This window comes from Podarcis melisellensis (genome assembly GCF_964234715.1).
Source record: "Podarcis melisellensis genome assembly, chromosome: 17".
NCBI lineage: Eukaryota > Metazoa > Chordata > Lepidosauria > Squamata > Lacertidae > Podarcis > Podarcis melisellensis.
In genome coordinates, this window is record NC_138534.1 from 41217381 (window position 1) to 41288488 (window position 71108).

The following is a 71108-nucleotide window of genomic DNA, read 5'->3' on the forward strand; positions in this document are numbered from 1 at the left end:
TGTCCAGGAGGACGTGAGAACCTTCCTTTTTTCCATCTCTGCTCAGCATTTCTTTGCTCTGGGACTCTTTGTACTTTTGCCACTCCTTCTGCCTGACTGAGTAACCAGATTAGACTCTCATAAAGAGCAAGCGACTGGGGAAACCAAGGGGGTGTGATTCTGGGTAGAGAGCAATTCACTTATCAACAGGCATATTACTGAATGTTTATGAGGAAGCCTTTGGCTTTCCAAGGCTAACTTGTACTACCACCTCCCCTTCCTTCTCATCTCCGCTTGGATATGGGGACTTTCTCTGCCCAGCAGGTTGAGAAGTGTCTGCCTTGCAAGGAAGCAAGGAGAAGAGGACAGTCTGGAGAAGATCTGCACATGTCATCTATGGTGTTCAGGAATAATAATAATAATAATAATTTATTATTTATAACCCCCCCTCCATCTGGCTGGGTTTCCCCAGCCACTCTGGGCGGCTTCCAGCAAAAACTAAAACACAGTAACGTATTAAACCTTAAAAGCCTCCCTAAACAGGGCTGCCTTTAGATGTCTTCTAAAAGTTTGGTAGATATTTTTCTCTTTGACATCTGGTAGGAGGGCGTTCCACAGGGCAGGTGCCACCACCGAGAAGGCCCTCTGCCTGGTTCCCTGTAACCTCGTTTCTCGCATCGAGGGAACCGTCAGAAGGCCCTTGGCACTGGACCTCAGTGTCCGGGCTTTGGGAAGCCCTTTTTGCTGGGGTGGGGATCATGAGCCTACTGAATTCAGTGAGATCTCCACCACTGATTTCAGAAGGATTAGAAATACACTTCTAAAGTCAATTAAGGACAGGATCCTGGGATTGAGTTTATAATTATCTGCTCACTTGAATTATGTTGTAAGTGATTAGACCACGGTGAGGAACATTTTTTTCCAGAGACCACATTCCTTCATGGGAAATCTTACAGGGGGGTCATACCGATGGAGGGAGGGAGCAAGATATCTTTGTACAGTTGGCTACATTCTCGGCATGCAAAAGTCAGAGGAGTCTGCACCTCCCCACACCCCGCCCCATCTTCCATTCAGTTAAGCAAGAGGCATCATCACATCAGAACCAATTCCAAGTGTTGGTGCCGACCTTTAAAGCCCTAAATGACCTTGGTCCAGTATACCTGAAGGAGCCTCTCCACCCCCATCATTCTGCCCAGACACTGAGGTCCAGCGCTGAGGGCCTTCTGGCGGTTCCCTCCCTGCCAGAAGTGAGGTTACAGGGAACCAGGCAGAGGGCCTTCTCGGTAGTGGCACCTGCCCTGTGGAACACCCTCCTGTCAGATATCAAGGAAATAAACAACTATCTTACTTTTAGAAGGCATCTGAAGGCAGCCTTGTTTAGGGAAGCTTTTAATGTTTAATAGGTTATTGTATTTTAATATTTTGTTGGAAGCCGCCCAGAATGGCTGGGGAAGCCCAGCCCAATGGGCGGGGTATAAATATATTATTATTATTATTATTATTATTACCTAAGAAGTGCCTGCTGGCTCAGGTCAATGGCTGTCTAATCCAGCATCCTGCTTTCACAGCAGCCAGCCAGATGTCTGTGGGAATCCCAGAAGCAAGATCAGAGCAGAAGAGCATCCTCCCCTCTTGGGATTTCCAGCAACGGGTGTTCAGAAGCATCACTGCCTGTGACCGGGAAGGCAAAGCAGAGCCAGCACGGCTGAGAGACATCAAGAGCCCTTTCCTCCATGAAGTTTTCTGATGCTCTTTTAAAGCCCCCTAGTTTGAGGACCCTCACCGTCTTCTGTAAAAGAGAGAAACTGAGCCTTTAATGCAGCGTTTCCCAAACTTGTGTCGCCAGCTGTTTTCGGACTACAACTCCCATCACCCCTAGCTAGCAGGACCAGTGGTCAGGGATGATGGGAATTGTAGTCCAAAAACAGGAGACCCAAGTTTGGGAAATTCGGCTTTAGTGTCATCAACCCATTCCTGTGAAATACTCTGCTAACAGAGGTCCAGACTTAGCGCCTTCTGCACTAACTTTTAAGGGCCTGCTGAAAACTTTTTGATTCTACCAGGCCTGTGCAGGGAATTAAGAGCATATCTCCCACAGTGGTTTAGTGATGCTTGTTTTTAAATTGTTTTTATTTTTTATGCTCTCTTTGTATGGTTTCATTTATTCAATGTTGTAAATCACTTCGATGTTTTGCGATTTAGCGGTATAGATGCACCTCTGTAAACATATAAGGAATGAATGAATGAATGCAATTCAGCGTAAACAAGTGTCAAGTCATGCGCATCAGGACACACACACACAGTGGTACCTTGGTTCTCGAATTTAATCCGTTCTGGGAGTCCGTTTGACTCCCAGAACCGTTCGAAAACCAAAGCACAGGTTCCAATTGGCTGTGTTGGACTTTCGGCTTCCAAAAAACATTTGCAAATCGGAACACTTACTTCAGGGTTTGTGGCATCTGGGAGCCGATTTGTTCAGAAGCCAAATCTTTAAAGCACCAAGCCTTTCAACAACCAATATATATATAATCTTAATTTCACCTATACCAGGGTCTGGTCCAAAAACAGGTTTTTTTGTGGGGTGGAGATGTTCCCAAAAAACATTAGCTCAACAACTTTGTCCTGATTTTCACTTTGGGGAATATGGCAACCCTACCTATACTCTACTGGGAGTCTGAACTGGCAGTGAGTGACCAGGAATGAGGCCTTGGGGCCATAGTGATTGATCCCGATCCTGTGAGCAGCTACGGTAGAAGTTGAATTCCCTCTTAGGAAGGGAAAATAAAACTGTGGGTCTCATAATGTGTTCATATGAATCTACGGTGCGAGCAAACCTGAAATCTCGCGCTGGTGCTGAGGAGAAATCACTAGGACTCAGGGATAGCTCCACATTAATGTCAGCCTGCAGCCGCCTTATATAAAGCAACGAGACCTGGACTGCCCTGACAGTGTGCCCTCGGTTCCCTCTTTGTCTGCCGAGATTGGGAAGAAACTCAATACTGAAGTTAAGCAGAGTTTCCTTTGCTCGGATTCACATTTCATGCGCTCGGAGTTCGGCACACGATCCCCTGGAAGGTACCGTGATACCTTGAATCTGGTATCAGCTCCGCGCTTGTCACCTGCCTCCGGTTGCAGCTGTGCGCAGGCGGCAGCAGCCTGCTGGATGATAACAAGCCCAGATAGGCCTGGGCTTTGTCTTCCTCTGAGGAGGTCAGTCCCGGTATCTGTTACTTGCCAGCTCAGTGCACAGCCAGGGCCAAGCCGGGTTGGGCGGGGGAGAGCGTGCTTTACGCAGGAAGGAGGTGGCGCGGAGCAGGAGGCCAAGTCATCTGATCCATAATTGATTTATTCTTCTAAAATGTGCTCTTGCGGCATGTCAGTGAACAGCTTGACGGAGGTAAGGGAAAGAACAGAGGCCTTTGTCCACCTAGCAGGAACAAAGAGCTGCCTATGAGCTTGTGGGCAAGAGTCTGACCCAGCAGAGATCAGCTGGCCTTGGCTTCCTGCTCTGCAATTATTCAAGGCTCAGCACCAGGCAAAAAGACGGAAGGAGTCCAAAATGCTCTGGGTCTCAGAGATGCGTGGGCCGATTCCCAGTGAAGATACAGTGGAACCTCGGTTCCGGAACACCTCCGTTGTCGTACGTTTCAGTTCTCAAAGGCCAAAGACCCCGAAGTAAATGCTTCTGTTTTCAAGTGTTTTTCGGAACCCCAATGTGCAACGCAGCTTCTACTGGGTGCAAGCAGCTCTTGCAACCAATGGGAAGCCATGCCTCGGTTTTCGAAAGTTTCGGAAGCCAAACAGGCTTCCAGAATGGATTTCGTTTGAGAACAGAGGTACCACTGTGTACAGAAAGTGTCTTCTCGTGATTCTGTGATTCCTTTGAGCTTTTCCTCACTTTTCCCCACATCTTAACTTATAGCCTTTTGGGGAGATATTGGGAATGCTATTTGAAAAATTTGTTTTGACAGTCATCCCTAGGTTTCTTCTAAGTTACAGCTTCTCCCATAGATCTGTAGATGCTATATGTATGTAAATGCCATACACATGGAGGCAAAATGATGCCCACACCACTCCCCCCCTCCCAATCAGTCATAACTCTCTAACCAGTTAGCAAGCAAATACAGCTATTGAAAGGTATTGGTGCTTGCAAAAGAAAAAGAAAAAGCACACCTCACTATTTATTTAGAGGTTTCTGACTCATGCTATTCAAGGCAATAAACAATTTTAAAAGCACGATTTCATATAAAAACAGGCATAAAACATAACCTTTTTTAAATCTGCAAAAGGAAGTTGGAAGAGAACTCAAGGCAGCTTTGGAAATCCAGCCCTAAATTGCTTAGTAATTCAAGATAGCTAATGGATGCAACAGAAGGGGTCAGATTCCAAGAAGGGGGGCGGGGGGGGGGAGATCGGCCTACTGTAAGCGGGCAACTATAAAGTCCAAAAGGACAGGAGGGTTTGTTTGCACTTAACCTTGAATTAGATAGCGCTTTGCTAATAGCAGGGCCTGCCTGAGCTCACCCCTCCCTACCGCAAAGGAGGTCTGTGTAGGAAGAATTCACCTAGAGCAGCTGTCACCTGTCAAGGGGCCCAAGGTGCGCCGAGACACGGAAAGCGGTGTGATGTAGAGTGGAGAAGCCCACCTCCTGCTGACGAGCTAGTAAGGGTGAGAGACAGCAGCGTGTTGCTACCTTCGCTACCAGGGCCGGCCCACCCATGAGGCGAGGTGAGGCAACTGCCTCAGGCGCAGGATCAGCAGGGGCAGCAGTTCCGCCCTCCAAGAGGCTGTTGCTGTGGAGGCAAGAGCTGCTGCGGCATACCTGAGGCCAGATCTTCTGCTCCATGCCACCTCTGCAGCGGCCTCTTGGCAAACAGAAGGCACCGCTAGTCGCCTCCCATCTCTAGGGATGAAATGGCGGGGGCTGCCCTCTGGGGTCTCCTGAGCTCTGCCCCCACCTGATGGGGTTCAGAGCAGGGCTGTTCCCCACCCCGCCCACAACCACCTTTGATTCCCACTTGAGCCATCAGGTAAAGATGATTCGATTCCCCCCATTCCTGCTTGTTCCCAATGGAGGTCTCCACTCTCCCCTCCCTTCTCTGGCTGGGGCCATTTTGCAATCTGCCTCATGTGCCAGAATGTCTTGGGCTGGTCCTGGCATTAAAGGTAAAGGTAAAGGTACCCCTGACCGTTAGGGTCCAGTTGCAGATGACTCTGGGGTTGCGGCGCTCATCTCACTTTCAGGCCGAGGGAGTTGGCATTTGTCTGCAGACAACTTCCTGTTCATGTGGCCAGCATGACTAAGCCGCTTCTGGCAAATCAGAGCAGTGCACGGAAATGCCATTTACCTTCCCGCCAGAGCGGTACCTACTTATCTACTTGCACTTTGACGTGCTTTCAAACTGCTAGGTGGGCAGGAGCTGGGACTAAGCAATGGGAGCTCACCCCGTCGCCGGGATTCGAACCGCCGACCTTCTGAGTGTCAAGGGTCCTGGCATTGCCTCCCCCTTTTCCCCAGGGGCAGATGAAAGGCTGTTCTTGGGGACAAAACCACACAAACCCTACACACTTTTCCCACCTGCTGTTCTGTGCCTGGCTGTGATGTGTTGCATTCTAAAGTTGGAGGAACTCTTGCTGATACGAACCATCTTGAGCAGTAAGAAGACTGAACGAGAAATAGGAAAGCTCATCTGGTTAGTGTGTGGTGCTTGTAACGCCAAGGTTGCAGGTTCGATCCCCATATCGAACAGCTGAATATTCCTGCACTACAGGGGACTGGACTAGATGACCCTCAAGGTCCCTTCCAGTTCTACTATTCCATGAAACCTTCTACTGCCTGGTCCAGTTTTACTGAATATGCCTCTACTGCACACCTCTTCCATCCACCGGCTTCTCGCGGGACCCTGAGGAACAACTCTTTTCTTTGCTCTATTCTCCTTGCATGGCCTTGCTTTCAAAGTCTCAATTCCAATGTATTGGTTTTTCCCTGTCTCCGTACTTTGGGGAGAGGAGTGGGTTAGAAATATTGTTATTGTTGCTTTCTTGGTTTTGTTATACTTGAAAATCAATTAAAAATGTACCTTGGTTTTTGAACAGCTTAGTTCTCAAACGTTTTGGTTCCCGAACGCTGCAAACCCAGAAGTGACAGTTCCAGTTTGCGAACTATTTTTGGAAGCCAAACATCCAATGGAGCTTCCAATTGGCCGCAGGAGCTTCCTGCAGCCAATCAGAAGCCACGCTTTGGTTTCTGAACGTTTTGGAAGTCGAATGGACTTCCATAACGGATTCTGCTTGACTTCCAAGGTATGACTGAATGTTTTGATGAACACACGGTTCAGGACCTCCTGTTCAAGGCTCTGCAACAAGAGCCATGTAGCAGCATGGGAGACTCTTCCTTGTGAGCGCCACGTACCTGCCCCCCCAAACACAGCTGGGATGGAAATCTCAGGCTGGGGGGACCTTTGTACTCTAGCCAGGCTGTGGCCTCTTCAAGTGCTGCGATAATACCTCTCCCTTGCCAGGATGCACAATGGGGAGATAAGGATAGAGGGGGTGGAGGAATCTCTGGAAGTTTGCCCAGGCGGAATGCAGCCTGCTGTAAAAAGCGGAAAGTCAAACCCAATTTGCCGCCTGCTTCTCTTGGCTCTGGCCCTCTCACCATCAGTGTGCATTGCGGTTCTCAGGATGAAGAGAGATTGCCTACCCATGCCATACATGGAAACAAAACCTCTGAACGCTCTACAGTGGAGGAGGAAGGGGACAAGTGAGCAGAGGGAAGTTTCCCCTTTCTCCTTCTGAATCCTCCATGCAGTGCAACCTCGTGGCACTCATCCTTCTCTCTACCACACCAACCCCTCCCCCCAATTAATCAACTGGGAATTACAACACAACTCTATTTTCCCCTTCTCAATGTCCTGTGAACTCACAGATCTGGTGGGCGATTTGGGAGTATTCTTTTCTGCTTTAATTTTACAAACTAATCTACTTCTGCCCAGTTTCCCAGCTGTGCAGGAACCACTGTCTTATTTTTTTGGGCGCCCTGATTTCATTCCAAACCAGAACCCAAGTTTGGCATTTGCAAGTGTATCCTTGGCATCTAACAGGAGGAAGTCACTGATCCCTATCTGAGCATGTGAGTAAGGGAAATCTCATGTGCGTGGGCCAATCTGCACTCTTCCCATCCGTCTACATTCTTCCCAATCCCTGCTTTTTCTCCTGGCTCATTTCGATGTGCCCCCTCAATGAGGAAAAGGGGACACGGAAGGCAGGAGAGCCAACCTCACCAGGATTTTCAAGAGAACAGGGCGGCGGCAGCTCAAGGAACACCTCCAGGCAAAAAGAAAGGCAAAACAGGGGACAGGCATGAATTTGATTAGTGTCAAACCTCGCCTCCGTTTTGGAATGTTTTGGCTCCCAAACGCTGAAAACTCAGAAGTCAATGTTCCGGATTTTGAACCTTTTTCGGAAGCTGAACGTCCGACACGGCTTCTGCTTGTGTGCAGGAAGCTTCTGCAACCACTTGAAAGCCAGCGCCTCGGCTGTCAAACATTTTGGAAGCCAAATGGGCTTCTGGAACGGATTACGTTCAACAACCGAGGTTTGAGTGAATATGGTCAGGATCACTTGTTTCCAAAACGCACGTATACTGTTGTGCAGATGACGACACCAAAACAGGCAACGTGTGTCAGAGTTTTGGGCCACCCCTTTCGGTGGTTTTGCCCGAAGCCTCGGCTTCTTAACGAATGTGTCCCATGCTGGCTGCCGCAGCACCCGTTTTACACATGTGCAAAATTACCAGGAGCAAAGACACAAACGTCCTCTTATGATCCATCTTTATTTGTAAAAGTCCAGATATAAAATCTCATTGTTTCTTACAAAAACAAAAAGGCACATTTAAAAACTACTCCCGCCTTCCACTCTCACCCCTGGACTCTGGTGGGTACTCCCCTCCCCCCCCCCATTCCATGCTTCTTCCAGCCCTCGGCCCATCGCTTCCACCCCTGCAAGGGGTCCATCTTCCTGCATTCCAGAAGCTCACACAGCGGAGAAGTGTCAGAGTGCAACCAAATCTGGCCAGTAGTATTCTAGTAGTAGGTTTCCTTTTCCACCCAGCCTACAGAGAAAGAAGGGGGAAAGATCCACATCAAGCAGAGTTTCTTCTTTCTCAAGTTTGCTGCAAGTCCCAACATCAGATGCCAAAAGTTAACCTATTCTTCTATCTAATGCATCTGACCGATGTTAATAGTTGTGAACTATTATGCCTACAATCCAAGCCCCAGAACATCACCTTGAGGGCTTGTTCTCCATCTGGGCAGCGGAGTCCACATTTAATCCACCCTCCAAAATTGTAAAAATGCTTGCAACATCCATGCATGGACTGTACTGCTTACTGGCCAATGCCTCATGTAACAGCCCCCTCCCGCTGCCAGACCACCACCACGCACTGCATGCACACCCCGCAAGAATAACGTTGCCAGACATCAGACTCTCACCTCCAGGGCTGCGCCTGATGATGAGTTTTCTCACTTCATCATACACGAAGATGAGGAGAGAGTAGGGGAAGGCACAGAACCACCATGTTGGTCTGCAAGATAAGGATTCCAGTTTTAATACATACTTGTATGAGGTTTAGATGAAGTCTTCAAAAACAAGTGCTAACATAGAATTTAGGATAATCCCAGGTCTTTGAAAACAAAAATGACTCAGTCAAGGAATTAAGAGTGGTAGAAATTACAGCAAGACCCACCACAGCAACAGGGGGAAAGCTGAGATAATGATCGGCTTCAGGCAGCTGATTTACTACTCACTTGAGAGGATACATCCTCAAAGCAACATCCATTCCGGGGCAGTAAGAGAGGAAAGCTGCCAGGGCAGTTTCTTCAAAGAGACCAAATATCAAGATCTTGTTCCTGTGGAAGTTTTAAGGAAAGTTAGCCCTCGAAGAGGTAACCTTTCTTCACAACCCTGGTTTATGAGTGGAAATGAGCACACCCTACAGGGCTCAAGTTTTTATATTTACACTTTACCCTTACTTTTTTCACCCTTTCCTCTAAGGCAGTGTTTCCCAAACTTGGGTCGCCAGCTTTTTTTTCTTTTGGACTACAATTCCCATCATCCCTCACCACTGGTCCTGATAGCTAGGGATGATGGGAGTTGTAGTCCCAAACCAGCTGGAGATCCAGGTTTGGGAAAGACTGCTCTAAGGTAAGCCTACCCTGCGGAGTTTGATGTGATTGGAAAAAAGAGAAGGGCAGAACCAGGGGTACTACCTGATAAGGCTGAAAGTCAGTGACCCTGACCCAGTCTCCCCCAGGGAGATATGGCTGCATAGGGATTTGAACCCTGCTCTCTCAGGTCCTAGACCAACACACCAACCACTACAACACTGGCTCTGTTTGGCAACCTGGTTTCCATTTCACATGAAATCTGGCACACACTGCGTTCAGCAACGGCAGCACAGACCGATTCCCATTTTAATTTCAATCTACTTTTGACTTTCCCAAAAGGCTCAAAAGCCAACACACAAAAACTAGCCGCTGAGAAAGGGGGGGGGGGGTTGTTGGCAACCCACGACTCACTTCATTCCTTGCTGGAAAACAGAATTCCTTCTGGTCTTGCAGATAACCAAGTCTGCCCACTGCACCACCACGATGCTGACGAAGAAAGCTGTGTGGCAAGTGAACTCCACAATTTTTCTTTGCTCGTAAGTCTGAGGGATTAAAGCAGAAGAGAGACTGTTTTCAAACTTCGTCCTTCCTACTTGTGGCCATCCATAATGCAGCTAACGTAACTCTTTAACAGTCCTCTTAAACTCTGAAAACTCACCCACTGCTGTCCGTAACTATCCTCCACATCATTGATCCACCGATCGTCCCACGACACTCTAATCCCCAGCAAGGTGGACGGCAAGAAGCCGTTCTCTGCAAGGATCACGAAGTAGGTGAAGAAGCCTCCCAAGGCCTGGATCATTCCTATGCAAGGGAAGAAGGGGAATCCGTTCACCATGGGCAACGGCTAGAAAACAACGCTTTGAATTGAGAAACACCTGGGACACAGGTGCAGAGGCCTCCTTTCAGCCAGTCTTCAAGGTAAGAGGGTGAAGCCTGTGCTACACAAGCTCCAGTTGCCTTTGCACTGAGCTACTGTTCTGATGATCTCACTGGAGGCAGAGCACACGAAGGGCACATCAGCGATCCCCATTCTCAACTGAGACTTCGCTGTGCCCCACCAGGTCTGCAGCACAAGAATGCACACCTTCTAAATTTCTGGCCATGCCTGCTTTCGTCATCCTCTGCACTTGAGGACCAGCTGTAGAGGAGCCAGCCGCTTCTAAATAACACTTCTGAACTGTGTACGTTAAGACTACCAGGAAGTTTGAAGCTCTATGTGATTCCGCCCTCCCTCCTCCCACATTATACAGTCATACCTCGGAAGCCGAACGCCTTGGGAGTCGAATGCTTTGGCTCTCAAATGCTGCAAACCCGGGTGTGTGTGTGTGTGTTCCGGTTTGCAAACATTCTTTGGAAGCTGAACATCTGCTTCCAACTGTGTGCAGGAAGCTCCTGCAACCAATCGGAAGCAGCACCTTGGTCGTTGAATGTTTTTGGGAGTCGAACAGGCTTCCAGAATGGATTCTCTTCAACAACCAAGGTAGGACTGTATATTTTAAGCTCCTAATTGGCTAAAGTAAGATTACACAAAGCAGCCACCTCCCAGTAGCAGGTCGTGTGTGAGGGTCCCTCCCCACTGAAACAACCTCTTTCCAGTCTTGACTATGCCCTCCTCTGCCCCCTTTCCTCCCTTGCTCAGAATACAGCGATTGTCCACACACTGCCAGAAATGGCACAGGGGAAAGGTTCAGCTGCAGGTCCACACCCCAAGCCCTCCATTGTACTGTGCCAAAAGTTGGAGCTCACACTTCTCCCCCATGTAGGAAGATTTCATGCGCCTCAACTGTATGGCCCCCTCAAACAACTTCCAACAATACGGAAGGGCCAAATTCCACCGTATGCAAGCTGCAGTCAGTCCAGCTCTGCGCCAGCCAACTGCTTCCTTACCGATCTGACCGTAAGCCATGCTGATCAACCTTTCATTCACCAGTTTGTCTGTCTTGGGGTTTCTGGGCTGCCTCTTCATGATGTCGCTTTCTGCCTGCTCATAGGCCAGAGAGATGGCAGGAACCTTTGGAGGGAGAGAGTCTGAGATATAACTTCACAAGTGTCATTTCCTGCATGAATCTGTCTTGCCCATGCCAAAATAATGATAAAAACACAAGGGGTTTGGGGAGAGGGGGGAAATCAGTCTTCCTAAGCAAGCATTTTAGAAGACCTCTGCAATATGAACAAACGCCTCAGGAAGGATGTAGGCTACTGGGTGCAAAAGTGCTACCAAAGTTTTAACAAATAATCAACTACACCAAGTCAGTCTCAAGGCAGCGAACAAGACATTTTAGAAATGCAACATCCACATTGGACTCAATCCCCTGCTCTGCACTGATAACCAGATCTCCACAGGCTGCAGCACTAAGACAGCCTCATCTGGGACAGGCAGGGGATGAGGCTGTTAATGTCAGGGTCATGGATTCGAATCCCACGTTGGGTGAAAACAATTCCTGCATTGCAGAGGGCTGGACTAGATGATTGCCATGGTCCCTTCCAACTCTACAGTTCTGTGGTTAGTTGATTGCAATGATCGACTAGAGCAAGAGGGAGGAGTATGCGCCTTCAAGTAACTTGGCTTCTTCAAGTTGTTTAGGGCTTTACAGGTCAGAACCAAAACCTTATCTATGGCAGAAATAAATAAAAAGATGACTTACTAACCATATCAGTCCCCAAGTCAATGCACAGGATGGTGACTGTACCCAGAGGCAGGGGAATGTTTGCAATGATGAAGATGAGGAAAGGCGTGATTTCAGGGATGTTACTGGTCAAGGTGTAGGCAATTGACTTCTTCAGGTTATCAAAAATCAGGCGGCCTGAGACAAAGGAAAGGGGAAGAAAAGGAGCGTCTTCACAAGGTACCCAGGACTAACGTCCACACAAGCCACACAGACAGCAGGTTTCATTTCACACTGGTGTAGATAGGGAAAAAATCACCTCAGCAGACTAAACTTAACTGAAAGCAAAAAATAATCTAGTGCTGAGGAGCAGGAACTAGTTCCACTTTGCTGGCCAGCATTCAAGTCCAAGGAAGCTTTCAGCACATGTACACACACACACACACACACACACACACACACACACACACACGGAGCCCCAGGTACTGAAAGTTCTTGGAGACCTGGAATTTGACATGAGATGGGAGGAAGGAAAGGGAAGTGTTCTGCTTCTTGCACTCAGAACACCAAACCACCCACAGGGATGAGGAACTCACCTTCCTCGACCCCAGTAACAATGGAGGCAAAGTTGTCATCCAGCAGAATCATGTCAGCTGCCTGTTTGGAGACATCAGACCCGGCGATACCCATAGCAACGCCAATGTCTGCCTTCTTCAAAGCAGGGGAGTCATTTACACCATCTCCTGTGACAGCTACAATGGCACCCTGGAAGGAGAAGAGGGGAAGGAAAAGGACCTTCAGTTCCCAGAGCCAAACTGCACACACCTTAGATTAAGCTGGAATAGCCCCTTTTCTCCCCCCAACAGGCTTCACCCCCCGACCCCAGTTTAGCACCATCAGCTTCAATGAGGGTCCCCTCGGCTTACCTGGCGCTGGCAGCCTTCCACAATGATCAGCTTCTGTTGAGGAGAAGTTCTGGCAAAGACGATTTCTGTGTGGTGTCTCAGGATATCATCCAGCTGCTCACTGGTCATGTCCTTCAAATCGGAGCCATGAATGACACAGGCTTTGGCGTCTCTGGGATTTAAAAGAAGACAGTTTTGAGAACTCCTAAATGTTACACCAAACCCTGCTCCTTCCCCCTCCATTGTGGCCCCGCTTTCAGCCAGATTGGGCTGCTGATCATGTTCATGGTTTTAGTGGAGAGTCCACTTGGAAGACCAAAGTGGCAAAATACAATATTCTAGTATAAATCTACATGGCGCCTTACACCTCAGGGACTGCCCAATCCCTTGTCTATGCCTGCCTGAACAAGCCTGATTTTACAATTTTCACTGAATTTTATGTTTTCTGTATTGTATTTCTTACACACCACTTGCAAGATGATTGTAGCTGAGTGGTGTGTGTGTGTATATAATTTTATTTAAAATAAAAAGATGAAGTCAGCTCAATTGAGAGATGAAGCAGCAACACAGCTTACCCAACATGCTGTTTACCAGTTTTCTTCCCATATCTCTTAGCACAGATACTTGCTGTTCAAATTCTGGAATTTACAAGGCGACTGGCAGGACTCCCCCCCGCCCCCCGAGACAAGCTCTACGGTCCCTTTCCAGCCAGACGGCTTCGCAGTACCTGGGGTTGACCTGGCTGACTGGGATGTTGAGGCGAAGAGCAATGTCTTCCACAGTCTCGTTGCCCTCAGAGATTATGCCAACACCCTTGGCAATGGCTTTAGCTGTGATTGGATGGTCGCCCGTCACCATAATGACCTGGAAGGCAAAACAGGGCAATATCAGTCTGTGGCAGCTAGAAACGAGATGGAGGAAACCCATCCCTTCAAAATGCCACTGTCCCTGAGGAGAGAGGCGAGTGTTGCAGCAGTTTATTCAAGAGGTAGGACCACCACCAGCAACCATGTTTTCACACTTGCTTTTGAGATGGAAAAGAAGCTGACAGCTTTCCCTGGACTGAACCTTCCTCGGCACACAAATCAAGCCCCTTTTCTGTGTTCTTGGGTGTTGTGGATTTACTATTTTAGAGTGATGGGGAGAAGTGGCTTACCTTTATTCCAGCACTTCTGCATTTGCCCACGGCATCAGGCACAGCAGCGCGAGGAGGGTCAATCATAGAAATCAACCCCACAAAGCAGAGATTCTCTACCGGGAAGTTGACTTCATCCGTGTCGAACTGGAAGCCCTCTGGGAACTGCTCATCGGGAAGAGCCAGGTGGCAAAAGCCTGCAGACAAATCCAATTGAAATGATTTCACATGCTCTCTTATGAGGGGAGCAGGTGCAGAGCATGGCTATGTTGATTGCTAAAATGCCCAACACCATTTGAGAAACCCTTGTGGAATCCGGCGTTTGGGCTCTGGGGGAAGCCAGTGGAAAGTATTATTCAGAGAGAACTGGATTCTCTCCTTCTATGTGAGGCTGCAGCAAGCATTGAAAGCTTACAACAAACAAAACCTGAGCAACGTTTCACGTTATAATCTATACGAAGCTACAGAGCCCAGCCTGCATTGCTCTGTTTCAAGAGTGATTTCTTGGCTGTACTAAAGCAAGTACATTATTCTAAGACAGACCTGGAAAAGAGTCCACAGAACACCTTACCTAGCACTCTCTCCCCCAGGCCTCCTAACTCAAGGTAGGCATTCTGAAACGCTTCTTTAGCTTCTTCATCCAAGGGCTGCTCTTTCCCGTGGATCAGGATGGTGCTGCAACGGTCCAGGATTCGCTCTGGGGCTCCTTTCATCACAAGCAGGTACCGCGATTCTGATGTGTTTGCATTGTTGTGGATCGACAGCTGCAATTTTGAACAGCGTTAGAAAATGGATTTTGAGGGTAGCGTTTCATCTATGAGGGTGTTTCGGAATGCACTACAAAGATCTACACAGCCTCAAACATCTACAAAGCTCTTTCAGACAAAGCCGCAACCTGACTGGCATGGAACGAAACTGCACCGGAGTTAAATACAGAACCAACCTAGCTGCCTGGGCAGGTGTCGGGAGCAGTAACTCACAAGGTATGCGTGAAGTTAACTCTTCATTCAAAGAAACAAAACATCCCCCCACATTCTTCCCAAGCAATCTGAGACTGATGCCTTGTCTGCCTCCGCTCTGCGCTCTTCATACCTCTGTGGGTTCTGGGAGACCAGGGAGGTGGGGAGTTGGACACAGCAGGAGGGGGAGCCCCCTGGCTTTTTCAGCCTGCCTCATCTCTCCCTCTTGGCCCCGGTCCTCTGCCTCCGATTCTGGGCTGCTCTCTGCCTCTTCCTGCTCACTACACTCTGTTGCCTCTTCACCTTCCAACACCTCCTTCCCAGTCTTCTCCTCTGAGCACTCCTCATGCCTCCACCAATACCCTGGGGCAGAGACGCCTTCTTCCCCTGGGGGTCCCCCAGCTGCTGCCTCCCGCCCCCCACTCCTCTGCATCTGGCCAGTTCGTGACATTAGGCCAAAGTGAAAAGTTGCTACATTTGATATAACAGCCACAGTTTACGTGAAATGTGGTGGGCGTTTTGTGAATTCCCCGTTCTTACCTGGTATTTGTTGGTCGAGTTGAACGGTATCTCCACCACCTTGGGGTTTTTCTCTCGCAGCTCCTTGACTGACCCACAGCACAGTTCAATGCATTTGAGCAGCGCAGATTCAGAGGCATCCCCTGCCACAGACCTCTGAGAAACAAGACAGAGGTTCACAGTGAGTAGATGATGAAGCAGCCCTTGAAGATGAACCTCCCTCCTTTCCGATTTCCCCATTCTTTAAGGTAACCCAGGGGCCAAAAAGGAGGAAGCTGCTTTACACACAGTCAGCACTTTGGTCCATCTGGTTCAGTATTATCTACATGGAAAGTGAGGAGCGTTGACAAGTCAGACAGAATACTTTCCGGAGCCCATCAGGAGACGCTGCTGGGGACTGAATTTGGGAGTATGCAAAGCACAGGCTACACCACTGAGATACAAGCCTACTTCTGAAATGATGACACAACAGAAGATATTGAGCACAGCTGCTGCCCGTCAGGGAAATAAACTGGAGATACTCAGAAATAAGTTAAATTTGCTCTGCTGGTAAAAAGAACACCTATCCAGCAATGGCCAAACTTGGCTCTCCAGCTGTTTTGGGACTACGATTCCCATCATCCCTGACCACTGCTCCTGTTAGTTAGGGATGATGGGAGTTGTAGTCCCAAAACAGCTGGAGGGCCAAGTTTGGCCCCTGACCTATGCCTAAAACCAGGCCTGCATAAGCAAGGTTAACACAGACCAGCAGCTTGATAATGATGATGATGATGATGATGATGATGATAATTTCCTGGCCTTGCTGCTTGCCCAGAATTGCAAAAGAAAAAAAAAGGAGAGGATGTTGTCAGACGTCTCCCAGACTGATCAGTATGGCAAGCACAGATTGTACAGGATTATTTAAATCACACTTCTGCACTATTACGCTTTTTCTATTCCTAAGTTAGCATAGCCTTCCTTCTGTTTACTTTCTTTTCCTTACAGCAATCCAGTGGTTCTGGGCCACAGAAGAATCCACAGAAATGTCCACTGAGAACTTGAGAATAAAGAAAGGTTGCCATTCTGGCCCTGGAGGTGCTGCAGAGCTGCCTCTGCTGCTGGCAGAAGCCTGTTTCCCCCCAGACTGCATCCTCTTTCGTGATGCTTTTGCACGGAGGGTCAAGCGGAAGCAGTGAGCAGCCCCTGTGGTTAAGCCGGGGGATGAACTCACCTTCAGAATGGGAACGTTTTCCTGGCCAGCCTGAAACACAGCCCGGTTGCAGAGTCCAGCCACCTTGGATAAAGCCGTCCAGGTGGGAGACGTCTTGTCAAAAGAGGCACCTGTGGAGGTGGGAAGCAGCAGGGATGTTGTCAGACACAAAACCAGATTGATTGGCTTTGTCCCATTAACCCCCAGCCCCATTTGTCACCAAGTATGACTTCGTGCATACAACAACTGCGCAAATCTCCTGCACATGCTGGCAATTATGGACAGTCCGTACAGTACTAAAGTGGCAGCTTAGGCCCAGCCTGGGAGATGCCACTAACTGAAGCACGAACCTCAGGACTTCTGGGTATATTATATAGTGTGCTGAATAACAGCTGGTTTTTATTAATTTTTTCAAAGGCAGCATGGGCTTTCTAAAAACAGTAAATTCATCTAGAATGCAGCTTTCTTGTGATTACACAGCCATGAATGCTCCATCAGTCAGGCTTTGAATGTGTTTCTCTTTGGCTACACTGGGAACACAGAAACGATTTCATGCAATGGTAAGAGCTTCTGTTGTAGAGCCTTATTAACACTTTGGGGGGGGGGGCATGCTGATTTACGTGTTTTGACTACCAGCAAGAGGCAGCCGTACCACAGAGCTTATTTATTTGATGGAGAGAGCAGCCAGCTTACCACTTTGGTTTTCTGTGGTGTCGGCCTCATGGATTTGGTTATCAAACCACATGTGAGCAACTGTCATGCGGTTCTGAGTCAAGGTGCCAGTTTTGTCAGAGCAGATGGTCGAGGTGGAGCCCAGAGTTTCCACAGCTTCCAGGTTCTTCACCAGACAATTCTTGCGGGCCATGCGCTTGGCAGTTAATGTCAGACAAACCTGGAGAATGACAAAGAGAAAGGCTTGCATTCAACTGCCAAGGAAGAGGGGCAAATTGGCTCTGGAAGGCATGTGGCCGCCCATCTCTGCAGCAGTTCCCACTAATAAATAATAATAATAATAATAATAATAATAATAATAATAATAATAATTTATACCCTGCCCATCCGGCTGGGTTTCTCCAACCACTCTGGGTGGCTTCCAACAGAATATTAAAATACAATAATTTATTAAACATTAAAAGCTTCCCTAAAGAGGGCTGCCTTCAGATGTCTTCTGAAAGTCTGGTAGTTGTTTATTTCCTAGACATCTGATGGGAGGACGTTCCACAGGGAGGGCGCCACCACCGAGAAGGCCCTCTGCCTGGTTCCTTGTAATTTCACTTCTTGCAGTGAGGGAACCGCCAGAAGGCCCTCGGAGCTGGACCTCAGCGTCCTGCCAGAATGATGGAGGTGGAGATGCTCCTTCAGGTATACTGGGCCAAGGCCGTTTAGGGCTTTAAAGGTCAACACCAGCACTTTGAATTGTGCTCGGAAATGTCCTGGGAGCCAGTGTAGGTCTTTCAAGACCGGTGTTATGTGGTCTTGGCGGCCGCTCCCAGTCACCAGTCTAGCTGCTGCATTCTGGATTAATTGCAGTTTCCGGGTCACCTTCAAAGGTAGCCCCACGTAGATTGCATTGCAGTAGTCCAAGCGAGAGATAACTAGAGCACGCACTACTCTGGCGAGACATTCTGCGGGCAGATAGGGTCTCAGCCTGCGTACCAGATGGAGCTGGTTGACACCCATTCTGGACACAGAATTAACCTGTGCCTCCATGGACAGCTGTGAGTCTAGAATGACTCCCAGGCTGTGCACCTGGTCCTTCAGGGGCACAGTTACCCCATTCAGGACCAGGGAGTCCTCCACACCTGCCCGCCCCCTGTCCTCCAAAAACAGTACTTCTGTCTTGACAGAATTCAACCTCAATCTGTTAGCCGCCATCCATCCTCCAACTGCCTCCAGGCACTCACACAGGACCTTCACTGCCTTCACTGGTTCTGATTTGAAAGAGAGGCAGAGCTGGGCATCATACAGATATCAGCACTTACTGTGACAGTAGCGAGCAGCCCCTCGGGGACGTTGGCCACGATGATGCCAATGAGAAAGATAACCGCCTCCAGCCAAGTGTACTCAAGGATCAGGGAGAGGATGAAGAAGGACACGCCAAGGAAGACGGCCACGCCAGTGATGATGTGGATGAAGTGCTCAATCTCAATAGAAATGGGCGTCTGCCCCCCTTCCAGTCCGGAAGCCAACGAAGCAATGCGGCCCATGACCGTCCGATCGCCAGTGTTGATGACGACACCACGGGCCGTGCCTGGAAAACAGTGCAAAGTTTTAGCAGCCAAGTCTGCGGGCGTGGGAAAAACAACATGTATTTGCTCACTCTGTGTAAAGGCAGTTCTGCATGTTAAGGTGGCATTGTAAGTTTGATGTAAGCAAACTAGATACTCCCACTCTCATCATGAATGGTGGCATACGGGGTTTCACAAGAGGAACTTTACCAAGTAAACTTTCTTAGAAAAGTCGCTGTATGAGAAGCTTCACTGCGCACAGCTTCATAAAGCAGCTGGCAGCTACTACCCACAATTAAAAAAAATAATTTATTATTATTACCCTGCTCATCTGGCTGGGTTTCCCCAGCTACTCTGGGCAGCTTACAGCACATAAACTATCATAAAACATCAGACGTTAAGTCAGATAGTTGTTTATTTCCTTGACATCTGATGGGAGGGCTTTTCGCAGGGTTGGTGCCACTACCGAGAAGGCCCTCTGCCTGGTTCCTTGTAACCTCACTTCTTGCAGTGAGGGAAGCGCTAGAAGGCCCTCGGAGCTGGACCTCAGCATCCGGGCTGAATGATGGGGGTGGAGACGCTCCTTCAGGTATACTGGGCCAAGGACATTTAGGGCTTTAGAGGTCAGCACCAACACTTTGAATTGTGCTCGGAAACGTCCTGGGAGCCAATGTAGGTCTTTCAGGACGTGTGTTATGTGGTCTTGGCAGCCACTCTCAGTCCCCATCTAGCTGCTGCATTCTGGATTAGCTGTAGTTTCTGAGTCATATTCAAAGGTAGTCCCACATAGAGTGCATTAAAGTAGTCCAAGTGGGAGGTAACTAGAGCATGCACCACGCTGCAGACAGTCTGCAGGCAGGTAGGGTCTCAGCCTGCATACCAGATGGAGCTGATCAACAGCCGCCCTGGACACAGAGTTGACCTGCACCTCCATGGACAGCTGTGAGTCCAGAATGACTCCCAGGCTGCGCATCTGGTCCTTCAGGGGCACAGTTACCCCATTCAGGACCAGGGAATCCTTCACACCTGCCCACCTCCTGTCCCCCAAAAACAGTACTTCTGTCTTGACAGGATTCAACCTCATTCTGTTAGCCGCCATCCATCTTCCAACCGCCTCCAAACACTCACCCATGTCACCTTCGCCTACCCCCTACTCCCCAAAGGGCAAGATGCTGCACCTTCTTGACAAGCGGATGACAAAACAAATGTGGCTACGAACATATTGGGGGCAGCTTGGGCAGAAATGTGAACATTCTCCGATTCTGGCTAAGATATGGATGGAGTTGGGCTTCCCTTTGTCTGAAAGTGATCACTGTTCTGAGAGAACACAAACGCAAGCAAATGTGTTGAGGTTTTTGGCCGCACAAATTATCATCTATCAGCATCATGGGCCAACAGAAAAGGCAGCTAATCAAGAGCTTCCCTTGTTCTGAAGTACCCGTCACTTCTAGAACTCCTCACACTTCCAATGCTCTGCTGGTTCATTTGATCATAAATTCCAAAGTGGGTGTTACCTTCAACGCAGTTGGTAGAGAAGAAAGCGATATTTCTAGTCTCCAGTGGATTCTCATTTGTGAAGTCTGGAGACCTGGTCTGGGGCTCCGATTCACCCGTGAGGGATGAGTTGTCCACCTGTGCGAGGAAGCATGTTGTTGAGAAAGTGCACGAGAAATTGCACCCTTGTGGCAGGCCTGGTTACTCTGCAGGCTGCACCTCGGTCCCTTAAGCCTCACTGCATGCTCATACACACCTTACAACCATGAGCTGAAATAATCCTCAGATCAGCTGGGACTCTGTCCCCTCCCTTCACCTCCACCAGGTCGCCAACAACCACTCCTTCAGCGTTGATGCTCATCTTCTCCCCATTCCGGATCACTAGAGCTTGCTGCAAGAAGAAGAAACAACACAACTTTCAACTTTACACCTGCCACCACCCATACGCTGAATCAGCCCCTTCGCTTACCCGTGTCTCGAGACAGATGTATCAACAACAACAACAACAAGCAGCGCTTACGTACCTGAGGCACCATGTTTTTGAAGGACTCCATGATCTTTGAACTCTTGGCTTCTTGGTAGTAAGAGAAGCAGCCAGTTATGATGACGACAGCAGAAAGAACAACCCCAAGGTACAACTGCAAAGAGATGCACACACTGCATTAGTTTTAAGCGAGAACCCGTGTTTCTTTTGAGTGACAAATCCTTCAATTCCCAAACAGTGGGCCTGGGGTCATAACATTAGTTGTATTCAGCATGGGGGGCAAGTCAGTCACTTTGTCAGCAGTATGTCTCACCCTGTCCCATAACCCGGATAATAAGGTGGTGGTGGAGGAATAAACAAAAGGGGAAAAGGAAAAACAAGAGGAAGAACAAAGCATTTTCCAGATCACAGGGGGAAAAAAGACCAGCAACATGATGCAGACTGCCACTGGTAGATCACTTTAGCAGAAGTGTTTGAAATAAAGTAGGCCGTAACACCAGTTAAGGCATTAGAAACAACATTGTTAGAAAAGAATGGAACTATGAAAGGCAGATATTGGATCAGACATAATGGGGAAACATGCTAATGAACACAAACCAAGAATTTAAAAGCTTACTACAAGCTCATTCCCATGATGGGATTCAATACTTCCAGTTATGTCTGAATTGGGTTTAGATTCAAGTCAAACCTGCCATGCAGCTTAATGCCATAGTGAAGCCTCCCCAATTCAGACTCATTCTCTCCCCCCCCCCACATTTATTAACTCACATTGTCATTATTTGGTTCCTCCTCTGTCGCTGCTTGAATACCATATGCCAGAAAACAAAGAATAGCTCCAATCCACAGCAGAAGCGAGAAGCCCCCAAATAGCTGCCGACAGAATTTAACCCATTCTGGGGTGGTGGGAGGCGGAGTGAGCGAGTTGGGGCCATCGCGAGCCAGGATCTCTTGGGCCCGTGCAGGAGTCAGACCCTGAACACAGAGGTGGTGGAAGAAGAGACACATTACAGCATCTCCCCTGAGGAACATCAAAGCAGGCTTTCCATTCCAACTACTGATGGCTTCTGAAATGCAATCGCCGCCTCCGCCATTAGGCGATCTCTCTCTTGCTGGCCTTTCCTAAAAAGCTCGCTAGCTCGTTCCCTTGTTAGAGATGGATTTGCTCCACTTTGAGAGACTTCCAAGTAGAGCTGTCATCTAATCAATTAACACTTCCTAAATTTGCAAAGGACTAAACACCTGAAGGAGGCAGAGCATAGCTTGCCTTTAAATGGTTTGTGTCTATTTTCGTGAGCAGCTAACACGGACCAGCAAAAGTCCTATGGCTTCCAACATCCCAGACCATTAGCCAGGCTGTCTGGGGCTGGTGACAACACAACTATTGGAAGGCAGCGCTGGCAACCCTGGTATATGCAGGTGCCATCTTAAAACAGACATTCTTGTGAGAGTGAAAGGGGAATGCCATTGCCAAGATGGCGCCAGTCACCAGCAGTTTTTTTAATAATTACTGATCCTGGAAGGGTTGTATCCAGCTACATCATACTCAAGAGCAGACTCACTGCTATCAATGGACTAAAATCAGTCATGACTAACTGGTTCATTGATTTCAATGGCCTACTACAAGTACAGGTGGCAACCATTTTTGGCATGTCCAACTGATGCGTTATTGCTGATGAGTGGGTTCTTTTGGACCAGGAAGAAGGTGGAATGGGGGGTGTAACAAGATGGGGCACACGTCTACATGCTCCGCCTCTGTGCGCTGTGCTTGGGGGCCAGGAAAGCAACCCCTGCGTGAAATGGTCGCCACCGGTATAACATAGCCGGATACATTCCAACACTAATAGCGTATTTTTCCCGTGTATAAGACTAGGTTTTTTACACACACAAAAAAAGTTTAAAATTGGGGCTTGTCTTATACACAGGTAGTGCTGAGAGGTGTTTTCTTAATTTGGAGTCTTATACATGGGGGCATCTTATACACAGAAAAATATGGTAACTTTTTAAAAATGAGAGGATGAGCCCCGTTTAATTGCAGGTGGCTTTTTTAAAAGTGAAATTAAAGAGATTAAAGACCACGGCCCTTTAATCAAGCTTGCATTATTCTATCTCTTCCAAGCATGAAACAGCCCCAGCACAATTTTCCAGCATCGTTCGAAAAATCCCATGGCTCTTAAAAAAAAAAATTATAGCAGAATGTAAATGGGAGTGAGGCAAACAACTGCTAAATCTGAGAAACCATTCAGGAAATGGGGAGGTAACAACTTTTGAGTGGGACAATCCAGCGTGGAAAGACTAGGTGCGTTCAAATTGTGGCTAAAACATTAAGCATGAAGAAATTTCTTTTTCACCAGGAGGGCTCTTTAGAAGGTTATTGCAAACCAGAATTGGGGGGTTGGGGGGAGAGCACTCCATCGTTGGCCACCTTACCCGGCTGAGGTCTGTACCATATTTCCGATGAAGTTCATCCAGGCTGAGTTTGTGATCATCCTGCAAAGCAAAGTAAAGATTAGCAAGGCATAGGTGGTGATTTTATTTCACCCAAGAAATTCAGAAATTCTATGCAATGCAATTAACTTATGCCAAACACATTACCCCCAAAATGGTGACGACTGCTTCTAGCTTGGTTTCATATTAATTGGGGTTTATATGTGTTAAGCCTTTGCTAAAGAGTAGAAGCAGACATTCCAAACTGAAAAAACGGGAGAGGAAGGCAGGGAGGTCATGGTGGGCTGTAGCTTCCAAACTGCTAGTCTAAACTGAGAAGCAAAATAATAATACTAGATATGACTAGATATTTCTCTCTCTCTTTGGTGGGGATCCTAATGAAAACAGCAGGTTTTTAAAAATCAGAACAGTGTTTCTCAAACTTGAGACCCCATCCGTTGTTGGACTACAACTCCCATCATCCCTGCCCACTGGTCCTACTAGGTAGGCATGATGGGAGTTGTAGTCCAACAACAACTGGGGACCCAAGGGTGGGAAACACTGCTTTAGAAGGACAGAACAAGAAACAGCCCCTTTTAGGTTAGCTTAGCTTGTTATTTAAAAAGACAGCTATTTAAAACGCCTTTGTTAACAACCAATGTGTTTTACAGGCTGAAACCATGTACGGTTACTTAGAGGCAAGTCCCTCTGAGTTCAGATGAGATATACTCCCAAGAACTTGTATCCACTTGAGAATCCAGCTATGCAACATCCTGGTTTTCCAAAACGCTTCTAGAGTGAAAGGCTAGAGGAGAAGACAATCAAACACAATGAGGGACCCAATCTGTGGCGATGAAGGTGACAAAACAGCAATGCTTCACCACCGCTGAATCTTCAGAAAGCTGTCCAACAAAGCTTTTCTGAGTAGCTTTGCTTTCTCCAGCTCAGGCCCACGGGGAGCAATCCAAGAGCCCTTGGGAGGCCTGCTGCGACGACTTTGCCAGACATTTCAAAGATAAAATCACTCCTATTGATCAGATCTCAAGTCCTACTTTCTAAGAGCCATCTGGGGATGTCATTAAAGCATTGTTTCTAATTTGGGGGTGGGGATCTGTTTCAACTGCTGTAGCTTAAGGATAAATTACTTGGGAGGAATCAGGCTTACTGCTTGTGTACTCAGCCCTTGTCTAGGGCGGACTAAACCTAGGAGAAGAGGACTGACTCTGGATCCAGGAGGTAATTAATGTCTACATGAAAAAGGGAGCAGCCCCAGCAGCCCTTAAGGAGGCGGCAGCAGCAGCAGCAACACATCTCCTTAAAACCTCCTCAGGCCTCGGACGAATATGGTAACTGTTGTCCAGTCACTAATAGCCTCTTTTGGGGCTCAGTGCTTGAACAGATGTACCAAAGATGGGGTCTCTTGGGCAACTCATTACTGAACCTCATTTCAGTCTGGCTCCAGACTTGGTTATGGCACAGAAACTTCTCTGGTTCTCCTAACAAGATCTTTGTGGGGAGAAAGACGGGAATCTAACCCTGTTCTTTCTCTATGGGACCAAGGAATGTAAAGGAAGACTTTCTCCTATACCACCCCACCTGCTCTGTTAGATTGTCAGCTGAGACTTGAAGTATGTGACAATCAAGTACCTTTCCACTTGTGGCACCCAGTTTATGGAATGCCCTCTCTAGGGTGACTCGTTTAGTATCCACTCGTTTAGTATTCCCGCCCCACCCCAGAGGCCTGGAGAAAACTCCTTATTTTTGCAAACCTTAAAAAAGAAAAAATGCAGATGGTTCCATTTTCCTGACAGCTTTCGTTTTATTCACCAGTTGCTTAATTATGTGTTTTTACTGTTTGGATATTAATTGTTTACACCATACTGGGACTAATTTTAGTGAACGGCAATACAGAAATATCTCAAATAAGTAAATTCACCATAAAACTTACTGCATTTGTTTGTTTCAGTCAAATGATTCTCAAAGGCAACATGCTGTGATACAGAGAACCCCAAACTCACTTCTCTCTCTCTCTCACACCGACACACACACCCCAACCCTCAGTACCCTGGCTGGTGTATGGGGTCAAAGTGCTTTCTCTTTCGCTCTGCAGCCCTAAAGCCCCAAATGCCAATTGCCAAATTTTCCTTGCCATGATGTTATTCTAGGGAGGCAGCTACCCCGAGGCCAGAGTGAAATATTTATATTTCAAAAGGTAAAAAAAAGGTAAAAGCCCCCTGTAAAAGTCCAGTCAAAGGTGACTATGGGGTTGTGGCGCTCATCTCGCTTTCAGGATGAGGGAGCCAGCGTTTGTCCGCAGACAGCTTTCCGGGTCATGCGGCCAGGACGACTAAACCGGTTCTGGCGCAACAGGACACTGTGACAGAAACCAGAGCACACGGAAATGCCCTTTACCTTCCAGCTGCAGTGGCACCTATTTATCTACTTGCACTGGTGTGCTTTCGAACTGCTAGGTTGGCAGGAGCAGGGACAGGGCAATGGGAGCTCACCCCGTCACAGGGATTCGAACTGCTGACCTTTTGATCAGCAAGCCCAAGAGGCTCAGTGGTTTAGACCACAGCGCCACTTGCGTATATTAAAATATATATTATAATTTACAATATACAAGAGAGAGAGAGAAACTGTATTTCGATGCCAGCACAACTACCAGATTTTATTTTTTTTAAAAAAAGAGAGTTGTGGGAAGAACAGAGCAACTGTCAGGGGAATGAGAGGCTGAAATTTTAGGCAAGAGGACAACTTATAGAAGGTTATGGCACCACAGCAAGTAGGCAAAACACTGCGCCTCATGCTACTTTTGATACAAATTTGTTCCCCCCAAAATATTGTAGCTAGCCAATAAAGCCCAGGAAAGTGAATGAAGCTTGAATCTTACAGCCAAGTTCAGAGCAGGAAACAGGGCACATGACTGAACTTTAGGAAACCACCTTTGGAAAGTCTGAAAGGCCAACTCTTGCTTCATGAGCTGAGTCACCCCACCTCTGGATGTCAAAAAAAGGTCCTTACCAGCGAAACTTCCTTTTTCAGCTCATCCATGTCCCTGTCCTTCTTCCCCTTTTTCTTCTTGGCTCCATGCTCAGATGTAGCCGCAGGCTCATACTTGTCACGTCCAGTCTGTAAGAAAAGTCAGACATCATTTGCCTTGCAATGAAACAGTCCACCCAGATTAGTCGTGTCAAATTCTGACCCGCCCCAGCGCCTCAAGCAAAGCTCCTTCACAACTCTGCTGCCAGGCACACCTGAACGGGTGAAATAACGTGCAGCAATTAAATGTGGAACCTGACCAGGGCGGATAAAAACCAATGATTTTTAAAAACATATATTTTTAAAAAATATTTTTTAATTTAAATTGGATTTTTTAAAATAAAATGCTTTTGGAGGAAAAATATTTCTAAAGATAGCTTTCTATTTAAGTTACATTATAGTCCAAAGGCTATTTATCAGGAAATAAGGACTTGTTTTAAGTTTTTCATGTGTGCTAAAACTCAGTTGATTGTTTAACAACATCAGTTAACAAACATGGATACATATGCTATAATGTTATTGTTTCAGTTAAATAAATTGTTTAAATTGTTATTCAGGAAATGATTATTCTTCTCCTTGCAATAAAGTACAGCAGAAAAGTTGTCCAAATATAAACAGTTAACCTATTAAACCCCACAATAATTTCATAATTATCTGTCAATGTATTTCTAATAGTATAACCAAATCAGTAATTTCTGATATAACTGTAAAAACTACTCTGAAATTTTTTTATTCCAAAAACGAAACATTTATCTGGTTGTAAATATTAACATTATACCGGCAAGAATGAGTCTTTCTGTAAAAAAAAAAAGTAGAATATTTAAATTTTTACTGACTAGTGATTTAAATCAAATCCACCCTGAACCTGACAGATACAAAATGCTCTCTGCCTTTTAGTTATAGGTCTCTCCATCAAAGAGAAATTAAGACCTGTCTGTAAGAATATTAGAAGCAATTATTTTGGGGACACTTGAATTCTCCCAAGCGCTAAAGCCTATGGAACATAGCTGGATTTACTTCTGAGTGAACCAAATTGCGCTGTAGGCAACACAAAAGCAACCATCACAGGGGCCAGGATTGTAACAATGATTCCCACCAGCTGTTTGTGGTGCCACTTTGAGAGGTTTACAATTAGGTACAATAAAAAGCCATTTACAAATTTAAAATCCAAGTGGCAAGGACAATGAATAAAAGCCTAAGATTCCACATAAAAACCCAATTTAACTGAATTTTAAAAAGGGAGACAAGCACATCTCTCACGGCAGATATTATTTAACAAATACACTGAGAGAACTCCTGGTCAATGCATCACACTCAAAGGGACTCACTGCGAACTAAAAAAAACCCTCCCATTCAGAAACTACCATAGACTGAGTAAAAGCACAATGGCTCAGGTCTTAGAGGTTCAAAGTGGATTTGCACTAAGCCCGATATGGTTTATGTCAGAACTGATAGGCCATAGTTATGTCCATCCATCTGCTTCCAGGAGCTGCTGCAACTTTGATATGGGAATGAATTCATCAAGTTAACTGTTGCAAGGATGGAAAACAAAAGCAGGCAACCTCCCAGACCATTTGTTTCAGCTCAAGTGGCAGCTGTTCATCTGGAAGCTCAAACCATGATTTATCTTCTGAACTATGGTTAGTACAAAAGGTAAAGGGACCCCTGACCATTAGGTCCAGTCGCAGACGACTCTGGGGTTGCGGTGCTCATCTCGCTTTATTGGCCGAGGGAGCCAGCGTACAGCTTCTGGGTCATGTGGCCAGCATGACTAAGCCGCTTCTGGCGAACCAGAGCAGAACACGGAAACGCCGTTTACCTTCCCACTGGAGCGGTACCTATTTATCTACTTGCACTTTGATGTGCTTTCAAACTGCTAGGTTGGCAGGAGCAGGGACTAAGCAACGGGAGCTCACCCCATCGCGGGGATTTGACCGCCAACCTTCTGATCAGCAAGTCCTAGGCTCTGCGCTTTAGACCACAGCGCCACCCGCATCCCTCTTGGTTAGTACAAACCATAGTTTAAATATGGTGCCTGAGTTGAGCCCATGTGAGCATGATCCTTTTTCAAATTGCAGAAAGCCCCCTGTAAGATATGTGCACTTGCATTGTCAGTCACACTACAGGAAACCGAAAACATTCTTTAGAAACACGACATTCTGCATCCCGACTAATTTTGTTAAGAGTGTGGTCGTTTCTAAGAGCATCCCATACGAGTCTTATCACAAGTTTAGCACAATCCATCCATTTCATGCTGCCACATCGTGGAACAGTTAGAAAGCTTTTTCCAACGATTTATGGACTGGATAAACAATCTGACCATGTTTGGAGATAACAATGAACCAGGATTCCTTGCTTGAGGAATTGTGGCTTGCTTAAACCGTAACGGGAAGAAGCAGCATGCAAGTGTGTAAAGCCTGTTTGCTCCCACACTCCTCCTTCCTTCACACAAAGGGCAAATCGAAACCGGAATGGTTCCAGTGATCAAGCCAGGGTTTGTAAGCCGACAACAAACTCTGGATAAAGTAAGCACAAAACAACCCAACAGCCGTCTGCCTTTGTCCTGCAAGAGGGACACTGGCTAGGTTCAGAGACAACATGCCAAATGTCAACGCCAAAGGGTGGAGGCTTCTTAACTTAGTTAAGTGGGAAGCTAATACAATTCTCCTCAACCCCAGTGAACCCGGCTTTTGTACTCAAAATATTCCTCACCAGTAAAATGAAGCCTGTATGGGGAACTTTTGCACAGAAACACCTTTTTAATGTCTGGGGGAAAGATGGTGATGCAAAGGGTCATTTCAACTACTTCACCTATTGTCCGGCAGTGGAGACCCCGCTCCCCAATCTCCCATCCACTTTGGGATACTAGGATGGGCACAGGGAGAATCTCGTTCTACAAATAGAGAGATTCAATTCATGGTTCCAGTTCCAAGCAAGAAATTCAAAGGGGAACCCTTAGAAGCTGGAAGTCTGAAACCGAGATTCAAGCTGCGCTCTTGTGAACAATGTCAATCTGGCACAATATTGCAATTTTAATTGTTTTAAGCCACCCTGTATTAACCGTGCACATTTATAAGGTAGTAAATATAAATAAATACATCTGGATGCTGTACTTGCTGTCTTGTCTAAATTAGGCCAAGCTTTTCAATCAAGCTGACAGGAATAAACAATGATAACCTGTTGATGTTAACTTAGTGGAAGTTTTATGCTTTTACCACAGCCCCTTTGGAGTTCATGCAATGGGCAATATAGCTAAAGGCAAGCAGAGGCCAGAAGGCCACTGACAGAATTACGAGCTCCACATGTTGATTCTCTCAAAGTACCTAAAATCCTATGTAATTAAAGAATCAAAGAGTATTTTCCTCATACTTTTACAGTGCACTCAGGGCTCTGTTATAAAACTACAGGCTGCTTTTAATAAATGCAGTGGAGCTTTATCTGTGCAGAAGATGAAGCTGAGCTGAAAATGCTCAACATACCTCATATTTTCCCTTCTCTTACTTAAAAAAAAGGAGGAGGTGGAAACAGTGAAGTCACTTAGGAAGGAAGAAAAAAAAAAAACCCTGTAGTGCCATTGTCAGAAAAAACAAAACCCACTTCACCTCTTCCAGTCTCTTTGCTTTAAATAGCATTGAAATGCAAGAAATCTTAGATTAACAGCAGATAAGCCATACCAGAGACTGCCTGGCACAGGCTGGCTTTCACTGCCCCTTCCGTTTCCAGCGCGAAAGGAAGTACAGCTTAAAAATCATAAAGAGGGTACTGAACACAAGCCCAGCTTTATTATTTCCATGCCCTCATTTCAAAAGTGGCTTGAAACCCCCCCCCCCCCCGCAATCCAGTTCACATGCCTGGAAAATTCTGGAATCCCTCCCCCCCCCCGCCCCATTTCTTTGTGAATTGCTGAAGTGGACTTAAGTGCTCTGCAGATTACAGGCCAGGGCCGGCCCATTCATTCTGCCAGCCTCTCTTGGAGGCAGAGAGCAGAAAACACACACTTCCTGCTTTGGGGGTAGGTCATGTGTGTGTGTGTGTGTGTGTGTGTGTGTGTGTGCGCGCGCGCGCGCGTGTGTGTAGCATGGCGATGTCAGAATTTGGGCAACACCAACTTGCTTCCTCTCACCACCACTCTGATCCACAACAGGTTGGAGCATTGGGCACAATGAGATAGAATGAATCAACAGGTTAAGGCCTCAGAAATCCGCTCGGTTCTGGTAAATATACAGAACTCCAGGAAGTTCAAACCTGGGCAGAAGCGAGAGGCCAGGAAGCTGTGACAGGTCAGGCAGAGGAGCTGTGCATTGTGATGGGCACTAGAGAAAAATGAGATCAGTTAACTATGAATGCAGGTGAGAAAGGGAGACGGAGCCAAGACAAAACAAGAAGTATCATCCACTGGTGTTATTCAGATTCACAGGGAAAACAAAGTCACAAGGCTAATAATGTTTCCATTTATGATGCAAATAACTACAGCAAAGCATCTTTCCAAACAGTTTGAACAATCGAGTCTCTCAGAACAATCAACATTTAAGCCCACGGACACTGAAGGAGGCACTTAGTCATAGTAGATCTGTGATGTAAACTGAAATATTCTCCTATATACACTCATACAATTATGAAATTTTTTCTGCACAAGGTAAAAATAGTTCTCTGTCAAAGATTATGCCAAGAACTTGTACAGTGGACGGTCGGGTTGCAAACGTGATCCGTGCGGGATGCACCTTCGCAACACACAGCGTTCGCAACACGTGTGGGTTGCGATTCGGCGCTTCTGCACATGCATGACCGCCAAAACCCAGAAGTAACCCGTTTCGGTACTTCCAGGTTTCGGCGGTCTGTAACCCAAAAAAACGCAACCTGAAGTGGCTGTAACCTGAGGTATGACTGTATTCTTTAAAGCAATACTGAACTGTTTACACTTTTGAAAAAGCTAAATATTGTCGAAACGCCCAGTGTTCAGATATTGCGGTCTTACACGCACTTAGCTGACTGCAAGCCGCCATTAATTCAATGGGATTACTTCAGAGTACAGGATTACATTGTAAGTCATGTTGTGGCTAGATATACAGAAGAGGAAATATATAACGAAGAACATTATGCTTAGAGAGGAGGCGCAGCACAGTGAAGATGCTATGCCGTAAGCCAAGAGTTCTCAGCCTCAGCCTCTCATCTGCAATACAGGCATAAAACTGACCTATTTTAGTGGAAACAAAAAAAAATCCTTCCTGTAGCACCTTAAAGACCAACTAAGTTAGTTCTTGGTATGAGCTTTCGTGTGCATGCACACTTCTTCAGATACACTGAAACAGAAGTTTCCAGACCCTTCTATATAGTGAGAAGATGGGGAGGGGTATTACTCAGAAGGGTGGTGGGAATGGGTGATTGGCAGATAGCTGTGATGAGCCTGTTGACGACTCTTAGTTGGTCTTTAAGGTGCTACAGGAAGGATTTTTTTTTTGTTTTGACTATGGCAGACCAACACGGCTACCTATCCGTAACTGGAACTATTTTAGTGGGTTGGTGTAAGAAGAATTATTAAGCAAAAAACGAGGATACTGGTGCTGCCTTCAGAAAGCAACATTTTTCTTCCTCCCTCCTTTCTGGGCTGTCTTTTGTAAATATGCCAAGAGCTTCTCCATATTTCGGAGCCTTGTGCAACTAGAACTGCTTGTGCCATATCCCAAATGTAAGACTTTTGCTCTTTTCAATCTGGACAAGATAAAAGCCAGAGTACATAAAACAAAGTCCCTGGGAATCTGCTCTGCTATTATAGTGACATCATTAAAACAGCATCTCAAGGACAGCTGGAGCTACTGTTTCTGTGGCTGCAGGAACAGAACTATGCTTATCTTCCTAAGGCAACTCTCCCCACCACCAATCGCCATCTGGGATAATCCATGCACCCCACAAGGGAAGTCGGACGCTGGCAGCTCTGGAAAGCCAAAACTGGCTAAGGCAACCAGCCGACATCCCCATTTCTGATCTATTATTGCTTGAGAATGGCTACTGAAGGGAGTCAGAGAAACAACTGGATACTGGGAATCTGTGAAGAAAAAGGGACCATGTGTACTATTCAGTATCTTTAAAAAGTCAAGATAAATCACCCACACACTTGAGACACAAACAATTACAGTGGTACCTCGCTTTAAGAACAGCCCTGTTTACGAACAATTCGGTTTACGAACTCTGCAAAACCAGAAAGTGTCCCGGTTTGTGAACTTTACCTCGGTCTAAGAACGGAATTCGAACTGTGAAAAGGCACCAGCGGCAGAAGGCCTAATCAGGGAAAGTGTGCCTCGGTTTAGGAACGGTTTCGGTTTAAGTACGGACTTCCAGAACGGATTCAGATTGTAAACTGAGGTACCACTGTATTTGCAGTTTTGGTTGCTTCCCACCCAGGTTTGCAGGCAAGGTACGTCAAAGGAGACAGCTATTCTTTGGCTTAGGGGAGACCCAGTTCTCATCCTGCACTCCCGGACTGCCTACTTTTATCAGCTAGAAAGCCTTTTTCAAGAGGAGTGAGCCCACTGCTTAAGGAAGTGGTTCTCAAAGAGAGAGGAAGGGGAGGATGGCAAAAGTGGTGGGAAAATTCAAGGAAAAACAAATAAAAAATTGCCAGGGTTCAGCCAGTATGAAAGCAATGTTGCTACACACTTGTTTTCATCAGTTTGAACGTGAATTGAACTTCTGCACTGAGGCTAGAACTCTATGAACAGGCCAGCGGCTGCCTTCTGAGGAACCTACGCCAACCCACCTCAATGTTTTAGTCATCCAGAACTGGATCAAGATGCCCCATCACCCAGCAATGGAAAAAGGCAAACCATATTTTGCTTTGCTTTAGATTGTAGGGGATCATAATCTCCATTAGTGCTAGAAATAGATCTGAATAAATGCTGGCTTTTGTATTTCACAGAGCTGTCATCCCATCTTTGTTTCCCTATCCTTTTGGGAAAACTCAAGATCTATTGCTCTGGACACAAACATAGTCAGTCTACAAAGAGTTTCCTGAACTTCAGGGCTGCCACTTACTGTACACAGGACTTGAGCCAACCCCTTTTTTTTCTCTTTTACCGTTCAGCCAATGGAAAAGTTCTGTGAAACTCAAAGAATAGCTCACTATTTATATATACATTTCAGTTGGTCCCAATACTGCTCTGGTTGCACCCATCTCTAAGCAGCGTTTCCCTTTATGGCATTTTCAGACATGAGGGTGTTGACAGCAGCAAGGCCAGTAGTATAAATGCAGAACTACAACTCTGTTTCTGTACATTCGTTCAAGGAGTTCCAGAAGTGGATTCCGGAAAAACAACCGGACAGCAACTGCCTCTGTCACTTGACCATTTCAGGAAAAGACTGGCTAGTTAGGTAAGTTGCTCTCTCGCTTCAAGTCTTGCATTCCTTATATGGGGCATTATTGCCGGGATGAACAAGCCAATGTACTATTTCCAAGACAAGGCATGGACTTCTCCAAGGAGCATTCATAGCTAACAAGAGGCTGACGTGATCTGAATGGACTACTGGGGCATGAGGATAAAATAATTATGCCCTGATTGACAGCTATACCACAATCTGGGCCCTCCCCAGCCGTCATCTTGCATGTTCCCTCACCCTGGAAAACATGAGGCCAAACCGATGTGTCTGGCATGACCGCCTCCCTTTTCCTGGGATTTTCCATCCCTAACTAATCCACCAAGCCTTCAGTCTGGTATATTTCAAGGAGTTATTTGAATCCTGTTGCATTTCAAGTAATATTCAAGCAGTGGCAATGCTGGGGGAGGAAATCTGCCATCGGTTGGGAAAGCTCACTGTGACATGTTTAGTCCTGGAACTGAGGAAAGAGGCGGATCTCCCCCCACTTCTCCTCCTTGAAGGTCTTAGGTCTACACACCATTTCTTACGTGTCAGTCATGCCGTTTATTTCAGCTGGAAGCTTTTCCATGCCCAGGTTTTCTCAAGTCAACTCACTGGCTCACCTGCTTGAAGAGGACCTCTCTCAGAAGCCATCCTGAGAACCTGCTCCCCTCCTCACTAATCTCACCGTTCTGAACTTTGGAGCATACAGGAGCTGTGCAAGAGACTTGCTGCTTTGGCGTATTCCAAATTTCAGCATGATGAAAGAAATCTTCTTCCTGTCCTAAAAATTATCTCGCCTGCACAGTGCCCTTGGGGAAAGTTAGGAGTCACTGGTGCCCATCTTACAGACTGGCTAATAAAGCCAATTCAAGATGGGTTCCGGAGTGAGTCACAGTCATGCTTATTTATTACATTTCTATCCTGTCATTCCTCCCAGAGGAGCCGAAACGGCATATTTAGCAGATCATAGTCATTGGCCGTAAGCCTCTGTGCACAGAAAGCTTTAGCTGCAACTGGTGGCACACCCCAGCAACTGTTGTATTTCTCTGTGCAGAAATGGAAAACAACCTGCATGTTGCTACACAAGGGAACAATTAACTGGATTCAGAATTGTAGAGCTGGAAGGGACCCGAGGATCATCTAGTCCAACCCGCTGCAATGGCGGAATCTTCTGCCCACCGTGGGGCTTGAACCCATGACCTTGAAATTACGAGTTTCATGCTCCAGCTACTGAGCGATCCCTCAGTCTATAGCAAGTATATGAATGCTTCTCATGAAATCTACATTTACTTGTTCCAAGCATTTTCACGTCATTAAGAGGAAAAAAAATTAAATACAAGAGTTATAAACATACACACATTTTGCTCCTAACTATTCAGGTTCCTGAAAGTAAACAAAGTCCAAAATGGGCCGAGAACATCAGCTCCAAATCCACAACTGCCTAAGCTCAGAATCCAAAACAATCTAGGGTCACAAGGAAATCAATTATTGTGGGTGCTCAAATTATTGCTTCCACCTTTTGCTATCGCAGCTCTGGTTAGAGCCAAAGTGCATTCAGTTGTGGAAGGGAACCCAGCCGTGAGACTGTGCATGGTTTTTGAAGGTCAGCATTGAAAGGGGGGAAAGAGAAATTTTGTGAGTTCCTGGTATGTGGGGAAGGAAAACGGTAGCAGCACAGTAAATTTCCACACTGGCATGTTGTGAATCCCATAAAAATGCTGGCGACATCCACACGATTATAGAAGTGATAACCAGTCTCATCACTCCAGGGGCTGCAGGGTTTGGGGGGGGGGTTGTTTCTGGACTGCTTCACACCCCAGCTTTAATCTCAGATAATACTACAATACAAGTCCAAAGCCTTTTGAGACAATAAAAATTCTCAGAAGAAGTCAGCAGACCTTGATGGGGCAATGGAAAAATTTGCCCTCTCCTCCTGACAAGATCCGTAGCTCGGATAGTACAGAAGGCTTTAGCGAAGCCCTAAAGTTCTGTAAATTAAAAGGAATCACACACTGTGGACATGGCAAAACTCTTTAATCACTGTTGTACTCTGAATTTTGCTCCATAAGGATAAATTTGAAGGATTAAACGGGATCTTAAAATGTGAATGCTATCAGACTTTTAAAAAATAATTTTTCCATTTCATGCATAAATGCCACAAATAACAAAAAAACTCAGATCCCTTCAGGATATCCATGTTTGGTGTGGATAAAGGGATATATGAGTACAAAGCAACTGCAGTTACCCCAGTACTGGATGGTTCATCTCTACATACATCCAGCAATGGAGAAGCAACAGCCGACCTGGGAACTTCACGCAGTTCTTAAACCGAAAATGGCGTCGGGAAGAATAAAATGTGTGCAGGCTAATAGACACAACTGCAGTTGGAATAGAGAGCCCCTGTTAAGATCCACAGTAATACTCCGGAGTGTAAGCAAGTTAAATCTTGAAGCTATACTAGAATCTCCGGTTACATAAACACCAAATCCAAAGGTATACCCTGCTCAAAAAAGTAACAAAACAGGTTCAAGTAATTTTCCATTTTTCTTGTGTTGAAATATCAGAGTCACTGTGAACGGTGTGGAAGGGTGTTTTGTTTTTTTACCTCCGACTCTTCTGAATCTGAGATTCCTCTGTGGTTTGCTTAATGAAGCCAGTGCTAACAAGGAGAATTCCCAGACTGCAGAATCTCAGCTTTGTTTGCTTTAACATAGCCAAGGCAAAAAACAGACAGCGCTCAATCAAAGCTATTTTTCCTGTTTTTGGCAATTAAGGTTGCAACTCCATGGCTGCAAATGGCACTGAACTGAACTAGTCGTTACTGGTCAAAGCCAGTTCAGACCGATGCTTGCCACCAGCACCCCCATCTTAAAACTAGTTTGTGTTGGGAGACGGCCAACATACATCCAGGACTGTAGAGCGAGGCGCAGAACAGCTTGCGGCTCTGCTAAGAATTTTACAGACAAACCTCTGCACTGTGATCTCCCTAGTCGTTTACCCTCAGATACCTTTGCTGCAAGAAAACAGGAGAACCATGCAGTTAACATACTTTCAAGAGAGCAGGAGGGAAGAAAAGGCAGCAGTCTCACTTACAAGGCAGCACACCCCAATGAACCCTCAAAGGTTTGCTTCTGGAGTTAAACATGTTCAGGGTTGTACTGGAAAGGGCAAGAAGGCTGAAGCCTGTCCAGTGCGAAGCCAAGTGATGTGATCATGCTTTACATCCAGCAAGAAAAGGGAAGTTACTAGGGAGGAGTTCAGCTAAATGAATGGGATGGCTGGCTGGGGCACTAAACAAAAGCTACCCAAAGGCAACGAGATACTACACACTATGTGATAATTGTACAGACTACCGAGAGCAATGCAAACTTTCTTGCCCCACTGCATCAAGCTGTAGGATCTTGTCACTCAGATGTTTCCACAATTAGGGAACAGCCTCTCCTGTTTCCACTTGTCCCGCCCGCTTAATTAGCCATTTTAATTAACCATCCTGCAAAACTTGGGCCCTGAGGCCTCTACAGAAGTACAGTTAAGGAAAACCACTCTGCTTTCAAATTGAGCACATGAAAGGTATTTCAACTGTCACATTAGGACTTGGGTTCAAGCCCCTTAAGGCTCATTGGGTGATGTGGGGCAAATCCCACCTTTCCTCCTAACCTGCTTTGCAGGCCAAGGGTAGAACTTAAATCCTTGGAGAAAAGGCAGGATAAGCATTTTATATAATACGTACATAATCAAACCGGAGACTTTCAGGCCTAAACAGACCAGGGCTCATCACTTTTAACCCAGGATAACTCCCCCCACTGCCCAGACTTCTGTTTCTAGCCGTTCTTCGAGGCCCGGCCTCTGAAAAGAAAAACCTGCCAGACTTTGGAAAGTTTTTAGTTGAGATGAACCGGAAAGCGCTACAGGACTGGGCAGGTCCACGTGATTTCCAGTGCCGCCCGAAGCCCCAAGCCGGAGGGACTGGGGCCACTTCCACATCTGTCATGTCGACGGCCGGCCTCTCACATGACGGACCTCCTGCCCCAAAGTGGTTGCCCAATGTTGAAAAAGCCAGCCCGCTGGAGCCCCTGATGCCGCAATTCCCTTCCCTTCCTGGAATCTCGCCTAAGCTGGCGCAGAAAGAAGCTACAGGAGAACAGAAAGAGACCATCCTGTCTGCCCAGCCCTCCTCAGTCCTTTTCACCTGAAGCGCTGCTAACCCATTTTGTAACTCGGCAATTGCGGAGAAAATGGCTCCCCTCGCCCTCGAGGCAGCAGCCAGACCAGGGAAAGCAGAAGAAGGCGCCTTTCTGCTCGGGGAGAAGCTTCTTCCCTCGGAAGAGCAGCAGGGGAGCAGCTGCAGGTTCCAACGCCTCGCTCCTGCCTCTGCAGGTGGGCTCTCGCCTGAGGCTCCTGAACCCAGCACTCGCCGGCCCGGAAGACAGGCATGGAAAGGGGGCCGAGGAGAGGGCGAAGGAGCCGCCTCCCGGGTCAAGCACGCCGGGCTCCCCCAGAGCCAGAGCCCCCCGGGTGGGGCTGCCCAGGTGGCATCCCAGCCACACCAGATTCGCTCTCATATCTGGCTTCTAAAAAGCCGAGAAAAAGTTCTCCAGGAGCAAAAAAGGAGGCGGCAGAATTGTGAAGTCCTCCTCTTCGGGGCTCCGGGGGAGAAGCCGCTCTTGGTCCCGCTTCGCCACAGGCCGGGGGCCACTTGGTCTCCTCCCGCCCGCCCGCCCGCGCCCATGCCCAGCGCCCCGCCCGCCCCGCCCCGAGCTGGGCTGGGGGCGGCGAGACCCCCTTCCCTCCCCGGCTCCCTCGCTCACCCCTCTGCCCATGGCGGCGCGGCTGCCACGTGTGCGCTGGCTGCTCGGGGTCTGCTCGGGGTCTCCGCTCGTGCTGCCGCCGACCAAGCTCCGCCAGCCGCGCTCAGGCCGAGTGGGCGAGGCGCCTCTTCCGCGCCAGCTAAAGCCGCGCGCCCGACCGCCGGCCCCGCCCGGGAAGGGGCGGAGAGTGGGAGGGAGGGAGAGAGGGCGGCCCGCCCGGCAGGGAAAGACCGGCGCCGGCGGCCAGAGGCTCCTCGGCGCCCGCGCTCCTCCCTCCGCCGCCGGACCGCGGACTGGGCCCTCAGGTACCACCTGCGCCTGGGGAACGCGTGGCACGAGACACGGCGGCCCGCCAAGCCTAAATACAGCGGCACCTCGGGTTCAGAACTTCACTCGCTCCGGAGGTCCGGTCTTAACCTGAAGCACCACTTTAGCTAATGGGCCTCCTGCTGCTGCGCCATCACCACATGATTTCTGTTCTCATCCTGAAGCAAAGTTCTGAACCCGAGGTACTATTTCTGGGTGAGCGGAGTCCGCAACCTGAAGCACATGTAACCCGAGGTACCACTGTATAGTTATTTGACCTCCTTCACCCTTGATCCTAAACATACAGTGATACCTCGGGTTACATGTGCTTCAGGTTTCAGACACTTCAGGTTACAGACTCCGCTAACTCAGAAATAGTACCTCAGGTTAAGAACTTTGCTTTGGGATGAGAACAGAAATCGTGCAGCAGCAGCAGCAGGAGGCCCCATTAGCTAAAGTGGTGCTTCAGGTTAAGAACAGTTTCAGGTTAAGAACAGACCTCCGGAACGAATTAAGTACTTAACCCGAGGTGCCACTGTAGAGTTATTTGGATGTTATTTGGAGGCATCGGGCCAGGCCAGACTAGCTTTGGGAGAGCAGCCTGACTGGGCGGCCGGCCGGCATCTCCGCTGGCCCTTGGGGTCCTGATCGAATGACTCGGCTGGCACAAATAAATGTCACCAGATTGAGGAAGCCTCTGAATGGGGGGGGGGGAGTCCAACCTCAGCCCTGGCTGCGCCCAGGTGCCCCCCCCCCCCGATGCCCAGCCTGGGTCCTGGGCTGCCCAGACGACAAAATCTCCCCCTCAGCCTCTGATACGAACCAAAGGAAAGCAGAGCAGCATCTTTGGCACCAGCTTGGCTGCCGGAGTTGCCAGATGGAAGCCTCCAAGGCACCATCCAACTGGCTTAGGGACTCCGCTCCAGATTGGTCTTGGGTTTACTCAACCTTTTCTTCTCCCGAAGGTGTCCCACCAGGCAGCCGAGGTGGCTCAGGATCAGAGTTTTTCAGAGTTGGCTCCCTTCCCAGGTGGATGAGCCCCATCTGTCCCTCACTTCCCTCTACAATACGGGCAGAAACCACATTATTGACTCTTGAACCCGCTACTGTTCTTAGCCGCTCAATCTGCCAGAGCCAGGGACTGAGCAAGGGACTGAGACCCATCAACTACCCTCATCTGGTTTAGCAGGTCAGTCAGAGTGGCTGGGGAGGCCCAGCCAGATGGGCGGGGTATAAATAATAAATTATTATTATTATTATAAAGCTGTTTCCCAGGGTGTCGCCGCAGTCGCATGCTGGCAGCTTCTAGGAGCCACAGGGGGGAGCTGAGTGCAGGGTGGGGACCAAAGGTGGACAACCATGACGTGTCTTCCATCAGAGGTGCTACCCCTCCCCAATCACCCTAGAAATACTGTGATGAGATCAGCATGGCACTTGTGATGCCTTTCAGTGATCAGGTGAGGAGACTGGGGACGCCGCTGGAGCTGGCCTTGCTTCTTGAGGGGATGGGGGGAATCGCTGGGCAAAAACAGAAACCCAAAGTAACCTGCAGGAGAAAAAATAAAATTGCTCCCAAGGTTCTCAGGAAATGGGCAGCAGCAAAGATTCTTTTCTTGGTTAGTTGAAGATTGAAATAAAGGCCCAAGGGTTTTCTATACGAGGTTGTTTAGAGAGAGAAAGCAAAGAAGCGCAGCTGGTTTTGATTAGCCGCGGGCATCTGCAACTCCTTCAAAAAGCAGAAGACAGCTAGTGAGCCCCAAACAGACACGGAAAACAAACCACTTCATCAGACGTCCTGCAAGCAGCACCCAAAGTGTCTGCCTCAAAAGGAAAGGAAAATATCCAGGTACAGCATGAGAACGGCCCAACCGAAAATAATGAGGCTGCTGCTCTTACTGTACAAGCTGAGCAGCAGGAAAACCTGGATATCGATGGGGGTGTACAGTGGTACCTCGGGTTACTGACGCTTCAGGTTACAGACTCCGCTAACCCAGAAATAGTACCTCGGGTTAAGAACTTTGCTTCAGGATGAGAACAGAAATTGTGCTCCAGCGGCACGGCAGCAGGAGGCCCCATTAGCTAAAGTGGTGCTTCAGGTTAAGAACAGTTTCAGGTTAAGAACGGACCTCTGGAATGAGTTAAGTTCTTAACCCGAGGTGCCTCTGTCATTTCATCAGTTTGCATGCTAGATGCCATTTTGGATCAAGATGGAGGACCAAAACATGACTTTGACAGGAATTCACCTGGTATTTGGTGTCATGGGTCCAAACTCACAAATGGCAGTATCCATTTAAAAATCACAATATTTGTTGGTTTCTAAAAATTTACAGAATGCATCTGTTCCTTGTTACGAGTTGTGGGCAAAAAAATATATATACCAAAGAAATACACCTGTCACTGTGTGACATATGCAACTGAACTATTCCTTGCTATTAAAATGGCCATTCTTACAGCACTTTCCCTCCAAATTACAATGAACACAACTGAAGGATCCTTGAGCACTTTGAGCAGAGTGAAGATCTGGTTATGTCCAAGGGCAAGTGAAGTTTGCTTGTTGGACTGCTGTTGAATGAATCAATTTATTTCGGTCACTGACCAGAGTGTGGGCTGTTCTTTGTTGAGTGTCAATACAGAAAAGTTGAAGACCTTTCCCAAGGAAACTTTTATAAAGAGGTATTGACCATTTTGGCTAAGACCTTTGAAAGACTCCAGTTTGTGTCTAAAGAATGATCTGTTTTATAATATATTTTCCTTTGTGTTACAGACAGACAAGCATGAACAGAAAAAAATCTGACTGGTTTCAGATCTTATGACTGGCATTCACCACAGCCAAGGTAGATGCTGTGTAAAATGTTTTTAATTTACGAATTTATAATTTGATTTAGAGTCCTACAGTATTGTTGAAGTTGCATATCTTTCTGTTACTATTAAATGGACAAATCAATCAATCTGTTAGAAGATAGTTCTGAAACGCATAATCCCTGACAAATTTATTATAGCAGAAATTTTCAGGGGCTATGGTCCATCCCTCTGGACTTCGTTAACACACACACACACACACACACACACATATTGCAGGAAATTGTTCAAGGACAAAGCTATGCAATGTATATCAAGAAAGTATTTTGGAATAAATTTGGAGAAAAGTGCTGGCAAATGTAGCACAGGTTTGATGAGGGTTGCCATACATCCAGAATTTCCCAGACATATCCAGAATACTGTAGTTGGAAGTAGTGTCCAGGTGGAAATAGCTAAAATGTCCAGGAAAATCCAGATGTACGGCAACACATGTCAGCAGTGTCGTTTTTGGCAACTTTCCTTTAAAACTCTTTTTGTGTGCTCAGCAACTTTGGGCAAAAGTAAAAAAACCACACACAACTGAACAACTTTGCCCAAAAATGCTCAACAACTTTTCTGTCCGGATTTTCGCTGTTTGAAACATGACAACCCTAGGTTTGATAAACAAATTTAATCTTCCAGAATGGAGTCTGTTACACAAAAGATACAGGTAAATTTCCAGGATGAGCAGGGCTGCAGCAGCGGAAGGGAACCAGAAGGAAGGAACAGGAACATCAGCCTGTGGGTTGTGTGTACATGAGAGGGGTGCTGTCGTTGTTGCCTGTGTGTTATCGAACTGGAATAATGCTGTTTGTGTATGCCCATGCTGCTGTCTGTATGAAAGCTGGGGAAGGATTCATGTATGGGAACGAAAGGGGAGGGATTGTGGGGAGGGGGGCTAAGGGAGATTTCCGTTGTAGTAGCATGTGGTTTGGCTCACTTAGATGATCTGCACTCTTGTGTTTTACAATCCCTGCAGTCTCTCACAACAATAAGCCACATTCCAGAGTTTTGATAAGACACTGTCTCATCTTTAGCTTGTCCCCCTGGAGTAGTATTTAGAAAAGAACAATGGGCTGCATTATATATTCACCACACTTGGACCACACTGGACAAGCGATAAAGATAATAATAAAAACATGGATGTAATGGTTACAGAGATAATATGTGAGACGTACCGCAGAGCTACAATTAAGTCTGCTGACATGAAATTAGGCAGGTTTTCTTTAAGAACAAAACACAAATACATTATACAATCACAACCCCTCCAGTTTAAGATTCTTCTTTTTAAAAAATAGAATCATCATCATTATTTTTTTACTGGATTTTCAGAGCACAGAGAAAACCCAAAGAGAAAATAGGCGAACTCTGCTTTGAGAGTGAGGTCGTGTGGCAGCTCTGCTGACGGAGAGGTCTCCAGGGTCGGGGAGAGAACGAGCGCCCAGCTGCCGGGATGTGGTACGAGATCTTGCCTGGCTTGGGCCTCATGTACGTGTGCCTGGTCATCCCTGGCGTGAGCACCACCTACATCCACAGGTACACCAACGGGGGCAAGGAGAAGAGAATCGCCCGGAACACCTATCAGTGGTACCTGCTGGAGAGAGACAAGCGTGTGTCTGGAGTAAATCGCTACTATGACTCCAAGGGTTTGGAGAACATTAAGTGAAACCGTGGTGCAGTGAAAGCAACTTAATAAACATGCATTTGACAAAGTGTGGAGCATATTGATCGTAATCTTGAGAGGACAGTAAGATTCTAATGCTGCACCAATAAAATTGCAATAAAGAAATAAAATACAAAAAAAGGAGAAAACAGGCATCTGTGATACAGGTAAAAAACATCAAAACACAACAGTAAGGGAAGAGAGATTACATTAAAATAACTAGCTAGATCAGGGGTCAGCAACCTTTTTCAGCAGGGGGCCGGTCCACTGTCCCTCAGACCTTGGGGGGGGCGGACTATATTTTGAAAAAAATAATGAATGAATTCCTACCCCCACAAATAACCCAGAGGTGCATTTTAAATAAAAGCACACATTCTACTCATGTAAAAACATGCGGATTCCTGGACCGTCCGCGGGCCGGATTGAGAAGGCCATTGGGCCGGATCCAGCCCCTGGGCCTTAGTTTGCCTGCTCATGAGCTAGATCCTAGACAGATCCAGAGATCCATATTTCAAGGGGAGCTGCTGAAAGTTTTGCAAGTGGTGTTGGTTGGCATGTGCAATGAAGTTCCACTATAGAGCAGGACCCGCCCTGGGGTGATGGAGGCCAGATCTGCTGCCCCTGTCGATTGTGCTGCCTGAGGCAGTCGCCTGGGCGCTGGCCCTGCCATGCGGTGTGAAACGTGTCAGGCTTAGCAGTGCCCGGCAGAGCTTGAAGATGACATATATTTATAGAAATGGCCATAACCTAAATGTGTTAATGCCATATTCAGAGGTCCAAGCCTTCTAAAAGTTTTCCTCTTCTGTACAATAGTTAATTGAGCAGTTACTATTTTTAAAAAATCAGAAGATCTTTTAAATAATATATCAACGTTGTTTCCTTTGAAAATGGAGAGAAGGGCCAGTTGTGGTGACATTTCATTTTGTCCTCGTATGATTATTGCAATTTCTTTAAATGCTATGGACCAGAATTCACCAACCCTGGAACATTCCCGTCATAAGGGAAAGTGGGTATTGTGGTCTCCACAGCTGCACCAATGATCAGGTTCACATCAGATATGAATACAAGAGATTTGAACTGTTCTGTTCCATCTATGGCATGGGCATAGCCAAGGGGCGACAGGGGGGCAGCTGCGCCCCCCCTAAATCAATAAAGATCTCGTTTCTCCTCCCACCTCACCCCCCAACAAAAGCCTGTCCCCCCTTACAAAAATACTGGCTATGCCCATGATCTATGGCCCCCCAAAATTAATGTGATTTCCCTGGCATGAGCAGAAATAGATTTCATCTGTTTATCTCACTGTATTTTTCCTATTCCTTAACCTGCAGGTGTCCTGCAGCTTCTTCCCACGCAGATTTCAGCCCTGTGAATGGTCACAGGACAGTGCATGTTTTGTGAACCACCAGATGAAGGGTGGTAGATAAATTTAGTAAATAATGGTGACAATGTTTTTCAAAATAACTTTTACACTTGTTTTGTTAAATCAGGTTGCTTTGGCAAATTAAGTACAAAGCATAAATCTTGTTAGAGTTTACAAACACACACAGCTTTTAATATTTTATACAGAGAAACAGAATATAAATATATTGAAGAAATAAAAAAGGAAATAAAGACCAGGAGGCTTCATGGAAGACAATAAAGGAAATGTGTTTAATCAGATGAGTAAATGGTGTGTGGGACTCTGATACACATATACTACCTCAATCTCTATTGTCTATTCTGTTAGGTCACATTGGCCAATAAACTAGAGAAATAATGAAACATCCAGAAATATTACTTTTTTTCCTTCCTGTTACCTCACCATTCGTTTGAAGATCTTCTATATTTAAAAATCTATGTTGCACCAAAGTCAGGCAGCAGAAGTACTGAAGCTGAAATGAGATCCAATGAATAATCTATATGAATTAGGTTCAAAGGAATAAAAATATTTGTCTTTTCCAAAGGGTAATTTGCTTATGGAAGACACAGAAAACAAAAAAGTGATTATGTGTAACTGGATTGCCATTGACCTTCCAGCTGTTAATTATGGCTCTCACACCCTCTGCTGGCTTGTTTTGTGGTTTTAATGAGATCACCGGAAGAAAAGAGCCTCTGATTCCATTAAAGGGGAACTATTTTGTCATACTGTTTCAAAGCAATGTGAAACCACCAGGGAAAGCAAAAGAAAGAAATATACAGTAGTGGAAGTGGCTAAATGCAAATGGACAGGTATTGAGTACCAGGAAATAACATTCCACTATTTCTAAGTCTAAATAAAAAAATTGCCCAGTAGCACCTTAGAGACCAGCTACGTTTGTTCTGGGTATAAGCTTTCGTGTGCATGCACACTTCTTCAGATACACTGAAATAGAAGTCACCAGGCCCTTATATATAGTGGGAGGGTGGGGTGGGTTTTTCTCAGAAGGGTAGTAGGAGATGGGGGATTGACTCAATGGGTATGGTCAATCTGTTGGCGACTGTTAACGACTGCAATTAGTCCTACAGGAAAAAGCAAGGGATAGTGTGCAAATGACCAAAAATAGTTTTAGCATATGTAATGAGACAAGAATCCAATATCTCTATTCAGACCAGGTCTCTCCATAGCTTTCAGTTTAGTAATAAGTAATTCAGCAAGTTCTCTTTCAAGTCTATTTCTGAAATTCTTTTGTAATAAGACAGCTGCTTTGAGATCCTGTATTGAATGTCCTGGGAGAGTGAAGTGTCCTCCTACTGGATTCTCTGTCCTGTGAGATTAGGTTGCCAACTTCTGAATCAATTCACATAGCTTCCCCATTAACAGCAGTTTCGCTCACAAGAATTAGCAAATGATAATGCTGGACTCTGTGCCAGGAAATACCCTTAACTTAATGATTTTGGCAAAACTGTTTGTGGGAAAATTGAGCCTCATTTGCTTCCAGTTAATGCATGAAGGGGTTAAGACCACAGAGTAAGCAGTCATCCCAGACTGATCCAGGTCACACCCCCTCACCTTGGGACAAGAGTTAGCAAAGCTCTTGGTTCATTCTCTTTTCCACCATGTAATCAATGAGCAATCAGCCTAGATGGCCGCATGGCTTTAGCAAAGCCATTTTTGTGTTTCTATTCAAAAAAATTAGAAACAGTCTGTCTACCATGTGAACTCCATGTGTGGATCAGATCTGAACCTGGTTGCTCCAGGCTCAGAATGTGTGCATGGCTTACAAGTCATTTTTGTGTTTCTAGACCAATAATTTAGGAACATTTTACCTATTTTTGTAAGCCAAGTTTTGCTGCCTGTCTTTTCTTGCTGCTGCATGGAAAAACACATGAATCTGACCTTTGTAAGTAAATTAAGTTTTTAACTTGCCAAACGTGCTCTTTCAATGCTAAAGGAAATAAAGGGAAACATTGGAAAGGAACTTAAAAGGGGATATTTTAAGGGTCTAACAGACTGTATTTCCACACTTGTGTTTTGTTATTCCACGCTACCTGTTTTGTGATTTTAAATCTCTGCTGGGTCTCTCTCACCAAAGAGTCCTTGCCCCAAACCTAGATCTAGGCATCCTGGAAATTATTATTTTATTCTTTAACCAAACACTTAAAAAAAAAACCCCACACTCTTAAAGGTCCAGAAGGAGGAAAGACTGGTTGGTGTTTTGTTTGTTTGTTGTTTAGCCAGGTGGCAACTCCGGCTTTCCCCTGAGGCAGCTGCAGCACCACCATCCGGGGACTCCTTAAGACCAAGTCCTCGCCCACACTTCTGTGTTTGATTCTGGTCCTGCTTACTCCTTTTTCTGAAATAACTGTAGCCAGCAGGACTCTTAATGAAAAAGAAGGACTCTCTGTCAGGCTCGGGGAATCAGATCCCTCCCACGGTGGCAGCCCAGAATCAGAGAAACGTTAAAAAGCAATTTATTCAATAATTACAGAGAACAATGAAGGAATGTATCCTTCTTAATAATGGTGTCGCTCCAAGTAAAGTCCCACCCCTCTACGTCCCCCTTATCCCTCCTGCATCAGTTAATCTGAGCTTTCTGCCTCTGAGCTCTCTGTTCTAATACCCTCAATGCCCGCCTGGTCTTGGGGGGGTGTCAGGAATGCTTTCCCAGGACACTGAATCTGTCAGCTGCCTCCCCCCCCCCAGTGCTTCTCCTTCCTGCTCTTCCTCTTCCAGTCTTTCCCAGCTCCTGCCCTCTGCAGCCTCTGAACTATGCCCTTCTGCAAGCCACTCTTCTAAATCTATACTGTCCTCCTGTTTTTGGTTCAGGAGAAGTGGGGCAGCCCCCACCATTCCTCTTCAGTCCAGTCCCTTATATCCGTGGGGCAGTGCAATGGGGAGCAGAGTGGCAGTGAGGCCTGGCAGCAAAGGCACACTAGTGTGGCCAGTCTGGTCCTCCTGCCTCTGCCCCTGCCCAACTCCTGCCCTGCCCTGGTAAGCAGAAGGGATGCCACTTCTGGGCGCCTGGCTTCCTACTGGCACCCCGTCAGCTGCTCTTGCCTTGAGCAGCCAATGTCCTGCTCCTGCTGCCGCAATTGGCCTTCTCCTTTTCCTAAAGCTATTGTTGTCAGCCTGGCTCTCGCGGCACGAGGGGCTCAGGGGGCACCCAGCCTCCTGCTAGCAGCGGTGTCACTGCCATTTACCCGGAGGGGCAAGAGTGGCAGGGAGCACATGGCAATGCAGGCGCATGGCTGGAGCAAATCCGTTGCTCCTGCTGGGGTTTAGGAATTAGGTTTATTCTGCTTTGCGGTTTATTGTAGCGCATAATAGCCTCTGACTCAGCAGTAATAAATTCTGTCTTGATCCTCTCTAATTAAGAAAAATACTAGTGTCCTGTGCTGAATCATAGATTCAAGGTGCCAACAGCACTTTAATTTTCTAAATTATTGTACTCCATAGATCACTTAGAAAGAAGTGTTTTAAAGCTAAACGCTCATCATCTTCCCCCCACAGTTGTCCTAATCGAACATTTCCCAAGCTTCAGGGAGTTGAGGCCTGCTCCCCACCCACAAATTCAAACTGAACTTACAATTCACTCTGGCACCTCAAATAATGCATTTGCTATACGGTCAAACCTCGGTTGTCGAATGTAATTCGTTATGGAAGCCCGTTCAGTTTCTGAAATGTTCAACAACCGAGGCATGGCTTCCTGCACTCAGCGGAAGCGGTGACGGACGTTCAGCTTCCGAAAAACATTTGAAAACCGGAGCATTTACTTCCAGGTTTTTGGCGTTTGGGAGCCAAAACAGGATCCGAGGTTTGACTGTACAGAAAGAAGGCTGGTGTCCCTGGAAGTGATCAGCTGCCAGGGAAACGTGTCTTGTCACAAGAAAACAGAGGCCTCGTGACTTGACGCATTTGTAATTTAATCAGCCATTGGTAAGAAGGAAATTAAAGTGGATGATAAAATTACCTGGAATTACTTTCTGAATGAAGAGGAGCAGCATGATCTAGCAAGCCAAAGGACCCACACTTAGGCAGCAATCCTAGTGCTCGTCTCGCCCTCTGGATGAATTTGGTCATCTGTGGGTTTAGCAGAACAACTCTAACTTGCAGAGTCGGAGTCAGTTTAAATTGTTGTTTTGTAAAGCAAATGCACATTGTTAAAAGAGAGAAGAAAGGAATAATTGTATTGCTGTACCTTTTCTTAGTCATGTATTTATGTATTACGTATTAGGGGGTGTGGGTGGCGCTGCGGTCTAAACCACTGAGCCTCTTGGGCTTGCCAATCTGAAGGTTGGTGGTTCAAATCCCCACGATGGGATGAGCTCCCGTTACTCTGTCTCAACTCCTGCCAATTTAGTAGTTCGAAAGCACTAAGTGCAAGTAGATAAAAAGGTACCCCTGTGGTAGGAAGGTAAACGGCATTTCTGTGTGCTTTGGGTTCTGTCACAGTGTCCCGTTGGGCCAGAGAAGCGGTTTAGTCATGATGGCCAAATGACTAAAGCGGTTTAGTCATGATGGCCAAATTATCTGGAAAGCTGTCTGTGGACAAACACCAACTCCCTCGGCCTGAAAGTGAGATGAACACCGCAACCCCATAGTAACTTTTGGCCAGACTTATCCGTCCAGGGCTCCTTTACCCTTTTCTATTTATGTATTCTATGACTAATAAATCAATACATCATTTATAATCTGTAAAACAACATTAACAAAATAGCAGTCAAAAATAAATTAAGCACTGTTAAGTTCATACTCACCACACCCAACCAATTTATAATCTTTCACTCTATTCAGCTCATTAAAACACACATACACATAATACCCGTGGCAGCAACAATATATTCATATGAAATATGTCATCATGTGAACTGATTTCTTGGGTCCTTTTCATCTTAAAGGACCTTTGGGCAACAGTAACGCAGACAGACATAGGAACAATTAAAATATTGGGCCACACCTCACTTTGAGTCTGAGTGGGTCTGCGCCAAAGTCTTATAAATCGTATTTCAACCCTGGCTTCCTTGCTGATGTGGTGCCCAGGGAACAACTAAAATCAGCACAAACCTTTTATTTCAAATAAAACGCTTTATCCCAAACTAGCGTTGCAGTTATATGGGATGCTATCAATCCAGTATTCTGGGGACATTGCATCAGCGAGGCTGGGAAGCAGAAGGAGAGAGGCAGCAGGAGGCAGCTTCCCTCTTGGCTGAGATCTTGGGCCTTGAGAGAGCATTTCAACAATCTGGTTCTGTTCACACTCAAAACAAGCAGAATTGCAGCTCTTGGAAACGGAATGGAGGCATCAGGCACGGGCGCATTTGCATAGCACACTTTTCTTCTAGCTCATGCCTTAAAGAAGCAGTGTTTGGAAAACATGACTCAGACATTTGTAATTCAAAGGGGGGACTTTGTTAGTACCTGTACTGTTGAATATTTGCATATCGTCCTGATGTAGATGCATCTGGAATGCAAATAGCAACTGAGCCAGTTTGAAAGACAAAATCACCACATTATTTGGGAAGAGGGTGTTGGGATGTTTTAAGAAAAATGTTCTTGGGGGAAGGAAGGGATGTTACAAAACTGAGTCTTACCCTCCCATTCTTTTCAAATATGACCACGAGACAAAGTCCTCTGTCATTTTAGCTAAAGCCCAGTCTCAGCGTAAGGCAGTATGCTATTTCGAATCTGCAGGCAGAAGCAGTTGAGCTCACTGATTCTCGGTCCTTCCTCATAGGTGATCTGAGTGCTAATAGCGCATGAAAATAAAGTGAGACCATTCCTGGAACGATGTCTCTCTCTGTGTGTGATGTTTTGATGAATGTGCCACTGGAATCATAGCCTTGAGCTGGGATTTATTAAAATAACGATGCAACACACACACACCAGGCGCCAGCAGTCATTTCCCCACATGCGGGGTGGGGAGATTCAGATTGTATAGAAGAAGCAGTTGTTTTGTTTTCCTACCATAGGTGGCAGAATAATCAATAGCTATTGCAGGGATAGTCACTTTGTGAAGTCACACGCTCAGACAGTAGAGTACAGTGGTACCTCTGGTTACAGACGCTTCAGGTTTGAGACGCTTCAGGTTACAGACTCTGCTAACCCAGAAATAGTGCCTCGGGTTAAGAACTTTGCTTCAGGATGAGAACAGAAATCGTGCTCCCACATTGGGCAAAAAGATTCCTGCATTTTAGGAGCTGGGCCAGATGACTGTTGTAAACAAAATCTGCCCTTTTTCCTTTATGGGGTATCCAAGAGCCGTATAGAGTCCTTACGTGGGCTCCCCATCAGTAGGAGAAACTAACAGAGGCCAACCAGAGAATATTGAGAAGCAAAGCAGCTAGGAAGCCGGATCTTTCTTAGAACTGTTGTAACAGGGTGCTCCCCTCACACGCAGGAAAGGAGGAAGACCCCGAACAAGGTGTGCCCACCCTTATATAGACATTTTAAATTCCCTGCCCTGGAGCTCAAGACCACCCCTCCATATATCATAGCTACATCACAGAAAGAGGTGGTCTCCAGCAGAAATACATCACAGGGGGTGGTCTAAAACAGAATCCTGAGTGTTTTTGTTTATCTCCTGACTGCATTCTCTAGGTTTTGTTATTATAACTACAGTGGTACCTCGGGTTAAGAACTTAATTTGTTCCAGAGGTCCGTTCTTAACCTGAAACTGTTCTTAACCTGAAGCACCACTTTAACTAATGGGGCCTCCCGCTGCTGCCGCGCCACCAGAGCACGATTTCTGTTCTCATCCTGAAGCAAAGTTCTTAACCCGAGGTACTATTTCTGGGTTAGCGGAGTCTGTAACCTGAAGCATCCGTAACCTGAAGCATCTGTAACCTGAGGTACCACTGTACTTAATTCCTGAATCCAGGTCAGAGGTCACCCTATTCATATCCTAAATGTGCCCTTAAGGCAGGACTTGTGAGCACAGAGACAATGGGGAGGTTTTTTCTTTTCCTCCCTCCTTGCAGAGAAACATTTGGTCAGTTTGGGAGATTCAAAATGGTTTCAGGACTGTCCTCCTGTACTGTTTCAGACATGTGGTGTACGTGTTTGCCTTCTACATTTAAGTTATGTATTTGAGACCTTAAATTCTTATAACCAATCTGTCACTAGAGGGATATTGTTGATTCATAGCAGAAAGACCCAAATTTCTTTGGCTAATCAAATTGCTAAAGATAATTTTTGCCTTCTCGTTTCAATGTTACAGCTGATTTTGTGATTGCAACAAAAACAATTAGGAGGGAGGAATGCACTTTTTGGGAAGCCTGGAAATAAATAATAGAGTTTCAATGAAATTGTGTGCAGTTGCAGTAGTGGGACAGAATGGAGCAGGAGGGCCTTGCATGCCTGCACTGCCAGTGACCACGAGGGGTGAGGCAGCTTTGAGGATAATAATGATAATATTAATTTATTATTTATACCCAGCCCATCTGGCTGGGTTTCCCCAGCCACTCTGGGTGGCTCCCAACAGAACAACAACAACAACAACAACAATATGATAGTACTCCCCTGATCTGTCCCATAATGCCACTACTATGTAGCAACTATGAGACTGTGCTGCAACAGTCTTGCAAAGTAGGTCACGATCATTATTGATGGAGGCGGTGAGGGCGAGAGAAAGTGACTTGAGTTTAGAGCAGAGGCAATATCTGAAGGAAGAGTTTTCTGGTTTGCTACAGATTATGAGATAATGTATGTTTAAGGCTTTGAACCCTTAAAAAGCATTGTGTAAATGGTAAGTTGTACAGTGGTACCTCGGGTTACAGACGCTTCAGGTTACAGACTCCACTAACCCAGAAATAGTACCTCGGGTTAAGAACTTTGCTTCAGGATGAGAACAGAAATCGTGCTCCGGCGGCATCAGGAGGCCCCGTTAGCTAAAGTGGTGCTTCAGGTTAAGAACAGTTTCAGGTTAAGAACGGACCTCTGGAATGAATTAAGTTCTTAACCCGAGGGACCACTGTATTGAAGACAGGAGTGCCTGGCGTGCTCTGGTCCATGGGGTCACGAAGAGTCGGACACGACTAAACAACAACAACCACTGTATTATTAGGAATACAGTAGACCCCAGGCATGAATAGAGTAGACCAGCAAGTCCCAATGTATCAGGTGGGATTATGAAGACCCCTAGTCCTGGGTGTTGTCCCAAGGCAAGGAAGGGGGTTTGAGCAGCTGCGTCTCACTCCGCCAACAATGGAAAACTCACTGTTGGTCTGGACACTTCAGCTGCCTGGGAGCCAGACGTTATCCCATCACAGTACTAAGCCATGAATCTGGTGTATGGAGACTTGCTGGTAAGAGGGACCTCAGGCAGTTCTTGTTTCTCTGTTGACCCAAATTGGTGGACTCCAGGCTTCCAATGACTGCAGGCTTCTTCTTATCTTTTTTCTGCTTTGTTTTCCATCTTCTGTTATCTGATACTCTGTAATCTCACAGGCAGCAAAGGTCCTGTTTTACCATGATCACACATGGTACATATTTTTAGGTAGGGAGGCGTCCATTGTAGCCATCTCCCTGAGGCCTTTTTGCCTAGCTAGTATTTCAGCGTCACCCTCTGTGCTAGAACTGACTGCTGTCCAGCCCACAGCTGTTGACTCTGGCCACCAAGGGCACAGATCAAGCATTTGTTCTAATTTAACTGTTTTATGGTGTAGTTTCATCAAATGCTGAACATGCACCTCTTTATCCTTCCCTTTGACACCTGAGGTACATATTATTTGAACCACCCTGTTCTCTGGAGTGCAATCTGCTTTAACTGTTTTATTATTTTTAAATTCTTGTAACCTGACCTGTGACCCCATGATGAAGGGCGGGAAAGAAAAATCCAGTTGTTGTTGTTGTTGTTACATAGGTGCACCAACAGTTACAATCTAATTAAGTCTGCTCCAAAATGAGTTTTGATTTGTTCCTCCCAGTGGTTGTTACTATAAACATATGTGAGAATGCAAACATATGTTCACCGGCTTCCCACTATATCATCTCAACAAAGAGAAGTATACTGTACCTGTTTTATTCACTCATTTGATGGGTATGTGTTGGTGATCTTGAAAGCAGGGATAATTGCAGAAGCCTCACATTGGCTTAATCTGGTCCTGAGGCTGGGAAATACCAGATACCAAAATACCAACCGCCACAATATTTTAGTAGTGAAAATGTCTGGGCTCAGTGGTTTTTTCTCCCTAAAAAGACTGTTTAGGGGTACTCTCATTTTCCTACTCATATTGAAATACTGCCCCTCAATGAGGCCAAACTTAGATTCACAAAATGTTTAGGGGTGTGCGTCCCCCTGCGTCCCCCCAGAAAAAAGCTCTGGATGGGCTTGTTAGTAGTGGCTGTCTCACTACCACTGGGCGCGGGGTGCATCAAACAAGGGGCAGCAAAGCCTGTCCCCTTACCAGGGCCGGATTTAGGTTTGATGAGGCCCGAAATGTTTTCTATTTTATTTGTTTTCTATTTTATATTTTGGAAATGTACATCCAGTTTCTTTTCCTTTAATTTTTTTGGGCCCCCCAAGAGAGTGGGGCCCTAAGTTACAGCTTGCTTAGCTTATACATAAATCTGGCACTGCCCTTTACGACAACTTTTGGGGTATCAGTGGTTGCACACGGTTATCTGAGCTGCCCCCCTGGGCTGCTTCTCGTCATTTCCCCTCTCATTTTAATCAGCTCACAGCAGGTCGTTCCTGCCAAGAAACTGGCTTGCTAGTTCCTGCAGACGGGCTCCTCTCTGGCCCTTAGAAAGGAAGCAGGCAGAGATTTAGGGAGATGTTGGTGGCAACAGACTCTGCATCTGCCATGCTTAAAAAATTATAGTCAGGAAATGGGGCTTAAACGTCTCTAATTAGAAGCAACTCAGCAGACCACTTAATGATTTTCCTATTTGCTGTACCAGTCGTAATTCCACAGGATTCAAACTGTAATGCAATAGGATACTGTACAAGAAATGATAAAATACGCTTTAAAATCAATATGAAAATTCAGTGCTCTGGATGTGCCGTCTCCCATCTTCAACCACAAATCTACAGACACGCTGTGGGCCACCTGAATGATGCTCACACAGACCACTGGTGGTCCATGGACCACCGTTTGGGAATCCCTGTGCTAGAGAAACCAGGGGCGTTGGCATTCCTGAACCTGTTTTGCTGCTCCTCTCTCTTCTCTTTCCCGCTGTTTGAAGTCTGAACTTTACCTGCAGATGAGCTGAGCTTTTGCCTCAGGCAGAGAGAAGCTCTCTCTCCTCTTGTCATATTTACGGCCTCCTGTTCAGAAAGGGCTGGGACACCAATCTGAAGTGCATGTTCCCAGCCTCCCTGCTGCCAGGCAATCCTGGTGAGGCTTCCGCCTGTTCGTGCTGCTGCTGCTGCTGCTTTCAAGCGGCTCCAGGCAGTTCCAATCCGGTTTTTAAGCTTTTGCAGTTTAGAAGTTCATTTGCCAAGTGACCCAAAGCAGACAAGGTTAAGGCTCCCCAGATAACACGGAATCAGATTTCTTTCTCTTAACCGACATACCTTGCTGCTGGCAGCTTCTTTGATTTAATTACAAACCAAATTACAAATTGTTTGTTTGTTTTTAATCTCCCATTCTAAAAGGAGCATGGAAATGGATGTGCATCTCTGGGAGCCACAGGATGGGAGATTTCTCTTGTGCTCAAATCCTGCTTAAGGGTTCTCTCAGGCATCTGTCATGGATGAAGAAAAAGAAGAAGAGTTTGGATTTGATATCCCACTTTATCACTACCCTAGGGAGTCTCAAAGCGGCTGACATTCTCCTTTCCCTTCCTCCCCCACAACAAACCCTCTGTGAGGTGAGTGGGGCTGAGAGACTTCAGAGAAGTGGGACTGGCCCAAGGTCACCCAGCAGCTGCAGGTGGAGGAGCAGGGAAGTGAACCTGGATCCCCAGATTACGAGTCCACCGCTCTAACCACTACACCATCCTGGCTCCCTGGATACTTAACTGAGATTCCTACATTGCAGGGGGTTGGACTAGGTGACCCAGGGGGTCCTTTCGAGCACTAGAATTCTATGATTCTGTTATTTCATCTGCTTGGCCACTGTAAGAACAGGATGCTGGATGATAGATAGATAGAGATGATAGATGATAGATTAGATAGATAGATAGATAGATAGATAGATAGATAGATAGATAGATGATAGATGATACCAAATATATAAATAAATATAATTGTTGCATCACAAACACACATGACCGTAAAAGAATAAATTTAAAAAGAATATACAAGTATGAATATATATACAAATACTAAACAAATAATAATCATATAACCATATTTCACTTCTTGTTTTCTTCCAATTGACTTCCTTCATCCTCAACGCAGGTCTACTTTCATATTTAATAAACTGTTTCCTTCTCATTTTGTTTTTTCCTACTTTTCTTTCTATTTTAGACTTTTACACCTTAATTTGTTTTGCAAAAGTTAATCAAAACAAGTCCAGGTATTAATTTGAGGGTACTGCTTTTTAAGATAATCTCTATATTTTCCCCATTCCTTTTGAAATTTTTGTTTAGGCTGACCCCTAATTGCATCTGTCATTCTAGCCAGCTCAAGGTAGTCAAATATTTTTTCTTGCCATTCTTTTTTTGTTGGTGCTGACTCGTTTTTCCATTTTTTGGCAATTAGGATTCTCGCTGCCGATATTACAGGAATCTTTTTGTGTTTTCCCTAGAAATATCTGAATCTAATATTCCCAATAGAAAATCTTCTGGTTTTTTGTGTGTTTTTTTACAAACATTTGTTTAAATATTTTCTTCAACTCTTCATATACCAAATCCCAGAAGCTCTTAATTTTATCAGAGGTCTGCCATGTATGTAGTAGCGTCCCCTCTGCTTGATTGCCCCTCCAACACAATTTAGATTTTGTTTTATACATTTTAAATATTTTGCTTGGTGTTACATACCATCTGTAAAACATCTTTAACAAATTTTCCTTTATTGGCTCCCAAGCTGTAAATCTCCAATTCTCCTTCCATAATTTCTCCCATGATGATAATTGAATAGGTTTGCCTGTGCTGGTATGGTGGAAGCTTCCCAAAACTAGCATTCATAATTCATTTGTGTGTGTTTTTTATCATAAGAACAGCCCTGCAGGCAAACCTATAGGCAAAGGATGCGGGTCTAGATGGGTTACCGACTTGATCCAGCAGGGCTGTTCTTACGATAAAAACAAACCAAAATTAATTATGAATGCTAGTTTTGGGAAGCTTCCACCATCCCAGCGTGCCACAGGGAACACCCTTTAAGTTGAAGATGCCCTCCAATCTGGCCTCCAGGTCTCTTCTAAGCATCCCTCTCTCTCTCCATCTTTGTGACAGCAGGGCATATTTTCCAGCTTGCTTTGTATTGTTATGAGTTTGGGGGTCTTAATTCTTAAATCTAATCATGTATGGGTGCCAGACCCCTCTAATCCCTGGATCCAGCAAATGTTAAAATATAAAGCCAGGTCAGATTGAGGTGATTGCCTGGGTGATGAGCCATTAAGAGTACAAAGAAAAGGGGGTCTATGCTACATGGCAATGGGTGGGCCATAGTTAGAAGGACAAAACCAGGGTTTGTACTAGAGTTTTGGGGCTGTGATGTGAACTAGATGAAAAGCAGCAAGCAAAGAGAGAGAGAGAGCGCCATGTTGGATCTCTGCTTGAATTCAAGGCTGAGGGAGAAGCAAGACCCTTTTGGGTTGTGTTGACGCTGTGAATCCATCCATCGGAGACTCAGGCTGCATATATGTGTAAATAAACCATATATCTTAAAGACACCACAGTCTCTGCTGTGCCTCATTTCCAAAAGTTAACGAACACCTGGAACCTCCGGAATCTTGTGCCACTCAGAGATTTGGGTGGCGCAGAACAGTGTTTTCCTCAACATGCTTTGCATGGTTGTGAGAGATTCCCAAGTGCTAACCCTTGTCTTAGTTTTTTTCAGAGCAGCCTGGCATTCAGAACCACCTTGATTTCTGCTTGTTTCGATTCAAACAGTTGGGATAAGATTGAACAACAGGAAGGCAGAAGAGGGTTATCCACAAGAGGCACTGTGTTGACAGAGAGCATAGTTAGATCGACTACAATTGTTTAAAAATCTGCACAGTTGGGATAAAATAGGAGTAGCAGATCAAAATACAGTCCATATATTTTTTCTTGGTACTGAGGAATGCTCCCTATTATTAGACAGCAACAGTAGCAGCAGCATCTCTCTCAATAATCAGGACTAGGAGGACATACCTGACGTCCAATTGTGAGCATGTGGTTGTCATGGATCGTTGTTTCTCCATTTTTGTGTTATCTCACTTTTCCCATGACAGCCATTTTGTGTAGTGCTACACCTGACTGAAGTCATCCTGTGTTATGCCTCCTCTATGGCAGCCATTTTGTGCTTGGCACCACAGCACTCTCCCAAAATTCAAAATGTGCCCACTAGTCCAAAAAGGTTGGTTACCACTGCCTTATCCCAATGAATAGATACTTTCAGAACAACAAGCCTTGCAGAAGAAGAAGGATTGTGATCCTCTGACAATTGGTGATTCTTACCATTTAACTATCTAAAAGCAAGGCATTTGGGGGTCCGGAGTGAAAATAAGGATTAAATGGATCGTTCATTACCTGGCCATTTCACAGTCTATTTTGTTTTGCCATTATCCATAGTCAAATGATTATGCGCAATCTGCTAAGTGTTTTCCTTTGCAGCAGAAAAATATGGCTGATTTAGCTAATGAAGACCTCCTTGCCCTTACAACCGTATATTATGTAGGAAGCTGGCAGTTTTGTTTTTACTGCAGCAGATTTTATTAAAAGGGACTCTTGGCAATTCAGCTTTATCCCACTCAGTTGCCGCGTCACACGCTGGGGTGGGCTGGCCAGGCTGCTTAGGTGACGTTGCACTGATGCTGAATGCTGCACTTGCCAACATCATGAACAGCGCTGGATTTGCGTATAAGCTAAACAAGTTCTAGCTTAGGGCTCCACTCTCTTGGGCCCCCCCAAAACAATTAAATGAATGTACATTTCCAAAATATAAGATAAAAATAAAATAAAATAAAACCTAAATACAGCAACAGTGTTTTTTGTTTTGTGTTGTGTTGTGTTGTTTTGTGTTGTTTTGTGTTGTTTTGTGTTGGCTCCTATGATGGTAAGTAATGGGCCCGCCTGCTAGCCTGCTCCCTAAAATATCACTGGTTTGCTCATTTCTATATATATAGGGTGCCTCCATTCTGCATGGACTGGTTGCAGGGCAACATGGGGAAATGGCTTAAGATACCTATGAGGTCCATACATTACCATATAGCATATATTCAGCGACAATTTGTTGTTGACAAAGGGCAGCTGGACACAGAAAGGGCCCCATGACCTTCAGGAGCTGAGGGCCGCATCAAACCTAAATCTAGCTCTGATCATGAAAGGGTCATGCAGACCTCCTCTTCAGGAGCAATGACATGCACAATCTTGATTTTATATTATTTTATTTTTAAACTAGTGGCCAGATGCTTGGCAGGACGACCTGGTCATTTTCAGCAAGTGATTCAGTAGCAAGAGAAGTGCCAAGCAAATAGAACAAGTTTGTTCTGAAGCCAGGAGTTTCTTTCGCTTTCTGAATAAAAACTTCAAAGTAAATTCCAAAACACAGTAGACCAAGAAATGCCTAATCTGTGCGTAGCCTTTCCTATACCTAGTGTAGCTCTGCTCTTCACGGCAAGATGGGGCAGGTCCCTACCCTGACGGGATTTTCTTTTGAGGAGACAAGTGGTGTTAGATTAAATTTGAACAAGAACAGTGGGCTCATCTCCTGAGAGGCACACTATTGTAGCGATGGCTTTATTTTATTTCTTAAATTTGTTTAGTGCCTATCATCCATAGATCTCAGGGCAGTTCACAACACAAAAATACAATACTGTATAAAAAACTGGATTGCCCAGTTGCCCAGGCTGTATCCTACGGATAAAATGTGTGAGGTCATCTGCATCAAGGGGATCCATTGAATGATTTTAACATCTTTCTTAAGATGCCACTAGTCTCCCTGCCTTGCAAGGAAACCAACCCAGGAACAGACCACAGCAGAGAACATTAGTACAATATATGGAGCTTGGAGATGAGGCTTCCCCAGTTTGGGGGCGGAAAGAGAGAGAGAGAGAAGTGCTGAAGCAGTGGTTTTTTGAGTAAGAATATGGGTGCTACAACTATGGTAGAGTATTCCTCTTTTATCTATCAAACATTAGGGAGTTTTCTTCTTCTTCCCCTAGTAGTCACTACACCCTTCCATAATTTTGACTAAGCCAGGCTTCTGAGGGTATAGGAACATAACGTCTTTTCAGTGTTGTGACTCAACTCTGGAAAATATGGAGTTGTGATAATAGCAGAAAGTGGGGAGGTGCGGAGATCAAAATGAGCCAGACAGAACGGGATCGTTCTGCTCCCTTCATCTGAGCTGCAATCCTGCCAAGAGAAGGTCTGGCATGCTAAATTGTTAGGAAAGGTAACTGGCTCCATTAAATTTTACAACTGTGCTTTTAACAGCTGTTGGCAAATAGAAATTCAGCCGGGGAAATTGTCCCCTATCATTGCACCTGCATTTCAGTAAAAGCTTCGTTTCTTCTGCTGAATTTCTGCTTTTCTGAATTTTGCCTGTGACTAAGACACAGGAGCCGTTGCCAGATCAAAGTTGGCAGCCCGTGGTTGTGCAGCCTTCATGTTCCAGTGCCCTGGAGCCGCCACCTTTGGCACGTCAGTTACAGCCAGCTTGAGAGCTGGTTCTCTGCCTTCCCTCCATCTTCTGAGACTTGCAGTTTATTTAATTACTATTTGTCCCGCTAGATTTGTCAGCAAGAATATACTTGATTAGGCTCAGAGAAAAATGCTAAGAAAAGGAGCAGCAGTCATTATTTTTTAAAAAACCACATCACTGGGAAGTGTTTCTGTGCAAATGTGGAACTGTTTGTTCTTAATATGATGCAATTAGAAGATGGCCAATATTGGAAGATGGTTAGAGTGTGGCTTCTTGCAAGTTCAGCTGTGTCAATCCACATGGAGGTCCAAACATGGTCTCTGTCTTCTTTCAGGCTAGCCCTGTTTTGAGTGTGGTTTTTAAAAGGCCACAAAAAAATGAAATTGGGGTATGTGAAAAACTCTCATCAAATAGCTTTTATCCCTACCCTTGCAATACATTTGAAAGACAAGTTGACCAATGATTGGAATATATCATTACACCTTCTCCCATTTTGTGAGAGCCCTCTGCTTTAAACCATCAAGAAGGCTGATCGCCCAAGAATGGATGCTTTGAATTCTGGTGCTGGAGGAGACTCTTGAGAGTCCCATGGACTGCAAGAAGATCCAACCTCTCCATTCGGAAGGAAATCAGCCCTGAGTGCTCACTGGAAGGACAAATTCTGAAGCTGAGGCTCCAAGACTTTGGCCTCCTCGTGAGAAGAGAAGACTCCCTGAAAAAGACCCTGATGCTGGGAAAGATGGAAGGCAGAAGGAGAAGGGGACGACAGAGGACGAGATGGTGGGACAGTGTTCTCGAAGCTACCAGCATGAGTTTGACCAAACTGCGGGAGGCAGTGGAAGACAGAAGTGCCTGGCATGCTCTGGTCCAGGGGGTCACGAAGAGGCGGACACGACTAAACGACTAAATACAACAACAACATACCATGCTATGAAGGCTTCCTCTCCCATATTTATACCTCTTGACACTGACACTCAGGGCAGACATGAAAATTGGCTATGGTTGAGCTTGTGCCAAGACATAACCCCTGCGAGGGTTTCACTGCAATTGGCAAATAATTAGAATAATTAGTGCCTGGCGTGCTCAGGTCCAGGGGGTCATGAAGAGTGGGACACGACTAAACAACTAAACAACAACAACAAAGCAGGCATTCAGTCCCAATGTCCTTTGGTGAGTCTTTGACCCTCCTCAACCAGGTCCTCATGGTTCTTAACTAGACTAGTTAGAGAACTGGTCAGTCCAGCTTTATTCATCCATCCTGTAGCATAGCTGTGCTGGCATGAAACGGAAACGACAACTAATCCAGAATGCAGCAGTGAGACTGATGACTGGGAGTGGCCACCGGGACCATATAACACTGGTCCTAAAGGATCTTCGCTGAGTCCCAGTAAGTTTCCAGGCACAATTCTGACCTTTAAAGGTACTGACCTTTAAAGTCCTAAATGGTTCTGGCCCAGTATACCTGAAAGAGCGTCTCCACCCCCATCATTCAGCCCAGACATCAGTAATCAGACATAGGCTCTTGGCATGGGGCTGAAATTCTACAGCAATTGCCCCCCTTGGCTTTACCATAGAGATATGCATTGAAGGATTATTATGGGCAAAGATTGCAACATTGACTGTCGGGTGGAACCTGATTTAATTCTGCCTCCAGCTGACGGCAGCACAGCAGTTTTGCAGAACTGCTAAACAGACCCGAATGTGGAGAGAATCCATTGTAAAACTTCCTTCTTTGGACAGGACTTTGGAGTTCGGTATTTAGTTGGCAAAGGATGGGAAATATAATTGATTTGGATTTTATATTATAGTTTATTTCTTTGCTGCCTTTTGACCAAAATGGAAATACAAAGATTAAGCAAGACAATGAACTACAACTTTAAACCAAGTTTAAATGGCATCTTCAGGGGGAACGCTTCCCCAGGCCTAAAAGCAAAAAGGCAGCTGCCTCAAAATGCCAGGGGGTGCAGTATTTGTTTCGTTGCACATCTTTGGGGTGGACAGTCTAGAAAACAAACAGATTTCAGTTCAGGTGCTGCTGTCCTCATCTCCATTCTTTAGCCCCATTTTCATTATATACTGTATTTTGAGCAGGACCATACCACTTTAAATAATAATCCAGTAAGGCTGTAGTTTGCTGAGGGCACTGAGAGCTCTTGAGAGGCCCCTATTCCCTACAATGATCAGGTTGACGATCCCTCTGGGTATCATAGCTCTCTGAAGGTAATCACACACCAAGCGGAGGTCTCCTGCTGAGATCAGATTAACCTTCAAAGAATGCTAGTCGTACAAACCATGAATCCTGTCTTACGGCAAACCCTGGTTAGTTGAACAAGCCTGCTGCACAAGCCATGGGGCGAAGCTGACAGGGCTGGCCCACCCATGAGGCATGGTGAGGCAGTTGCCTCAGGCGGCAGGCTGGGTACAGCTGGGAAGCATGGCAGATCCACACCCCGAGGTGCCTGCCCCTCACCACCTTCTGTGCTTGTCTCCTGCCCACATTGCCTCTGCCCCGCTGCCCCCGCCTGCTCCTCTCTGGCCTCCTTCAGGGCTTCCCAGGGCTGTCTCCAGTTGCCTTGGGCAGAGGAAGTGGAGGAAACAACAGAGACAGAAGTGGAGGGGGAGGCGGGGCGCCATTTTCTGTTTGACCTCAAGCAGCAAAATGTCGTGGACCCACCCTGGAACTTGGCTTGTTACCAGAGTTTGTGGTGAGCCAGGCCAGCGTTCTTTTGGGCAAAGGTGTGTGTGGGGGGGTGGCACTGTGGTCTAAACCACTGAGCCTCTTGCGCTTGCCAATCAGAAGGTCAGCAATTTGTATCTGCTCCCATTGCTCTGTCCCAGCTCCTGCCTACCTAGCACTTCAAAAGCATACCAACATGAGTAGATAAATAGGTACCACTGTGGCAGGAAGGTAAATCACATTTCCATGCACTCTGGCACTCAGCAAGGTGTTCCATGCGCCAGAAGTAGTTTAGTCATGCTGGTCGGAAAGCCGTCTGCGGACAAACGCCGGCTCCCTCAGCCTGAAGCAAGATGAGCACTGCACCCCATAGTTAAGTTTGACTGGACTTAACCATCCAGGGGTCCTTTACCTTTTTAAACCTTCTCTCAAAACAGCAGAAGGAGAGGAGAGGGGCAGGGAAGAGTACGCAGGGAACACTTTGTTCAGGCACACAGCAGGTCAGCCACATAGTGTTAAAGCACAATTTAGTTTTATGTGCAGTTCTAGAAACCTGACGCGGGTGGCGCTGTGGGTTAAACCACAGAGCCTAGGACTTGCCAATCAGAAGGTCAGTGGTTCAAATCCCCACGACGGGGTGAGCTCACGTTGCTTGGTCCCAGCTCCTGCCAACCTAGCAGTTCGAAAGCACGTCAAAGTGCAAGTAGATAAATAGGTACCGCTCTGGCGGGAAGGTAAACGGTGTTTCCGTGCGCTGCTCTGGTTCACCAGAAGCGGCTTAGTCATGCTGGCCACATGTCCCGGAAGCTGTACGCCGGCTCCCTCGGCCAATAAAGCAAGATGAGCGCCACAACCCCAGAGTCGGCCACGACTGGACCTAATGGTCAGGGGTCCCTTTACCTTTACCTAGAAACCTGAACAAATGCGGTAGGAAATGCCTGACCATTTCCTCCTCGCCCCCCACGCAATGATTTAATTTACAAGTCATGATCTTCCGGGTGCCGTGGCCCAGTCCAGGCAGAGCATTCCTGGTGGCAACAGAAGCCCTGGCTACGGGCAGGGTAAGACCAAGTCACCTGCATTTTGCCAGCAAGGCACAAGCGCTGATGAACTGTGATTCCACTTTCTGCAGCAAAGACACCTCCTCCCTCTCACCTGCAAAAGGAGACAAAACAAAAACCAACAGCTCCATTGCTTGAAGGCGGAAAACAACAACTTTAATCAGTCATTGGGAAGGAGGGGAGGAGTGCTTTCATCTCTAAAGGCTGCACTTCTTTGTGTGTGCTAAAAACAATAGCCTGGAAGGCCCTGGGGGAAGAGTGGAGCGTGGGAGTTTGCCAAACATGGGATGTTCTCAGAGCGGATGGCATTTGGTAGGCGTGCGTTGAAACAAAGGCTCACTCTTTTCCCTTGTGAGATTTCTGTGCACTCTTGGTGAGGGACTCCATAGTCAGTCTGGGGGCAATTTCGATTGCAAAACCTTTATCAAGTGTCCTCCTGAGCCATTTGGGCAGCTACTGCAGGCTGCCATGGCACATTTCCTGACCCACCAGGACGCCTGGTTTTCCGCTCTCTGTAAAAAAACACGACAACAAACATTCAGATGGGGGGGAAGCTGCTGAGGTCTTTGTTACAAGCCGTTCTCACCAAACTGGTCAATCCAGTTCATGCCCATAATTTAACTTTCCAGGCCATTTGCCAATACTGTGAGTCTTTTCAATATGCAAACTAATCTTGTGGTTGAAGCAGGCCTCTGCTGCTACTGCTGCCTCTCTGTCACCCTCCCACCCATATCTACATCTGGAGGGCTGCAATATGGCTGCTGCTAAGTACAACCTCATGTGGGCAGCCGAGTATTCCCTTGGTGCTCAGGGTCTCCAAACCACTTCAGCAGGTGTACAGTGAAGAGATGTACAGATTGGAGCTGGGTGGAAGAGGTGCGTTCACACTCTGCAAAAGTCCTACGCTGCCTGAACAGTGGGAGGGGGCCACTTCTGTGTCCATCATTACAGGGGTACTTCGGGTTAAGAAATTAATTCATTCCGGAGGTCCGTTCTTAACCTGAAACCGTTCTTAACCTGAGGTACCACTTTAGCTAATGGGGCTCCCGCTGCTGCCACCACACAATTTCTGTTCTCATCCTGAGGCAAAGTTCTTAATCTGAGGTACTACTTCCAGGTCTGTAACCTGAAGCGTATGTAACCTGAAGCGTATGTAACCCAAGGTACCACTGTATAGGTGATTTTTGGCAGCAAATGAGGGGTTTATTTGCCCTATGCTGCCATGTTTTGGCTTGGCTTTCCTCCACCAGCCAAAGAGACAAGAAAGCACTTAGAGCAAGGAGTTCATTGAGGGGACGCAAGTAAAATGGCCGAATAACTTGGCTCTCTTGGCAACAGGGGCCTTGAAGACTTGAGTACGCACTTGAGAAAACACTGCAGCAGCTTGCCTTACTCACTCACCTCTGACAACTAGGGTGGGGGAGAAAAATTCAATTCACTTTGCATTCGGAGGCAAATCTATCAGTTTTGCATGTTCTGAAACAATATGTGAACCACAACACAGCCATACTTTGAAATTTGCACTTTTGCGAATTTAGCAGTGTGGTTCTCCAAACAACCATCATTTACAAAAATGGATCTGTTAGGGGAAAGTGAGCATAAAAATGAACACATTAGTAAAAACTAATGCATTATATTGAGAGAAATTGCTTGCCCATATGTGCACATTAGTTAAAACGTCATAAAAATGTGTTTATTAGGAGAAATCTACACCAAAATGATGGTGAGATTTCATGAGGATTTTGTTTTTAAAAATCACAAACTGCTGCAGAAATGTTGTGGTACAGTTATGTTTTCGAAATGCGCCAAGTAATTCTGTGAGGTAAGTCACAGTTATCCCCACGGGGGGGGGGGGGGAGGCTGCCCACAACCACATAGGAAGTCCCTGAACTTAGGGAATTAGGTCTCCCTGATCCATGCGCAAAACCCTCGTTTCTTAAGCCTCTGGCTCATGTGTGATGCTGCCTTTCATGATGAACACAGTGCAAGCAAAAGTGTTTAAAAGGGAGGAGGCGCCCCATTTCCCTCGCAGAAATCATATTTGCTATTTTCCACTTGCGGCTGCCATGATGGGAGTAAAAATGCCAGTAAGGGCAGATCACCTGGGCATGTTTTTCCTCTCCACTTACCAGATGTATAAAGTAAGCAAGCACTCAGTGTAGTGTATAGGAGGAAACATCCCCTCCTTTAGGGACAGAGGACTTTTGATCCAAAAGAGGCTCCTAGTCAAGAGGAGAGATTTAGGGGCAGGGAAGGAGATGTTTGGTTCCTCCGATCACAGTAAAAGGTAAAGGTAAAGGTACCCCTGCCCGTATGGGCCAGTCTTGACAGACTCTGGGGTTGTGCGCCCATCTCACTCTAGAGGCCGGGATCCAGTGCTGTCCACAGACACTTCCGGGTCACGTGGCCAGCGTGACGAAGCTGCTCCGGCGAACCGGCACCAGAGCAGCACACGGAAACGCCATTTACCTTCCCGCTGGTAAGCGGTCCCTATTTATCTACTTGCACCTGGGGGTGCTTTCGAACTGCTAGGTGGGCAGGCGCAGGGACCGAACGATGGGAGCTCACCCCGCCGCGGGGATTCGAACCGCCGACCATGCGATCGGCAAGTCCTAGGCGCTGAGGTTTTACCCACAGCGCCACCTGTGTCCCTCCGATCACAGTAGCTCTGTGGAATTCAATGCAGCTTCTTCCTCTGTTGCAAGTGAGGATTTGTTTATGGCTCGTTCTGTGTTTGTAACGCCACTAAGGGAACTGGCAGAGTCTGTTCACTACGGAAAGCCCTCTTTGAACTTTCACTACGGAAAGCCCTCTTTGAACCCACCAGGTCCTGCATTTATAACTCTCGGGTTACGTATCAGTACTGCAAGCGAAGCGCCGACAACTTTCATTCCTTTTTATAAACGATTCTTATTGGTTTTACATATAATCACATTACGTAACATCGTACCCTCTTATTTTATCTCTTTGGCTCAACTGAGCCTAACGACTTCCCTCCCTCCCGTCTGATGGGTTACAAAATTAAACTTTACATCTTTACATTTCACTTCATTTCCTATCCTTGCTACGTCATTACCTAAAATATTATATTGCTCAACCTGAATAGGAAGCAATTTCACCTTACAGATCTTCAGATAACCCTGCTAATGATGTTAGTTGCTTACAGTTGTCTTTCAAATATAATATGAATTTGTTCCAGTCCTTTTGGAATGCTTAGTCTCGCTGGTTCCGGATTCTTCCCGTCAGTTTTGCCAGTTCTGTAAAGTCCATCAACTTTATCTGCCGCTCTTCTTTTGTTGGTAACTCCTCTTGTTTTCATCTTTGGGCTAACAAAGTTCTTGCCGCAGTTGTGGTATATAAGAACATTTTTTTTTATCTTGTCTCGGTATCTCTCTACCCACAATACCCAATAAGAAAGCTTCTGTTTTTTTAACAAAAGTGTTTTTAAACATAAGGACCGGCAACTTTCAGCCCTGCTCCCAGCATACACACAACGCATGTCTGAAATAACTATCTCCTGCTTTGCGGTGCCTGAATGGAAGTCAAGCCAAGAACTGAACTGACTGGGAAGGATGGGCAAGAAAGAATTCCCATCATGGCAGCATCTTGAAGTTGCCCGTGGCTGACGACATCTGGGATTAAAGCAGCCCCTGTTGTTCTTGGAAGTGTGGCACTCACTTGTTGTTGTTGTTGTTTAGTCGTTTAGTCGTGTCTGCCTCTTTGTGACCCCCTGGACCAGAGCACGCCAGGCCCTCCTGTCTTCCACTGCCTCCCTCATGTTGGTAGCTTCTATGACACTGTCCCACCATCTCGTCCTCTGTCGTCCCCTTCTCCTTCTGCCCTCCATCTTCCCCAACATCAGGGTCTTTTCCAGGGAGTCTTCTCTTCTCATGAGGCCTCAGCTTCAGGATCTGTAGTATTGGAGCCTCAGCTTCAGGATCTGTCCTTCCAGTGAGCACTCAGGGCTGATTTCCTTCAGAATGGAGAGGTTTGATCTTCTTGCAGTCCATGGGACTCTCAAGAGTCTCCTCCAGCACCATAAGTCAAAAGCATCCATTCTTTGGCAATCAGCCTTCTTTATGGTCCAGCTCTCACTTCTATACATCACTATTGGGAAAACCAGAGCTTTAACTATACGGTCCATTGGCAAGATGATGTCTCTGTTTTTTAAGATGCTGTCAATTGACACAGATCTGCCTGTAAGTTCCTCCAATACAGGGTGTGAGGCCTATTTCTCACTTACCACCTGCCGGGGATTTTTTTTTTTTAAATCTTTGTACAGCGAGAGAGACACAACACATAAATTATAAATACTTTGTGCCACCTGCTGCAAGCTGCTGCAAAAACCATCTTCTGCTCTTTCTTTCAGCAACGGGATCATGTTCTCTAGCTGGACTTGATCTGAAACTGGGAGGCGAGGAGGAATGTGATCCAATGCATTCTGGAAAAGCAGCTTTCCATTTTAGCAGAATCCAAGAGTCATGGAAGACCCAGCCCCCCAAGAGTGGCTGCTTGTTGGGCTTCTGTGGGCAGGGCCCCCCCCCACATTTTTCCTGCCTGACCCTTCTCTCTGCTAGACCTTGACTCAGCAACTAGGAAAACCAAAACCCAGCCCTGCCAAGACTGTGATGTAAAAGTATAGTGATTTAATGTACTGAAATTGGGAATTCTTACACGCGTTACTGTGTGTTTAGTTCTGCAGTGTTCCCCAGTAACTCTCATGCGCTTGGTTAACTTTGGTCACATGGGATATATTTTTATGACATTCTCCATTTTGTTTTGTGTGTGATGGACTGGACTGCAATGGCTGTGTCTCCATGACCCCTGAAGAAGAAGCGTTAGATAACTCTCTCCAAACGCAAGAGAGGAGAGGCATGCTAATGTTTCTGTGCGAAATGTGCAGACATACCTCATGTTATGTTTGCTTCAGGTTACGTTCTTTCAGGTTACGTCCTGTGGCGACTCGGAAGTACCAGAAAGGGTTACTTCTGGATTTCACCACTTGTGCATGCGCAGAAGCACAAAATGACGTCACACGCATGCTCAGAAGTGGCGAATCGCAACCTGCGCGTGCACAGACGCGCTGCTGCGGGTCGCGCTCTTTTCATGTTGCGAACGGGCCTCTGGAACGGATCCCATTCGCAACCAGAGGTACCACTGTATGTGACAGAAAAAAGTACAGAAGTTGATGTTCTCCCAAAGAAGCATTAAGGAGAAATCAGCTGGAAGGAGAAAGTGGAAACCTCTCAGAAGGACCTGCATGGCTTGGCTGGGTTATGTGCATAAATAAGGCTGAGTGCAAGTACTGAAAAACTCAGCCCATGCTTGGATGTGAATGTAAATACTTTGCATATATTCTTCTTTAGCTATATGTTCTGTTAGTAAAAGCTTTAGAATACTTGAACAAGTATTTGGACATTGTTCTAATTCCAAGAAAAGAGTCCGTATTGCACATGATTTGGCTTCCTGGCTGCAATTTACCTACTCTGCCAACAAAAACTGTGAAATTAGCTGAAACACGTTTCATCTATCCAGCAGTGTTACACGCTTGTCCGCTGTGTCTACAGTTCCAGCTTCTAAGACAATCTCTCTGGATTCCTCAAGGTCAAGGCTTCTTTCATTCACTTTCTGTTTGTTTTTGTATGGGGAGAAATGATTAGCATAAACAGAACCCATCCTGGGAGAAGGACTCCCTTGGTCACCATTAGCTGTTGTTCTGACTTCACTTGTATAAATACTGAGCGCTGAATTCATAAACATTCAGATTTCTATTTTTGGAGCCGAAGGACTCATCTCCTCACAGAAACAGTGCAGGCCAGACGCTCCAAAAAAGATACTCAACACAAGAGACTCTGCAGAAAGAGAGCTGGAAGATCCCATAGTGTTATGGCCATGTGGTCTGTAATTCAAAGGCAATAGACTTTCCTTCAAAAGAATGAGACCCTCCTGCTTCTTTTCCTGTATTAGCAATGTTCAAAAGTGACATGGTTAGATTAAAAGATTTTATTGCATCCCTTGTTAAAAATGCTTTCAGCTTTTAAGCTAATAAGCAAGGGTTGCAAAGCACAATGGGTCATATTCGTCCTCCTTTCAGATAAGAGGGAAGCGTAACCACACACTGAGAATGGTCGTGTCTGCAGATTGGATTACTGAGGCACAATGGGAGGAGACCTGGAGGAGTCAGGATCAGGGAAGCAGAAGCCCAAGGCCTGAAAGCTGGGAGAAGCCTCACAAGTTCTGTTCTCCTCCTCAAATCATCATCATCATCATCATCATTATTATTATTTACACACACCCATTTTCCCTGACAGGCACTCAAGATGGCGTACAGATGAAAATAAGATGAGCTAAAAACATAGAGAAAGAAATCTTTAAAAAAACAGTTAACAATCCATGATTGTTAACAATCATATGATTCTAATCCTTTTCTGCAAGGATTTGGAGAAGAAGAATATAAAGTCACAAATGGTGAGATGGAGAATTATCTGGATATAACATTGATGGCGAGAGGGGAAAGCTTTGGGGAAACTTCAGTCCTGGCAGAGAGAAAGCTTTTTGCATACAATTTGGAGCGAATTCAGAGAATGATGGTACTAAATTTATGGTACTCTCTCTGGAAAAAGACTGGAGGAAAAACAAAAAATGGAAGATCCTAAAGGAGATCATGATACTGTACTATTGTACACAAAACAGGAATGGAAATATAACAGGAAATGGAATTTGAACATACAGAACTGGACACGAGCTAAACAATATAAATTATGAAATATTAGCCCAATATGTTACCACAGTGGAGAGATTTTTAAATGGACATGGATAGAAGAATTTAATATCACTAGTATGGAGTGATGGTGGGAATCCGTTGAGGTAAAGTTAACAGAAAATAAAATATATGGTTGACATACACCAATAATAATAGCAATTAGGGAACTGCTCTTGGGCTTTTCATGGGAAAAAGAAATAAAAGAAATATTGTTTAACAGAAAATGGAGAAGATGGATGCTAGCATGGGCTGGATGTTTTATAAGATCTTGTTTTCTTTCTTTTTTTACAGTAGTAAGTATTCCACTGGTTCTCTAGAACAGGTAATAAATAAGATTAAGTTCTGTGCGTGAGAATCTGTCTGAGTGAT

The 71108-nt window shown here is 46.0% G+C and overlaps 2 protein-coding genes and 1 long non-coding RNA gene across 4 annotated transcripts in view; 1 reads left to right on the forward strand and 2 right to left on the reverse strand.

Annotated features, from left to right (window-relative positions):
- Positions 1–7795: 7795 nt before the first annotated feature.
- Positions 7796–38333, reverse strand: ATP1A1 (ATPase Na+/K+ transporting subunit alpha 1). The gene is made up of 23 exons (XM_081893882.1): positions 38297–38333; positions 26118–26225; positions 23097–23156; positions 21438–21641; positions 20710–20823; positions 20442–20576; positions 20206–20323; positions 18446–18714; positions 17157–17355; positions 16485–16594; positions 15296–15430; positions 14368–14560; positions 13818–13993; positions 13389–13525; positions 12683–12833; positions 12353–12521; positions 11800–11954; positions 11038–11161; positions 9806–9951; positions 9559–9689; positions 8788–8889; positions 8473–8564; positions 7796–8093 (listed from the first exon to the last, which is right to left on the reverse strand). The coding sequence occupies exons 1-23, from the start codon at positions 38306–38308 to the stop codon at positions 8065–8067; spliced, it is 3069 nt and encodes a 1022-aa protein (XP_081750008.1). The 5' UTR covers positions 38309–38333; the 3' UTR covers positions 7796–8064.
- A 1234-nt stretch (positions 38334–39567) lies between these two features.
- Positions 39568–43152, forward strand: NDUFA1 (NADH:ubiquinone oxidoreductase subunit A1). Of its 2 annotated transcripts, none has more exons than XM_081894986.1 (3): positions 39568–39791; positions 41367–41436; positions 42773–43152. In XM_081894986.1, the coding sequence occupies exon 3, from the start codon at positions 42894–42896 to the stop codon at positions 43104–43106; it is 213 nt and encodes a 70-aa protein (XP_081751112.1). In that variant the 5' UTR covers positions 39568–39791; positions 41367–41436; positions 42773–42893; the 3' UTR covers positions 43107–43152. The 2 variants fall into 2 exon arrangements, with proteins under 2 accessions (XP_081751112.1, XP_081751113.1); XM_081894987.1 differs by lacking the exon at positions 39568–39791 and adding an exon at positions 41254–41275.
- Positions 43153–64145: 20993 nt separating this feature from the next.
- Positions 64146–71108, reverse strand: part of LOC309360429 — a 12370-nt gene continuing 5407 nt past the window's right edge. Inside the window, exon 3 of the long non-coding RNA XR_014164140.1 lies at positions 64146–64488. This is a non-coding gene — a long non-coding RNA (uncharacterized lncRNA). The remainder of the gene's footprint in view (positions 64489–71108) is intronic.

Excerpts from the sequence above, each read along its gene's own strand:
- ATP1A1 (XM_081893882.1), bottom strand. Across the intron at positions 18,715-20,205 it reads CTCTACCAACTGCGTTGAAG|GCACGGCCCGTGGTGTCGTC; the intron begins GTAACACCCACT and ends ACTGTTTTCCAG. Across the intron at positions 15,431-16,484 it reads AAAACGTTCCCATTCTGAAG|AGGTCTGTGGCAGGGGATGC; the intron begins GTGAGTTCATCC and ends CTTGTTTCTCAG.
- NDUFA1 (XM_081894986.1), top strand. The coding sequence starts at position 42,894 with ATGTGGTACGAGATCTTGCCTGGCTTGGGCCTCATGTACGTGTGCCTG.